The 72,089-nt window shown below is 41.8% G+C and overlaps 1 long non-coding RNA gene across 1 annotated transcript; it reads left to right on the top strand.

Moving 5' to 3' along the window:
- Positions 1-36,869: 36,869 nt before the first annotated feature.
- LOC129784343 (uncharacterized) lies at positions 36,870-69,975 on the top strand. The gene is made up of 2 exons (XR_008746989.1): positions 36,870-37,285; positions 64,340-69,975. It is a non-coding gene; the product is annotated as an uncharacterized LOC129784343 (long non-coding RNA).
- Positions 69,976-72,089: the final 2,114 nt, after the last annotated feature.

Genomic DNA, 72,089 nt, shown 5'->3' with positions numbered 1-72,089 from the left:
ATTGATTACTATTTTTGCGTAGGTGTCTTTTCCTTTGTCTACAGTCATTTGGGTTGCTGTTTCATTCCAGCCCTATGAAAGACAGGATATTTGTTTGCATGTGGCATGTAGCAATTGACCATATTTTGCATTTGTGGTATTTCCTCTTCTTTTTTTTTAATTTATTTTTTTTTCTTCCCCCTCCCCCCGAACTGTTACTATGTGCATAAAACTGTATAGCTGGAAATGTTGTTAGCCTTGTAGGCAGCTGGATGTTTCTGCCATTAGAGCAATGACTTGGTATTGAGGCAGTGCCACAGACTTCTTGCTTACTGGGGGAAATTGGTTGCCTGTCCTCTCCCTGGCCAGCATGCTGTAACCTCCTCTACTCATTCTCTTGTCTGTATTGGGTACAAGCTCTTTGAGGTAGGGGCTGCCTTTGTCTAACTATTTGGGCAAGATACAACATGATGCAATACAGATATTTTTTGGAGCCTCTAGGAACATAGTCATGTAAACAAGACCGTTTTATATGAATCGGGATTCTATCATTTAGCAATTCACTGGCATGCCCCAGTGGGGGGATGAAATGCAATTTTCCCTATGCCATATGCATGCTGCAGAGTCACTGTGACAAATTGTTCAGGAGCTGGAGCTTTTCCCCTCCACAAAAGAAATATTGAGCTAAATTGAAGGCCAGTAAACGCTTAATTACTGATACTAAACCATCTTTCATATATATACTGTGAACATGAAACATATTGGACAGAGCCGCTGTCTGGCGCATTTTCATAATATGTGAAACTGGTAAATCAGAAACAGATGGAAGTATTGAAATGGGAGAATTGCCCTGTTCCCTAATTAACTTGGTAACAATGCAAAAGAATAACAATACTTGGGGTTTTTGGAAGACCCTTGGGTTGATATGCTCCCAGGTAGAGAAGATGGATAGCTAGGACATGAAAATTATTACCAGGATATATATACGTTATTGTATTACCCATTCGTATTTATCACGGAGAATCTTATAAAACAGCTGTCATTATGTTTCTCTTCTCCATCGCTATTTCTTGAACCATCAGATATTCTGCCTAATGCATTGTAAAATGTGATTTTGCATATCAGCCCAATGCCAGATATGGAGCCTGTGGAAATTACTGTTTTTATTGATTTACTGAAAGAAGTGGTTTCCTGAAAAAAACTTACGAATTGAAAATGAATCAGATCAGTACTTTTGGCTATTAAAAATGGATCTCAAACAACAAAATGTTTGAATGTCCCTTTGGACCCACTCATTCTTCCTCTGGGATAGCTGGATTAAAATCCTTTTTATGCCTTTAAAACCACACCTCTGGACTATTCAGCTGTGTAAACATGTGTGTACAAACATTTGCTCTCCTATGGTTACAGTAATGCTTTATGCACATGGTTAGAGGTACAGCTGACCAGGAACTAGAAGTCTGGTGTCTCACACTGTGCATAGTCCTTCAGCTAGAACAGAGCTGAGACCCATGCAGCCTGGCGGCTGGAGTTTCCTTATACTACCTGTGGCCACCTTGCCTTAAGAGTCCTGCCAGTAGCCTAAGGCATTATTCTCACTCACTTTTGGCTGAAAAGACTAATCATGACCAAACCTAAAAGACTGCAATAGAAGGGAAGCAATCCAGCATATATCCTATCCCTTGGTGGTTAAAATCCTTTTCTGGGAGGTAAGAGATGTGAATTCAAACTGCCACCAGCAGGGCATGAGATGGACCTGGATCTCCTAAGCCTCGGTCAGAGTCACTAAAAATCACTGAATTACTGAACAAGATTACAGCTATTGTACAACAGCTTTCCAAACTTAGACCTTCTCCTCTTTTGCCTTCCTTAAAAATGCCTTTCAAAACGAATAAGGTGGTGGGTTTTTTAGATTGTATGGAAAACTTTCAGCTGTTCCACCCACCTTTTGGTTTTTGCTTTATTTGGCAAGAAAAAGGAAGCTTTTAATTCATTTTAACCCAAACCAAAATGCTTTATTTGTGTGTTTTCTTCTGGCTTTAGATCTAAAAATCCAAATATTCTAACAGTCCCAACCTTAGCAAATGTGAGAGCATGGGTCGAGTAACATTCCTCTTTCTAAAGGGTTTCCTCTGGGCAAGCTGCTGTATAGGACCACACCAAAGCAAGATTTTGTTGTTAGTGTGATGTACAAGGATATGCATCTGTGATGCATAAATCCAGCTTTCTGAAAATGGGGTGAGCAGCACAGTGAGTCCAGGCGCTCCATTTCGACCCTCCAGAGCCAAATGCAGTAGGTATTCAGCCACAGCTAGAAACCTGATATCCCCTGGTAGCTGCAGAAAATGGGGTTTACTGCACTTATGAAGTCCAGGCATATTTTTCCTGAGTCATGATTATGTTAAATGCATTTACTGAGTAAAAATGGAAAAATGAGGGGGGGAAAGGAAAAGAATTCCATGCAATTACTTCTCTATTTTGTTTTAGAAAAAACCAGAAGCTTATGCTCTGAACAGGGAAAGAGGGTGTTTGCTTTCTGCGCTGCTTCTTTCTCTCTGCTCCCCATCCCCCAGAACAACTTACAAAATCACTTTCAAGTGAAGCCTGACACTTCTTTTTGGAATTGGTTTTATGACACTAGAGCAATTATGATATTTCACGTATTTATTGGCTGTAGTCCATGGAGCAATTGCTGATAATCTCTGATGAGCTCTTTGGCATCATATGCTTGGGACTGATGGAAAAAACCCTACAATGGAAGAAGGCTCAGGGGGCAGGCAATGCTCATGAAGCTCAAGGAATGTAGGGAGTGACCAGAGCTATTGCACATACAGCTGAACTCGTCTCAGCACAAAGGGGACTGGAGGGTGGCCTTTGTTTTTGATAAACGGCTGTATCAGTTGAGTGGATTAGCTGATACACTGGGTTTTCCCTGAGTTAATCAAAAGAATGTGAATGTCTTCTTGAGTCCTGGTTGTCTGAGACCAATATGGGGAAAGAGTATACATGGCTCAGCATACAGTATAAAAAATGAACGATCAATAAAAGCAACATGCTTGAACTGGCTTCACCCCGTGGGCTCCCTCCCAGTGACTGGAGATGCCCAACATCATGAAAGTGAGCATAGAGAGAATGGAAATGGCAATTACATGTGTATTGTGATCCAGTTGTATGTTGCAATTGCTATGTTGTTGTATTCTGATTTCAGCACATTGCTGTATCACTGCTAAATTAAAATCCTGTGTAACATCAAGTATCTTCAGATATGTAAATGTGGCATTAAACATTAAACCCTTTTTGTGCAGAATATAAAAAAGAGTATTGTACTCTGACTGTTTCTGAGTTCTCCTTAGTTTTCACTGCTAAATCAAGTTTGCAAAGATTGAAAACCCCATTTGCTGTTTTCCCAATATTACTTTCTCAAAGAAGCTATGAAGCTGTGAGCCAGTCTAAGAGAAGTTCTAAAATTGTGATTTTTCCAGCTACTCTATTACCCTGCCTGAGACCACACCACCGTTGCATCTTTGAAAGGAAGCACAGTCTTCCTCAATGATCACCCAGCTTTCTTCCAGAGCAATAGCTACTCTACTGGAGGAAGAATGGGCTGGAGGGGCAGCAGACTTCACCTAGTTGCTGCTGACATGTCCATCCACATAGGAACTGATACAACTTCTGTTTATCTGTGAAATGTTCATGGTTATTCTAATGAATGCAAATGACTGAATATTTTTTAAATTTGACGGTTCCTTTGCATCAGTAACTTCCCAAATCAATCACTTCTTTACTCATGTTGTAGGATAAGCTTTTGGAGTATGAATATTAAAAGCTCAGGAATCAAGTGATCAAAAGTTAAGAAAAATTACATTTAAGGCTCTTTGCATTGTTAACTACATGATGATGTACTGATTTTTGTGAGTTCTTATAATGTAGTGTGGGGAAAGTAAATGTCACACTTAAGTCATTAATTATTAAATATTAACTGTTGACATGCTTGAGTTGTAATTGCTTTCATAGTCACGGTATATCTCCTGTTGAATGTATTTGAAATATATTTTCAGATATATTGTTCTGATCTTTTTTTCTGCTGTCCTTTTGGGCAGAAGACATCTGCCAAGTTCTGAGCTTCAAATTGCAGAGTTCTTGTCACAACTTGGTTACTGATTTACTGGAAGATATGCCTGTTTTTCAGTCTATAGACAAGGACAAAATGTTTTCCAAAATCTCCTTCCCAGTTTAAAAGGATTGATGAACATTTGAAGATATAAGCTGTGTAGAAGAGAAAAGTATTATTATTTGGAATTTCCTTAAATATTATTGCTCACCAGAGGTAATTAGAAAATTATGTATTCAGATCTGTATGGAATGGTTTCTGAACAAATCTCTAAAGAAAGTAGAGTTCTGATTTTCTTCCAACATTTTACTCTTTAAAGGAAGTTATGTTTAATGCAGGAATATTGTTTTAAAGTTAGAACAACTTAATGTCTTTATAAACACTGTACTTTGTTTGACATACTCCAGTCAAATGGTTTCAAATAGGACGTTTTACTAAAGATTTAAGTGAAATTAAGCTGAAGCTGGAAATGGTGCTAGAATCCTTACTGGAAAACAGTGATATATACATACATTTATATACACACACACACACATTTATATACATTTTTATATAAATATATATATATAAAACCTCTGTGTTTCAGCTACTATTTCCTGCAGGGCCATATTTTAGGTCATTGAAAATCTTACTAGTATATACCTTGGTCTATTTGGGAGTGAAATATCCATGTGCACAAAGTGTTTTAAACCTTTGATTTCTCATTAACTGCTTCTTTCTGACAACTCCAGAGCATTTTTAGTGTGCTACAAGCTTAGCTACACTGTATTGTCACACTCTTCTCTGCAGATTTGTATTTTTTAATGGTCTTCCAAAGGCTAAGAGGCAACATTTAGCAATATTTACATTATGTGGTCGTCACATCTGTTCAAGGAAGCATTTCAGCTACCACACTTAATTTGTGGCAAGAATAAGACTGACACTCAAATTGTGTAAAAACTGGACATAGTATAAAATAATATAAAATGTAAGCAAATGATATACATGGAGTTATGTATGCAGGGATTTGGCATGCTAGGATCCCTCAGCCCCACTTTATTTTCTGAAGCTGTTGAGTCAGACAAAGTTTAAGATAATGTTAAGTAAGTCTTTGAGCCTTTGGAGGCTTGGCAATACTAAGTCCTGAAAATGTAGTTTAATGTCAAGCCAGCTGTGGTCAGCCCTCATCAAAATTGCTTTTCCCTGAACTACTTGTTTAAAATGCCAGCTGGCCAGCAACCAGCATATACGTAATGCATTGACATCGTGTAGCTGATATGGAGCTCAACATGATTTTCAAGGCAAACTTGGGAAACTTCCCAAATTATGTCCTAACACCACTGGAAAGATGAGACTACTGAAATAGAAATAGCTCCACAGCATAACATAGCTTTTACTTGACTGTGTAAATACTTGAGAGAACTTTAAAGTTATGCCCAGAAACAAGTTGGTTTCATTTAAGACTTGCATTAGCTCTCTGAGCAAAGCCTCACTGCTTATTTGATTTATACCTGGCCTGAAGAGGAAATACTTGTACAGAAATGTTTGTTTGAGCGCCTTTCAGGGAAATCTGCCTGTTCTATGATAAAGGGTGCTGGGAGTTCCCAGGCAGAAGTATGATAACCCTCAGCCCTAGCTCCACAGCTAGTATCTCTTCACAAGCACTCTGTGATGCAGACTGGATGTACCTACTATACCATTCTATGGGGCCATCTAGAAGTGACTGAAATGAAGACCTGAGAAACACCCAGAATTTAATGTCTCACTCTAAGTGTGTGCAAGAATACACTCATTTCCTTGGGAAGGCCCACAGACTGGATGAGAGCTTCCATACGTTTTGACCAGGCTGAGGCAAGAGCTGAGGTTGTATCATAGAACGCACCTACCACGCAGGGTAAATACCACCCCACTTTGCCTCTGGAGACCACAGTGCAAGATAAATATGGCCACCATGGTTCAGCATCTGATTCTTCTCTCTCACCAGTATATGTAACACACTACAGTGGAAATAGTCTGTTATCTCCAGGGAAGACAGGCCACATTGAGAAAATTGATCTGAAGACGAATTAGGTCTAACAAGCTGTACTAGATATATGGGTTTTCAAAGTGCATGTTTTTATGTGAAGTGTTTACAAATGGCAATCTTCCACATCAATCCTATCTTCACATGATGGAGCATTAAAGATTTTCTCCAGGCTCTGTATTATTTGTATTCCCTAAAGATTTAACAAGTTTACATGAATCTCTCTTTGCCTGGAATCATAGTTGTTTTTTCCCAGAATAATGAAGCTGTTTCACAATCACTGGCAGACATGAGGCCAATAAGATAACATTTCCCACATACTTCACATTCCAGCATCTTGGAAGGGAGCTTTTAGATATGGCTTCTTAAAAAACAGTTGGAGGTTTGAATTAAAATGTCTCTGAATGTAGCTCCAAGTCTCAGTCAGTCCATTTCTTGAAATACTGAGTAATACTGATGTGTTGACAGAGTATGGCTATACAAATCCATTAGCAAAAGTCAACACCTGTTCAGTAGAAAGCAAGAAACTTTTGTACGCAGCTGTAGCAGTAAAAAACCAACACCAAAATACTCAGAAAACCTAAAAGGTAGAAACTCTTTATTTTCCAATAGCAGATTAAAGTGGGTGTTCCCTTCTTGTTCTTCCCTAATGTAACACAAACCTTCCCAAGGAGTAGGAGAACGTGCAAATTCCCGGTCTCCTCATGCTGTCATTCATCCATTAATTTGCCAATTTATTTTTTTCAAACAAAAAATACCTTTCTCTTTTCAAAGGAGAAATTGCCTCATCATCCATTAACAAAGATGACTGTTAGTGGGTTTTTAAGTGTGTTAAGGTAGAACTTGGTGAAGCATAAGGTTTTTGCTATTACGCTTAAAGACTGTGCATCTCAAAGAGCCTATATGCTGTCAATGCTGTCAACACCAGCAATCCAGAGAGTTTATTTTTCCTCCATACTGCACTAGAGAAGAATGCTCATCATTCCATTTGTGCAGTGACCATTTCAAAGCACACCTTTTCAAGGCAAAGCATTATTAAAATGGTTTGTGAACTTACTGTGTGCTTTGTGACTTTATTTTCTTAAAACTTCCAGATTCTTATGGTGTGTGAGAATCTCATGTATGCAGATCTGCATCCCTTCAAATCTGATACTGCAGGTATACTGTAATGCAGAAGTATTGCATGAAGCTTTACCTTGCTTCTCCTTCATCACTGTAATGTCAAAGTACTTACCCTTGTGCCTTTGGTGTGACTGAAATCTGTCATGTGGGGCCCATTCTTCTTCAGGGGAGGTGTTACGTTGCAGTATTGTGATATGGCTTAGTAAGGTAGTTAAGCTTTTACTGTGGTTTTTCTTTTCCTGTTTTGAAATAGTGCTATGTGTTTACTTTAGAGAGCGCAAGGTCAAAAAAAGCGTGCTTTGCTGTGGTCAGTTGTTAAGTTCCTGAGGAAGTTCATTCCATGGTCTGTGAACTATCTCCAGGAGAGCTCTCCCCTGCAGAGAGGGAGGCGTTAACCTCTGCTATAAAATTCCTTTCTGCTTAAGCCATGATGTTAGCTGCGGTTCTCACCCCAGAATTTTAGCTGAGCTTTTGGATTTGTTCAACTTGAGCCACTAAGTGCCTTGAAGGTTTTGCTGTTGGACAGATTGTCTGTGGGAAGCTGATGCAAGCTTGGTGCAGCCCATCTATCTGGTGCTATTGAGGAGAAAGCTTTCCATTAAGAGAGTCCTCTTCAATTCATCATCAGTAGATGTCTTTTCAACAAGTAGGGGAATTCCAGAAAAATACAATGAAACAGTTTTACCAAATGGCTAAGAAGTAGGGTTATTAATTTTTTCTTGAGGCTCAAAACCTCATGATTTTTGTGATGCTGTTAAGTAATGAAACAGGGCAGGGATCTTGCATGGCACCTCTGTGCAGAAACATTAAAGCTAGGATCTGCTGGAATGAATCAATGCAGTGCCAGCTTGGGCTAAAGCCAACCGTAGGGAGAACTGAGGGCCTTGGATGGATAGCTGCCTCCAAGCTGCAGACCATGTAACCCAAGACACTCAAGTTTTTTCTGGGGGTAGTATGGGGAAGAGAAAGACTTTTTGCAACAATGACACTTTCATGGCAGTTAAGAGACTTTACTTTCTAGGTCACTATCTTCCACTAGAAGATGATTGAGACTTTTACTCACCTGGGCAAATGGAAGACTATTTGCTGCTGTGAAATCAAGCATAAAAAATACAGGAGTCAAAGAGTACATAAGAAAATGTAAGTCTGCTTTTGCAACCTGATGAGGAGGCCACTTCCCACCGAAAGCTGATCCTGCAGTTGGGTTACTCCCTGCTTAGCTTCAGAGTTGAGTGCTTCTGAGTAGTTTTAGAAGCCCAAGCTAAGTCAGCCTTTTGGATCAAAGTGAAGGCAGTGGTTGAATTTTAAATGCTTTTGGGAGTTAAGTGTTACTTTACATGGGTTATCTAAGGCTTTTCATGAGAAGCTCCCACTCAAAAATGGCAGCTCCTGAGCTTAAGTTCACCTGCCTTGAATCTGGCCAGATCACCTGTCAGTGGAGTTAGGGCATCAGCTGCCTCTTTCCATCCAACTTAATCCACATGGCCAAGATTGTGCTGAGCTAATGAACTGGATTGGTTTGTGGAAAGTCCACTGAGGCCCAAAGCTGCTATGAAAACTAAGGTGGGACCATGTAACTAAGAGTGTGAGAGAGGAAGAGAAAAAAGAGAATTTGGAGGGTGGGTACATTTACCTGTTTCAGAGCCGTTAGATACACTGCACAACTAAGGTAACCACAACCTCAGGCACAGGCTGTTACTTAAACATTTTAAGCAGGTGTGAAACAGCACTGCAGTCAAAAGAAGCAGGTCTTTCCCCTGCCTTCTAGTCCCGTCTCTCCAATGCTCTTCCCTTGTTCTTGCCATGTGCGTGTACCCGCAAAACAAATGGGAGGGAACTGCTGGGCTGAAAACTGACTAGACAGCAAAAGGTTATTTTTAAGCTGGTTAACACAGATAGTAACTAAGGAACAGTAATCATATACACAAAAAGATATACTCCTACTAGGGAAAGTCAGCCACAGAAAAGGTGCCCCAGCACAGTGCCTCAAAAGTGAATGGTAAACACTGTAGATTGAGAAGCAAACAAGCTCTCACCAGTGTGAAGCCAATTCATTGTGATGCAGCTTTGTCTGTCCCTGCATACAGGGCCAGAGAAGGATTAAGGATGCTCTGTGCATAACAGGCCACTGCAGTTTTCTCTCCAAGTAGAAAACAAGGAGGGAGAACTGTTGCTTGCTTGAGTACGCTTGCTGCATTTTTTTCCTGTGGGTTACTTCCAAATGGGGAGCAATATGGCTACTGGTGTTTTTTTTCACTTTTTCCACATCTCCTTTTCAAGAGGTTGTGTGTAATGCTGTTCTCCAAGAGTCCATGAGTACTTACATCTCTTATAGACATAAGGTCTCTGCCTTCCATTTGTTATTGCTTATGAGGGCCCACAAAACACATTTCAGCTTTTTCACACTTATTTTGATTTGTACATAATCTGCTTTGTCTTCTTCCATTCACTCATGGTAAATGAGTGGCCTCCAGGGCCTCTGGGAACAGAGACTTGCTGTACTGGTACAACAGGTGTAGCCCAGCAGGCTCCCTCTGACACAGACATATTTTCTATAAAGGTTGCTGGCACCACAGGTGACTCTGGCAACCACTCCTGTCACATGTTCCAGCTCTTGCTGCCTATTTTTTGCTGTCCCGTGTGCAAAGTCAGTGTTGCCCCTAGCTGTTGGGCACAAGGATGGATGTAGTATAGCCTGGGGCGTGTTGTGGAGTTCGGGATTCCTTGGCTACTACAGTCTTGGCTATTTTCTGTTTGCTACACATTGCATGAGAGCAATACTTAAAATGTGAAAACGTCCCAGAATCTTGAATCTAAACCCCTACAAGTCTCAAGAACTTGGGTTTACTGGGTTGGCTTAGTTTTTTTCCCAGGATTTTATCACTCAGGTTGAAAAGGCCTTTAAAACAGTTTCCATTTCACTTCTCATATGAAGTGTCTCTTCTCGCATTTTTATAAAAGTTCACTTCTCGCATTTTATAAAAGCACTCACAAGATAACCACAGCTGCTGATCATCGTAGGCTCAGGCTATCAGGACCTGGAATCACACTGAAAATGCATGGAAGCTTTTAGCACTTCTAAATTTGAGCTGAGCCTCTTGCTCTGAAGCTTCTTGTAATCCAAAGGGTGAGCCTTTGACAATTTTTTATTTTATTTTATTCATTATTTTAGACTACATCTGAACACATTATACATTACCTCCCTGAAAGTTATATTAAAGCCGTACCTTTCATTTCTGGTTGATATTAAATCTTAATTAATTAAAATATGAACACGAACATTTAGTCTTATATTATTTACTTAGGCACTCTTAAAAATTCACATCACCAAATGAATCTTCACTGACATTATATATCTTTATATCTGTTAGCAGATTTTGCGTTTTTCCTGCAATTTTGTCATTTTTGGTCCAAAAATTATATTCTGATTCCACCAAAAGGAACCTATGTTTGCAAGCACTCAGTTGCCACCATTCTGTCCAGTTTAGAGCTGATTTGACTGGGTGTGGAGGTCGTGTTACACTTCTCTTCCTCTCACCGCATAGGCATAACATCTGGAGTTAGGTTTCTTGTGTGCATGCTATCAATTCCATATGTAAACCTGCCTTCTGTGAATATTAAGCAGCATTTGTTTGCAGTTTGGTATTCTGACAAATGCTTCTGCTGTGACCTCATTTGCTAGATTTCTGGGGAAGGGTAGGTAATATGTATGGGATGCTGAACATACTGCTGCAGAGCTAGCCATCCACACTCACGGGAGCTTTTATTTTATTTATCCAAATAAAATTCTCAGGGATTAGAAAATCACTACCTGGAAAGTTGCACCGTTACCTTATTTAGAAGAGCTGAGAATTCAATGAAGCTTGACTTTAGTACAATTGAAATTATCTCACCACAAAGGAGCCTGCACAGTTCATTAAAAGGAGACTAACATGGGCTACTTTCAAATATTTTAGCCTTTTTGTCTTCAGGTGGTCTTTAATGAAAGCCAGAAATGGGAAAGAAGGAAGTCTTTTCCTCAAAAGTACACACTGTAAATAAAAAATATTGCTGCTTGCATAGGGAAAGGATCTTTATGTGCAGGTTTTGTCACAGAACTGGAGCTTCTATAACATTCAGAGTATCGCTTTTCGTTAAATATAATTAACTTATCCAATGTAGCTTCTGGTGTTGCTGTAGTTATTTTTTTATGATGTCAAATAGTGACAGCCAGTTGAGGAAAATGTGACCAGCAAGGGAGCAATGCCTCATTTGTTGCTTTGCAGCACAGCACAGAACAGTAATTAGAGGAGAGGCAAAAGGTAATCCAATATATCCAGCTTACTGGTGTGAGCAGCACCTTGAGAAGGCCACCTTGCCAGAGTTCCTCTGCCTTTTATCTTCCAGTTATGACAACATAGTCTTGCACTTTGCAACTTATTATCAGAATAAACACTATTTGCAGTTCAGCTAGGGGTTCAGGTAGCGTAGGAAAACAGCCTGCTATTCTATTTGCTTGTCCAGGTATGCCAAAACTCATGAAGTACGTATTTTCAAGACTCTGGTTGCTGGTTTGCACCAAACCTCAGTGAAAAATGCAAGTGGAAAGGTGCAGTCCTTATCCTTTAAGACGGTGTAAAAGAACAGCTTGTAAAACCACTGTGGGACAAGGCAGCAGAAACCACTGTGCTCTCCACCCCAACACAGGAGCACACAGTCCATGGCAATGACATCTCTACAGCATATGGTGTTTTGGTGGCTGTAGTTTAATGACGATTCATGAATAAATGAAAAGGAAGGAAAGAAAGTGAAGCAGGAGATATGTTAGAGAGAGAAGGCAGAAATACTGCACATAGAAAACATAGCCTGGGAATACCACCTAAAGGAAGATGCAGAGAGCTTGTGGACAAAGCACTGACTGTGAAAGGGCCATGACATGGCAAGGAAAGAGAAGGTCTCTTGCTCTTTGACTCCTGCTGTCTTTAAGGAAACCAAGTATTTTGTGTTCCTTGTAAATAAGTAGACTTTTATCACAGATGTGGGATCCTTGAATTCTCCTAACCCAGTCATACCCACAGGGCTCATATTTATAACTAACTTTGCTGGTCTGGAGTTTAGCAACATTATTACTGTCTGGGTTAACAAACTTGCAGCCAGAAGGCTACTACACTTTCCCACATTTAAAGACAATTTAAACCAGGAAAAATGCAGGCTCGTTTCTGAGTAGTATTAGAACACAGTATTTTGGCATCTACTTACAAGCAGTCACTGTTGACAGTACATTGTAAAGGCAGCGCAGTGCCTCATTATGTTTGTGTTTGCTCTCCCTCCCATACATGTATTCCCCTTCAGCTCTGCCATTTGTGCAAAACCTTTCTGCATTCTGCTGACCCTCACCAAGACCCAGGCTTGGGGTATAAAAGGTCCCTTTCAGCATGAGTGAGAATCAAGCCCAAGCCCATAGCAAAACCTCTCTCCTCACCTCATGGGGCCCTTTTCAGCATCACCTTCCCCAGTCCATCACCCTGTACATTTGGTGTCTTTCCCTGGGAAGCAGCTACAGGGGCTCTGCTGTATGCATACATGATCAGCTGGCTTCTCCCACAGAGATGTAGAGAGAACGAGGAGGAGGGGCGCCTTCAAATGCCCAGCCTTTCCACACCCCATCAAGTCTTTGTACCTTGACATTTCCTTCTCGTGATTCAATTTATCACCCTTAATGTAGTGGCATGTTAAAAAGCTGGACCTTTAAATCTGTATAAATTCAGTACAGCTACTCAGGAAACTGAACCACTGATGGGACAATATCATGGGGCCTTTAGAGATAGCAGTGGCTACAGCTGTGATGCCATCCTCAGTCCTGGGGCAGAAAGGACTGTGCAGAAGAGGAAAAGGAGGAAAAGCACAGAGGCAGAACATAAGAACATTTACAGTCCCCATGAAAAGACACTAGAAAGGCTAAGGTTGCTAAGGTTGTTTTATCACAGAGAAAAAATCAGCATGAGTTACACATTGAAAGTATAGAAAGCAATGAATGAGTTAGATATGTTCCTCCTGTTTTCATAGATGGGATGGTAATATCTGAATGATTATTTGGTACTTGTGGCTATATTGTTATTAATTCCAGGCTCTTTTTAGCAGTTTTTCTATCAGTGAATCTCAAAATGCTCAATAATGTATTTTTTTGAGGTTAATAAACACTGAATATATGTTAGGCATATCATGAACCATGTAGTAAAAATAAGTGCCTCCAAAATGCCTGGAGAAAGTAGTAATTTTGTGTTTCTACTATGAACAGCCCTATTACAGAAGGAAGAAGAAATTTTTCTAAAGTGCTTAATAATGAGATTTCCCACTTGAGACACAATCATTTGCTGAAGTTTTAGAATGTGCTAAGCCCTTACTTTCTGAAAATAATGTACCTTCAATCTGACATGTGAAAACAGTGGTCACATTACAAAAATTTAGAACAGAGCTTTTTATTAAAGGAAATTTATATAGCTTATAGAATGTCTCTATATTTAAGAGTAGGCAAACATATGGATAACATAAGAACCAGTTTGAACTTGAAACCTGAAACCAAACTTTGAATTGGTTGAAAATGTTTATTTAACTCAGAAAAAAATCTCTGCCTGCATCTGTAATTTCTAGTCCCTATAGGCAACAAAAATATTCAGAATAACACAAGGAAGAAATGACATCATCCATATTCTGATACAAACAGAACCATGGACATATCTCAAAAAAAAATGTGCTCTTCTGAAATATAATGTGATTCATCACTCAGTGTATGCTAATCTAAAATGTACCTCTGCACGCTACAGATATAATCCTCAGAAAAAGTACAAAAAAAGCTGTCTGATGACCAGCACAGTTTGCAGCAACACTTGTGAACTTTTGTGATGAATATATGAGTTTTAGCTTTTAAGGTCTTGCTATTGGAGCCTATTTTAGAGCACATTTTCTGTTTTGCTTGTATTATTTTACATGCAACAGGAAAGGAATCAAAAGAATGGTTCATGACTTTGCTGTCAAAGACAGACTGAAACGCTGAACTACTTTATTACTTCTCACGGTCTGAATTTTAATTTTTTCTAACCCCTTGCTCACCAAAGCTCCTTTCCTTTTGCATCAGGAGCACTGGCAAAACCAAAAAATTATAGGACCTCATGTGCATTAGGAAGTGAGCCACTGGGATTACCAGGACAGCAATAACTCTAAGAGTGCAGCTGGAGTACAGCACTGTTTTATATGGTACATTTCACCTGGCACTGAAAATTAGTAAGGAGTGCCTGTGTGGTCTGTAACCACACCTCCAAAGTGAACATGCAATTGTGTCTGTGGACATTAGTAACCTGGTCTGAAACAAAATAATCTTATACATATTGAGCTTGTATTAATCTGTTTATTGACTTTTGGGTGTGTACTGATACTAATCTATTTTATCTATTCGGTAATTGGCATTTACTTAAGCCAACCCTTTCGACTACTTGGAATAAAAAAGATTTTTAGTTCTGTTATTGAATGGAAGATTTTAGTTGGCTATCTTCAACTATTTTGTATGTCTTCTTATAGAACAACATGGGCTATAGGCTGATTTGATCTTATTTACAGTGGCATTAATCAGGGATGTGTCTATTGAAGCCGATGGCATTTAAGTGGATTAGGCTGGGGAAGGTGAGATAAGAAGCAGACAATGGCAGCCTTGTGTTTTTTGGAGCTGTTTTTCTGCCACGAACGAGTATTTAAAGAGCTACAGGAGCAGGAGCGATCCCAGGATTTTAGAAATACCTCTGAAGGGTAATAATATACACAGGGAATGTGTCTGTAGAAGCACAGAGATAAAAGGTTTATATTCCCTTTTTGTAGTCATTACTAGGACACCAAGTGGTATAAAAAGTACGGTCTTGGGCCTGATTCTGATCTCCCTGGTTATCAGCTGGGAGAGCTGCCTAGCTGTGAACCTGCTGGGAGATTAGAATGAGGCTGTTTGTGTACTGATTTCCTAAAATATGTGATTAGTCATGATCATGCTTCAAAACACTACACATTCTTCCAAGCATTTTTTTGTAACTTAAAGAAGGTTATCTGCCCACCTGAAAGTTAAGGAATTTTCAGTATTTCATTCTATAGATAAGTTTGTGGGTCACAGGAAGAATAATATCTTCCCGCATTTTATTACTGTGTACAGAAAGAGGAACAAGAACAGATGACTCCCACATCTTAATACCTAGCCTGTGAGTGCTTCTGCTTAATGAAGGCCAACAAAGTATTTTTTTTCTGGATGAGTATAATGTGAGCATGAAATAGCCTGTACTATTCGCTCCTGTATCCCTCTTGGAACATTCTGACAGTTTCCCAAGATTGTTTCACAGTCAGCAAGAAGCCCTATGGGGATGATTGAGAGCTTGTCCAGTTCTGCCCAAACACTGCACTCCCTCTGCCCTGTGTCCAAGGAAGAGCAAAGGACAGGCCATGGCACAATCTGTACACAGTGCTGGGAAAACATGGATGGACCAGAGCATCATTTGCCAAAGATTCACTTCGATGCTACATGTCTTAGCCCAAGACCCCAATATTTTTATATAGTAAACTGCACGATGTTATGCAGCCTCATACTGATGTTAAATGTCAAATCCTTATGTAGGCAAGATGAAAAGTGTTGCTCAGTTAAGTATAGTAACTCATAGCTATGTATAGCATTCATTCTGTTGTATAAACCTCAGCTGTTAAATAGTGTATGGACTGTGCTTTTGGCAATATTACTATTACAACATGGTACACACTTGATATATTACTGTATATTGTAGTATTGGTAGAAAGGAAAGGATAGACAAAAATGACTACAAAAGCAGAACACTTTTTGGGGACTGAACAACTGTGGAGAAGCTCAGGCATCAACCCCACTGGTTATAACTGCTAACCACAGCTCTGAGTACACTGTCCTGCAAACATCAATAGTGGGTTTTGGCTGGGCAGAAATATCTCTGTTTCAGCAGTTATGGTGAGGACTGCACAGAGAGAAGCTTTTCCTATAGACTGATCTGACAGTCTCCTCTGGCCCTGCAATGAAATGACAGCTGTTTCTGATGCAGGTCTGTGCTGTTGTCTTCCTGAACTTATGTGGTTGAGTCTTTCCCACGTCAGCACCTTTTTATTCCAGTCTGTGTGACACAGCTGTTGTCCTTCTCGAATGCATGTCCATTACCTGGGAAATTCAGGCTCCCTGGGGAGGTAGCACAAGTGGTAAAGAGAGCATGTGGGCTTGTGAGAGAGTTCCATGCTTTACATCTGGCCAACTGAACACACTGGTGTTCCCAAACCCACTCAGGAGTGAAAGGGATGCGTCAGCAGCCTTTCACTACCATAAATGTGGATGTCATTTATTCAGTGCTGTGAAATATTCTCATTTCCCGCAGGTGCAGGGGGGAATCCAGATTGCCCCTGGGTTTAATTGACGTACTTTGTATTTGCTGTTGGTTATTTGTCTGCTAATATTCTTTAGGTTTCATCAGTTTATAACTGATTTCTGCCATGGAAAGTCATGTGTGTGTAGCTGTGGATTTAAGGGGGCTAAAATCCAAATGCTATTAATTGATGGGCACAATCACGGAAAAATAATATATGAAGAGTTAGTGTGGCTTTTTCGAAATTACTTCCTTCTTTATTAGTATTCCTGAGAAGGAGAAGAGGTGTACAGTTTTGAAGCATGAGGAAGCACCAGGCAGTTGGAGGAAAGGCATGTAGATCAGGCTGCAGTTCTGTGACATGGTTCCTAACGAGCAGGAATCAACATCCATTACTTCAGCTTGCCAGATCAGTCCCCACTCCCCCGCTTGCTCTCTAACCACTCCTTCAAAAGCATTTTTAAAACTCCAGGCTGCTGGAGACTCACAGACTTCACGCAACCACAAAAGCATATATGCAAGTACATGTGCATAAAAAGCAATGAAATGATAACTGTTCCACTATGTCATTTAATGCTTGTAATTTAGAAGAGATTATTCATCTTGGTTTTGCTTTGACAGAAGAGCAGTGGATTTTTTTTTTTAAATGTATTTTCCCAGTTCAGAAGGTTAAGAACAATTCTGTGCCTGCGGTGGGGAAAAAAGAAAAGAACAAGAAAGAAAGGCGGGGGGAGGAAAAGAAAAAAAGAAAAAGTCTGTCCGTGTCTGGATTTCAGAGGGATGGCTCCAGCAGTCTTATTCTTCCCTCCTTCCCTTTCTCCCTTCCTTGCTTCTCCACCCCTTTGTGCGCTAAAGTTACAACCCAAGGACTTGGAGACATATCAAAGGAGCGTCACTAACGAAGACCACATGTGCACTGTTCCTCTTGTTTAGTCCAGAACAAAGCTGAACTGTAAGAGCCTTCTCTCAACGGGGGGAATAACAGGTCTTCCCCCCTCCTCCATTACCCACCCACAGTTTATGAATGAGGCTTTCTCAGGTAACCACCACTTGGCATCAGAACAGTTTCAGGAGGAAATCAATCATCTTTCCAACAGAAAGTCGTAAGGCAGAGAGCATGCGTTTCCTTTGCCAAAATGTCAGTGGTGACACTGAAACGCCCATGTGTTTAACAGCGCTGCAGCCTTTGGCCTTCGTTTTTGCACAGCAGCAGTGCATTTGCTGTAGCATTTTTTCATTTGCTTTTGGGATGCCGCCTCTGTGTTGTCTCTGGAGCTGCATGAAGGCAGGTTTGTACATGGGGGTGGGCCACAGCAGGGCCTGCTTTCTGAGCAGTGTCAGATGAGGAGGAAGCTGAATTCCAAGACTGAAGCACGTCATTTTCCATCTCTGTTTACAATTAACTGCATTTCAGGAAAGACTTTCACCAACTAACGGGCAGTCGATCCTCACAGTGGTAGTTTTATCAGGCAAATAAGAAAAGAAGCTGACATCTGAATTTGTGATTTTGTGTCCATTTGGCGCTGCCTCCTCAACAGTGTATTGCAGTTTAATGCAGGCGGCTGTCCAGTCCCAGCAGTGGCCATCTAGGAGCAAGGCAAGTGGTTGAGGGCTCCCTCAGAGGGTGCTTGCTGGTTTGGGAAGGAGCCAGCTCTTGCTCCCAGCTGAGCTCCCAGTGCCCTCATTCCCTGACAGTGATTAACAGCAGCACTGTGGGTTAATGCCAGATTAGAAGGGTGCGTGAGCCTCACCTCTGCTCGGATCCTCCTTCTGAAAGGAAGACATCAATAGGAGATAGTATCAGTCATCTTAGCCAAGCCGTCTGGCAGCTTGTACTGCTGTGATATCGGAGCACAGCTGTGTCACTGGGCAGCTGAAGTGTCTTCCTTCCTGCATGGCACATCTGCAGGAGGAGAAGCCTCAGGAGAGTGGCTGAGAAGGGATAATCCTCAGGCTTTCATTTCACGGACCAAAAAGGGCTGTAGAGTCTTCTGAGGAGAGGGGCAGGATTGAATATGTGAAGGGAATAACCAGCTGAGGGGCTCGGAATCATGGCATCTATCTCTAGTTTGGTTTCCGAGCAAGAATCAGCCTGCTGCTGTACATTGTATGAGCAGGTATGCTTCATTATATCCATTGGCTAATTGCAGCTGGCAGAAAGATCTCAAGGTTATTAATTTTCCAATGCGTTCATTAAAATACATGATGGGGCGAGCCAAATCTCAATTCTGTTTCTTATAAAACTTTCTGGCATTAAGAGAAGCCAGCAGCAGTGGACAAGGATGTGTTAGGACACAAAGAAGCAGCTCAGAAGATACCTACCTATCTACCTACAAGCTGACAGACTCATGGATGATTGACCACCCAGCAAGGTAAAGGCACCCATGGGCCCAGCCATGGTGGCAGCCCTCATGGACATAACACCGCTGCTGTCTCAGACAGCTGAGCAGCATGATGGAATAAATAAATATGAATAAAAAATAAAATAAGCAAATAAATCCAAACAACGTCAAAGCCACTGTGCAGTAGTGGTTGCTGCTAAAGCTGCACCTCTTTTCTGACAGGAAGCTCTTCCGGCACAACTGCCTTTCAGAGCCATTTCTGGTTACCACCAGTATGGGGATTTGTTTCTATAACAAATATATTCCTGTGGATGAAACTGCTAGTATTAAAAATAAATGGGAAGAGGGAAGTAGATTCTATGGAAAAGTGACTTCAGAGGAAGAGAGGTGACCTCTGTGTGTTGGTTAGCAAAAAAAAAAATAAATTAGTGGAAGCATTTGAAGGATCATAGGACTTTTTATAAAATCACTTTTAAGTACGGGATTAAGCAACAGTATATATATAGAAGAAGACATAGTTTGAGGATGGTTGTTTGTTCATAAGTGATCTAGGGTTAACAAAGCATTCCAGGGTTTTATGAAAGCACTTTTAAACAAATAAACATTACCCTGCAGTGTTTACAAGCTAAGCACTTCAACATAATCTCCACACATGAGAACCTGAGAACAAAATTGATTGAAACGCCACGATAAACTGTTTTGTTTAATTGCCTAACCTCATGGCAGCAGAGAAAAATAGATACAATAAATAATGTAATAATGTCAAATTTTAGATTTTCAGTGCATTTCATCACCCAGAGTGCAATTTGGTAATCAATGTGGGGTTCCTGAAATATTTCCATCTGGGAAGTTTCTCTTTAAAGTGGCATCTGGACCTTTTCTTGAATCATATCAAAATGGGTGAGGTTTCTTTTTCCAGCATAAGGTGACTGAGGGATTGCCATAGCCCTGGGGCAGTTCTTTGAAGCCCGAGGCTGCCGTCTGTTCATCAAATAAGGCATCCTAAGCATTTCTGATGCTTCTGGATTCCTCTTCTCCTTACCAGTTTTTTTTGCTGAGTATCTTGTCTGCCTTCCAGACACATCGTGAGGTCCTTAGATCTAAACCAGCTGTGATTTCATTCAGTACTGATAAAATTAGATTGAGTAGAGCAGGGCTGTGCTCCTGGGGAAAGGAGAAGACAGCTCTGGAGTATGGTCATGAACAGGAAAGCAACAGGGAGCTCCTCCAAAGTCTTTCCCACCTGGCCAAAAAACGATCATCTGACCGTCCCAGCCACTTCACTCTGGGATACAGGAGTGCTGCCACACAGCCACCCTGTCTGGGTGGAGGCCAGAGGGCTCAGCCTTCTTGCTGGTTTTCTTGCTCTCTGAGTCCAGCTGGGGTGTTTTGGGTGGGCTTATGCTGTTTCTCTGGTCCATCCAGTGACCAGAGCAAGGTGCAAGGAGTTGATGTCCAGGTAATCCCAGTTGGCATTGCCTGCCCCGAGGCTACTCAGTGTTAGAGTTTGTTACCTTCATTTCTTCTGACCCCAAAGAAATGCCATCTCTCACATTGTTCCATGATTTAATTTTTTTAGGGGTGACTGGCTCTCCAGAGTGGTTTGTCTTTATAGATGGCAGGGAATAAATAAGAATATAAAGTGAGGAAAAATAAACTGTTCTACCCCAAATTCCAAACTGCTCCTTTGAATATCTTTATTGTGTAATAGATGTTGCCTTCACTGCTAAATTCCCCTCATTTTTAAGGTTGATCTAATTGGCCTGTTTTCTTCAGCCAGCTGAGGCAATGGAAATGTCACCTCTGTGAGGCCAACCCCAGGCACGGCTGCGCTGGCTGCTGAGTGATCCGGACATCAGTGCCATAAGCATAGTCCCAGCACAGATTACTGTCTCTGCACACCTCCTCTGGGCCATTTTATATAGTGGAACAAACAAGACTCTGACTGACTCCACAATCTGTTGGAGCAGTGTCAAAATTAACCTTCATTCTGAAGAACGATGTAGACAAATTAGCAGTGATGCTTTGGGTGTTGGCAATCTTTCTCCTGTTAGATATGTCACGAAAACTGCTCTGCACAGATCCACGTATGTATGTAAACAGACTGCAATGCATGTATGTAAATGCATTTATTATACCCATGGTAGATTCAAACATAGGTACAAATGTGGCAGTAGGCAGGTTTGTTTGGGAACATCTACCTTTTTATGGAGGAGAGCTAATAGTACAAAACACTAAGGCAGAACATTACTTTCATTCTGCCTTTGCAACAGTGGTGTGCAAGAGCTATGAAGTGAGAAAGCATTTTACATCTTTAAAGGCAAACATTCTGACAGCAGTATAGGCTGTGGAAACAGCCCATTTGATTCACACAGCAGTAACATTTTCTTTAAGTGAAGATAAGCTCTGAAGCTCCAATATCTGTTATATGGCATTGCAATCCGTTTTTTTTTTTCAGGAAATTCTCTATATCTCTTGCCTCATAACTGCCAATACCATTCCACTCTCTCTTTAAAACTACAGTACTGACTCAGTCTGCTTGGAGACAGAAAGCTATTTTGACTTACAGGTTCAATTCCTGTTGACTCAAAAGGGAGGAAGAAAATGCAGAGACTGAGAATGAAAACACTTTTTATTCCAGAAGTTACTAACAGGCACATGTCATTAAGGAATGGGTGGCATTTGTTCACCAACTTTTAAAAATATTTTTTCCTGGCTGAGGTTTAGCTCTGCGTGTATTTTCTAGCAGACGCTGCCATGAAGACAAATGAATCTGGATGTGCTCTTTGCCTCAGCAGTTGTATGAGGTCTTCCTTCTTGGCTGGGATCTCAGAAAGGAGCCTGAGCAGGGTTTCTGTGTCCTCCCATCCTCCCCGAGGCACCTGCAGGATCTCTGCCATCAGAACAAGTGCAGCTCTCACTTCCTCACCCATTTGGCCAAAAGGGGAATAGTACAGTTATGCTGGCAAGGGTTTCTTTTTCCAGCAGACTGTGGTTTTCACAATTCAGCTCTATGGACTTCAGAATCTCCCACGTCACAGGTCTCTGTAAGCATGATAGAAAACAGGAAGGGGAAAATGCTGATCAGACACAATAAGAAAAGCATTACTGGTCAGTTGTGGTTCAGACAAGGGCTGATGTCTATAAAGCAGGAACCTCTAAGAAAAAGGCTGGCAAGTAGATGGGATGCAAAGCAAGACCTCTCTCCTCCCATCACCACACTGTTTCAGCAGCTCAGTTTTGGAGACCTTCCTGCTGAAGATTATAGGAGCATGGGGCTGAGAAGAGCTGTCTGGGTCTTTCCTCTTCAGCCATCATATCTTTCCTGTACCCATGGTCTCTCATGGAGTACAGCAGGAAGAAAATAGAAAATGGGAAGGCCCCTGTTGTCCTGTCCAGGAGGAGGCTTTCTTAGCAAGGGCCTGACCAGCAAAGCCTGCCTGTGCCCAGTGCCTTGCAGTGGAAATCACTTATCTCTCTGCTGCAGGAGTCCTCCTTGTGCAGATTTCACTCTCATCCATGTATATACCAGAAACGCTTCAGAGTGTGACTGCTCCTTACTACCTCATCAGCAGAAACACTCATCTCCAGGGAGACGGGAATTTCGTGTGTGATAATTTAGCTGTCTTCCATCAGCCTTTGGGCATTGATTATCAAGTACAGCAAGTGCTCTCTCCCATGCTAGTGTGCTTACTGCCTTTCCGCCCTCTAGCACTGAATTTGTTAAGGGATTTTGACTCCTAATGCTGCATCTCCATGAACAAGGAAAAGGAAGAGGTTTGATCAAGCAAGCATTTTTAAGCCACAGATTGCATCCTGTGCTAAAAATAGGCTTTTGTGCCTGGAAAATGCATATTGAGGTGGTCACCTTAAAAAGAAACAGTGCTCTACATTCTTCATCCTGGTTGCCACTGATTGTATGTGAAATGTGGAATTATATGAGGGCAAGGGTGGGGGGAAGACAATGGGCAGTCAGTCTGTCAAGCCAGCTCCCTGACAAAATCAAGCAGCTGCTGGAGGAGTTGCCAAATGAAGACAAGTCCTATGAAAAGTATCAGAGACACCCTCCCCAGGCACTTCCCCATAAGCAGGAGACCGCGTAATGCCAGAGGTGGGGAGGGAGAGACCACAGGTGGACAGGTCTGGGTACACACACAGCTGCAGTGGAGGAGCCTTGTGTGACTGAGGTGAGGCCTGGAAAAGCAGCTACATTTTATATGATCTCCAAGGCTCCCTCTTTCCAAGTATTAAGAGATTTCCTACAAGCATAGGAGCTGATCTGGGGATTTCTTTAGCAGCTGCTTACTTAAAAATCAGCCATTGTCCTTCCTTAATCTAAATTCAGATCAAGCCAGCTATTAATGTTTCTGTTACCCTCATTAGAAAGTCTTATTTTTAATTCCTTTGCAGCAAGGTGACATATACAATGAATATAAGGTCATAACACAACCTTGACACTAAAATGTGAAGAGCACAGCATTTCTTTATTGCACATACCAAGCAAGGGATTCTTGCACTGCATTGCTACAGGTGTAAAAGGAAGGTACATTAATTTCAACAATTGCAAGATCTTTTAGAAAGAAGGTTTTCTTAACCGTCTTTTAATCCAGATTCTCATACTTGTTTACAGCTGTTTTCAGAAAAAACAAGTAGATGCTGCAGTGTCTGAGTCTGTATAGGGGCATTCAGTTTGCTTGAGTGTAAATTTGGCTTGCTAATATAAACAGAAGGCAGGTGTAAATCTCTAGCTAAGCTTACATTTAGGTGTCCGACCAGCATCGTTGCTAATTTGAATTTTTTGATATGGCTTTAAAATTAATGATTGCTAAAAGTTACTTGCTCTATTTTTTCAAAGCCTGTTTTCATTATTTTTCTAAGTGCAATAACTTAAGACCAGATCGATAAACTGTGTAAGTACAAATATTCCCATCCCAACACAGAACATAACCTGACTGAACTCTTAAGATTATGAGTTTAAATGGAAAATGTAAGTGTTCCCTTCAAGTACCTCTACCGGGCTGGCAATGGGGAGGGGGATAGTGTTTCCTGTTTATAACAGACTCCATCACAGCTGAAAAGTGTTCTGATTTAGGTACAGTGCGCCCTGGATATCAGGTTACCTTTTAAACTTCCCACTCCTTTCTGAGCCTACCGATCTCTTTGTGGGGTTTGAGTCAGACTGCTCTTTCCTTCCCAAGCCTTTCCTTCCAGTCAAAATTTTGCAAGACCAATTTGGACCCCTGTAACTACTATGAAGCCTCTTGTAACGGGTGACTCTGTCTGAGAATCTAATAACCCTGGTGCTGCAGGGCAGAGCAAGACATATTTTCGCTATTTATATGAGGTAAGTTGTAAATCTGAGCCAACCCAGGGTTTGAATCAGCTGAGAAGGGGCCCTTTTGGCTAAAGAGTAGGGGTCCTCAAACTTTTTAACCAGGGGGCCAGCGCGTGGATGAAGTGGCAGGCCGTCATCTGCGGCTGCTTGGTTCCCCCCCAGTCCCCGGTGGGGGGGGCAGGGGGGTCTGTAAATACCGGGGAGGGGCGGATTGAGGACCCTGGGGGGCCGTATCCAGCCCATGGGCTGTAGTTTGAGGACCCCTGCCATAGAGCATGTATTCTGGTGTAGAAAGAACTAAAACACGGTAATGCCTTCATGGGGAAATATTTGCATTGCAGAGCCCTAGCGAGAAGTGAGAGAACTAAGCATAAAGCAGAATAAACTTCTCTAAGGACCCTGTGCATCTGAAGCAAATAAAAGCTCATTTCCCAGCTGTGATTGTAGATGTATGTGTAAAGAAATACTGTGCATGTAAGATCTATGCTCCATGGTGAATGGCAGTTGTGGTTGTGGCTTCCCCTTGGGACAAGGCAGAAGAATGATGACTCTTCATATCCACTGCACTTTGATTGGGCTAATTACTAGGAACTACATGAATCTACAATGAACTGGCAATAAATAATTTATCCAACATATTAAATCTAGTTTTATATTCACTTACTGCATTATGCCTGTAAACAAATGAAGGACTTAAAAACCACGCATAAATCTTTGAAGCTAAATGTGGGCTTAGACTCTAACCCTGAATCCCAAGACCCTCCCAAGATGCCAGTACCTGCTGAGCTAGGAGCTGAACTGTGTGCTGACAGGCCTGATCCCCCCTGCCCCTGGGTGTTTGGGGCCACTTAAGCCTTTTCGCCTCTGAAGTGGCTCAGCTTGGCCTGAGGCATGAGTTAGCAGAGCTTTAGCTCTCTGTGGTTTCTTTGTCCAGGCTGGGTAAGTCAATTGACTTTGAAATATAGAGTGGTGCAAAGACCCTTTCTGCAAGCTGAGATTTTCTGTACCCCTAAGGAAACATGGCCAGCAGGAGTGAGACTGCATCCCCTCCACAGCAATCAGGCTGAGCACAAGGCCCTTGATCTCATAAGAAGCTAAATCTGACAACACTAAACTCTATAATCCAAGCTCAGCTGTGGACTTCAAATATGGACTTCACTTTCTCTGGTCCAGGCTGCATCTAGATAGCATTTAATAGGTTCATTACCCTCATAAATGTTTTCTAAACAGATACATTAGGTACTGGCTTCACGATGGCCTTTTAAAGCAGAACCAAAACCTTATGAAATCATGATTTGTCACTGGAAATAGGCAAAAGCTGGGTGAGAGCCCAGATTGTTGGAAGTTCATTTGATCAATGAGAGCAGAAGGGTGATGACTGTACGGGAAATAGCTCCATGTCAGTAGTATACACTGCCTGGTCACCCTTTGCTATTGATGCTGGTATCTGCCCTGCAGTCTTCCTTGCCTGGATTGCATAATTTGGAGCCAGACAAGGCTTGGCCTTAATCTCTGACCAGCCAGGTTTGTCTGTGCGACACTACCAGGCATACACAGAGATTTCCTAGCCAGAGTTCATGACTGCACACACTGTCCTTGCGCGTTGTCCCAGTGTTGCTACAGAAGCAAGGGCTATTGCATAGAGAAAGGTGTGCAGAAAAACAGCCATGGAGGTGGCCAGCCTTTCTTCATACAGAAAAATGATAGATAAGATATTCAGTGCAACTAAGATGTCAGAAAAAATAATATTGGTTGGCTCTAGGAAAAGTCTAACATGCCACGACCTGGCAGTTGCTCTGCCTCCAGGGATTGATCTGTGAGTTGGATGACAAATGGAAATGATGCAGAGTTCTCCTTAGAGTATGCTGGCTGACTTTAATGCTGTGCCAAGAAATATGTTGCCAGTTCAGATCTCGCTTCCTCCTTGTCCCCGTGTTGTGTGCGGCCAGTCTGGAGGAAGCTGCATCAATGATGCTCTGAGCGGGAAGGAGAGCAGAGCTGAAAGCAGCAGGGTACATTTACAGACCCCGGCTTGACGCAGCTCAAGAACTTCTCCCTCTGGGATTTCCACAGTGTGTGGGAGTGGGAACTCTTTGTGCAGTCTGTGGGGCCCCTAAACTTCTCTTTCTGGCAAGGAAGCGAAGGAAGGCTGTCTGAGGCAAGTTGGCCTCTTCCCATGGATTTTCCATGGGGCAAAGGTGATCTAGGGTGCAGCATTTAACTGATGTATGTGGCCTGCCCTTTTTAATCAGAATTAAAACCTTATTTGAGATCCGATTTAGAGTGTGACAAAAAAAAAAAGGAAAAAAACAAGTCAGAGGCAATCTCTCTCACACTCTCCATTTTCTCTGCGTGAGTTATACCTGTTTGTATGCAAATGCCGGCCCTGTCACTCGGGACAGTGGGCAGAAAGCCCCCTGTCTGAATGGGGCAGACGGCAGCATTCCTCCGGACCTGGCGATGAGGGTGGAGTTTGATCAGCCAAGGGAGAAAAATGTCAACATCTGTCTGTCACTGTGCAGCAAACGGCCAATTATCTTTTTTTTCCTGCCTCCCTAAGCTGCGGTCACACAAAGCTGCCGAGCTCCTGGCTTTGTTGCCTGTGCCATTTCCCACCACCGCTCCACCTCTGATATGCTAATGGCAAAACTGAACGGTTTTGTGTGGCTGAAAAGGATCTTTGGGCACATTCACTGGGTCAACAATCCCAACTGCTGCTGCGCCAGAACCCTGTGCCAAGGGACTTCCCTCCCCCCTGCTCCTCCTTTTTTAAAAAAAAATAGTGGAATTAACCATCTGGCTGTCTTGGTGCCCAAAAACTTAGCTGAACAAATTATGACACGAAATACTCCCCTCAAATACTCTCTCGACTGACAAATGACAAGTTGGGCTAGGCTTTCCAGCACGAATTGCTGCCTTGCTGGATGCAATTTGGGAGCTGAGAGAGAGGACTGTCTCCTCTCTGCTTCAGAGCACCACAGAGCAGCTAGGTGGTACAGAAATACTTCTATGTTTATACAGTTGGCTTTGCATGTGTTAGAGCAAAAGTAACACTGACAGTCTTTTGTTTAGAAAATGAACCCTGTCATATGTGCAATGCCCGACACAGAAAGCAAACTTGATGACCTAATCCTATCTATTGTATAGTAACAGTAATGCACTTTAAGTAGTAATTCTAGATCTGGTTGAAGAGTAATTGCAGAGTTATTGGGTGATGAGTTTCCCATTCTCTGATGTTGTGCAAGTGCCAGGGGAAATGGGCTGTAGCTCTGAGACAAGGTGCTCATAAGTCTGTGACAAATTGATTTTGGAGAATTTATCATTTATAATTAGTCACCTGAGCTAAGTGTGAATGCTATGAATGATACACCTCCTTTGGCTGATGCTGTACTAATACCGTCATTGTTTCACAAAAAAACCCAGCAAGTCGCCAGGTTCTTTGACAGTAAAATTTGAAGCAGTTTTGCAAGCAAGCTAATTTTTATAAGCACGGCAATGCACCATCATTACTCAAAACAACTATGACACATACAAATGTGTTGACTGCAAGCACCCTATAAAAACTGCTGGACATAAGCTCCAATGACATGAGATAAAAGCTGAAGAAACTAAAAGCTGAATAAACAGTGCAGTCTAATAGTTCGATGGCTTCCAGTTGACCCTAAGCAGAGATCTGGGTAAAGCTGGATGAATACTCCAGCCAAGAAAAAGGTGGTAGCTGTGAGTGTTGTTTATGAGACTACAATTTTAATATAGCCAGCGCAGTAAACAGTGCTGTAATAAAAGCTGACCTTTGCCACAACTCGCTTTACTCTACTTTTCTTACAATGTGCTTGTGAGCAGTGAGAGAAAGGTGGATTGTCTGGATCCAGAACCAACTAACTCCCTGTGAAGACTTGTACATATTTATTCCCACACAAGAGGATTAGCAAGAGGAACATCTTCTTCTCATTTTTGAAGACATTCATCTTTGTCAACTTTCCCTCTCCTGGCTATGCTGGGACACACTTAACACATCATCTGTGCCATGGTCTTGCATCTCTTTCTTGTGTTTTTGCACTGACTCCCACCATTGTGCATCCCCTGCATGAGTATTCACCCAGACCCTGGGAAGTGCTATTGGCGGTGCCTTCTGCTGCTTTCCAGGGAAGGACTTTTATAAAAAGCATGCACAGCATGAAGGAGGAAGCAGATGCAGGCTCACTCTCCACACTCCTCTCCAGTTCCTGGCATATGGTGGATGGTTAAAAAAAAAAAAAAAAGGATCTGAATGGTGTGAAAATCTATTCATCCTGTATCACAGAGAATAAATTATTTCTTTTTGGTCATATGCTGTGTGTTGTCCTGGCTGCACCCGCCTATGCTGTTATGAAGAAATGCCTTAGACTCACAGGCTGTACAGACCAGAACAACCCTCTACGCTGACTTTCTGCATGACAGAGGCTGAAAATGTTCATTCAATCACTATTTTGTCTAAACCATAATTTCTGATTATGCTTGTACCTTTAATGGAAGAAACACAAGCCTGATTTATGGTAATAAAGGGACAGAAAACCCTACGCAACTGTAAGAATTAGGCTGCCCCAGTAGCTTGTTGCTGCTCATGTTGGAAAACTTACTTTATGCATGGTCTGACATTTTCTGTCTTCAGACTCTAGCTGCTGGATTTTGCTACATTAGTGCCTGGGTTCGCAGTCACTGCTGATCCTCTGTCCCACAGCTTTTCTGCAGAAAACAGCTGCCTGTGGCCAGAGGTGTGTGGGATGGCCCAGTATCCTTCTGGGTGTGTGTAAACTCCTGTGGGGCAGGCAGGGCTGGGGAAAGTGGGGTCCATCCTTCTTAGTCCTCTCCCATTCCTTGTAAGTATGCCGCTGCTCAAATCACCTGCAAAGGTTTTCTTTGATAAACTAAATAGACTGAGTTTAATTTAACCTTTCTGGCACACATCCAGGAATCACTTTTGTAGCTCTTCCCTGAAACTTTTTTAGTTTGCTAGCAGCCTTCTTAAATCCCGGGCACTGGACTGGGACAGACACTACGTTTGTGGTAAAGAAAGGTGAAAAAACATGTTCAAATTAAGCTCAAACTTCATATTTGATTTTCATTAGTTTTGTTGGCTTGTTTGACTACTCTTACTACCTAAACTGAGAGTTTTTGAGAGTGTTGCCAAGTCTTTAGTTGTTGCTAGTCTCCCAGAGATTCAGGTATATTGCCTTACACACCATATACTACCTCAAAACACATAACCAAGACAAGCAGTTAATGACATATAACAAACTTTCCCTCCAGTACAATACAATAACAGCTGTCCCTCTTAAATATTATAAGCATCTCTCTTTACTGAATGCTAGTAGTGGATAAACAGATTTGAAGGAAATCAGCACTCAAATGACGTCTCTATTAATAGATTATTACTATAATATGTATTATAAAAATATAATATAAATACCTATAAGCTTTCTTAGTCTTTGCTTCCCTAAAATAAATTGGAGTGAGGGGGAGCGAGAGTTTGTGTGTCTTTGTGTGTGTGTGTGTGTGTGCACGCGCACACGCCCGCAGAACTCAACAACTTAATGATGCTGTGACAGCTGTGGGTCTGGCATCCCCAGCTGGAGCAGAGCTCCTCCTTTTTGTTGGACCTTGTACTCCTCCAGAGAGTCAGCCGGGTCTTTCACCTGCAGGCAGGTTCTCTTAGCCCCATCACCCTGTCCATCCACCCTGCTCATCCCTAGGTTTGAATTGACTTTGCCTGCGAAGATGTCCCCTTTGGGAGCTGGGAGCTGGAAAAAAAACAGTCTCCGGACTGCTTCCTGAGACAGGTGTGGATTTACTCTACAGTGTGAATGAGCAGCCCCAGGGAAGGGGGCAGACTGGTCACCCAATCTTTCCCAGAAGCATCACCCAACAGGGAGGTCCTGCTCCTAGTTACATCTCAAACTAGCAGTACCAAGTTGTCTTTTTTCCCCTTGCCATCATTCACACTGCCGGTAAAGCTACCTTCCAACCAAAACAGAATTCGTACTTTAAAAGAAGTGAAACCAGAAATTCAACTAGAAAGCTGGAGCTGGACTTGCAGAAAAAAAACCCAAACTACCTCACACAAATCAGCCACTGGGAAAGTTACACCTCTGGGGCAGGTATAGCCCTGCACACTGTAGTTTATATACGTAATACCTCCTCACGACTCCAAGAAAATTATGCATCTGACAGGCACCTCTGTGCTGTTTGTACATTTGTGCTGCATGCATGGCACTGAGAGTGGCAGCAAGTCTTTCCTCCCAGGTGTATTTCACACTGCTTTGCACATATCCCTCTGCCTACATTTCACAGTGGGGAAACAGATCTACCTGAGCGAGGCTGTTACTGGACTTATCAGTCAGACAGTGGTGCATGATGAGCCTGTCTCCCTTAGCTTCTCTTTGCTTTTCTTCTGCCAAGGTGGGGTAGGACTGCAGGGACCAGCTGGCAGCTCTGGTCAGTGGGATCTGGACTGCTCTGGGCTGTGTGGCAGCCCTGCAGTGGCTGCTGTGAGGAGATCTGGGCAGACATTCCCCACCTTTACAAACACACTCACACTCACAGTTCCTACAGGCTCCCACCCCCCAGGTGGGTTTTTACAACCTGAATCTAAAAAGAGGTGCATTTCTTCCTCCTTCCATTTGCACCCCAAGGAACAGCTCTGATGGCTGTGTGCTCTGTTGTACCAAAAAGCCTAGCAGATCCATTACATCTTGTGACTATGCCTTTTGTTTTTTTAATTAGTCCTTGGGGTGTGGGGCACAGTCTTGGGCTGACCAGGTCCCACTGGGGTTCATGCTGGAACTAGGGAAGGGGAGAAGGAGTAAAAGTGAGCAGTAGAGAGGGTTAAGCCACTGCACAATTGTGCCTCTCCTTCTACCCTTGAATAATATCCCTAACAGTGCTCGTCTTGCAGGGAACCTGTGCTCATCAACAACATTATTTAATAGGAAAATGCCTTAAGGTGCCAATCAGGATACTAGACAAAGTCCAAATCTGTGGGAAGAAGAAGCTGTTGGTTGCCTGTTGTGCAGAGCACGCTGTGCACTGGCCTGACACAGAACAGCCTTGTACATAGCTGAGAAGCCTATTGTTTTCCAGAGGCTGCTGTTTTTGTGCTCATACGACAGCCACAGAGATGTGTCTGACCCGTGAAAGGCCTGCATCCTCTGTTTTGTTTGTAATTGCAATAGCTCTAATTACTGCAGCCTCACAGAAAAAAAAAACCAACAAAAAAAACCCCCAAAACCCAAGCCATTTTTCTTCCTTTGCTTAGGTGGGGTACAGGTTGCATACAAACATGTACGTATGCACACGTGTACACACACATCTACATACCTAGCTTTTTCCATTAAATTCATCACAAATATAGCCCAAGTACTGAGAACAGCTGAAGTAAAATAACAGCTCTATTAGCAAAAAGTCACATGTTAGATGCTGAAGTCAGTATCCCTGCACCAGCAATAAGCTGAAAGCAAAAAAGATAAATAAATATACAATCTACTCTTTTTTTTCTCCTCCTACTTAATACAGATTGCAAGTGTATTTAAGTTGTTCAACCTACTCTTGAAATTTGAAGCAGCAGCGTACACTTGATTGTGGTGTGAAATAAGGCATAACACTTCAAAATGAGGAAGTATAATAATTTCAGAAGCCTGCTTTTCCTTTTGTAGATTATACATAATACTAGGCTTCAGTCCAATTTCCATTTTAGTGGATATTGGGGAGGTGAGAGGAAATATTTATTTTAGCAACTGGGCAAATCAAAACCATTTTTGATCAAAACACAGAGACTCTGAGGAGGCTCTGCAGCCACCAATTCAGTATCAGCCAGACACCTGACAGAGCTGGGGATCTGTGTGGGGTGCCTGGGAGCTCCAAGGGGTTTGTCTGTGGGCATGGAATGGTCAAAGCTGTGGGGAGGAAACCTTTTGCCTCACAACTTTTGCAAAATGTTTGACTGAACTGGTTGAAAAGGTCCAGGAAATCAGATGATCAGGACAAAACTGTTCTTGCAGGGGAGTTACCCTTCCTTTTTCAATAGCTTGATCCCATATATAACAACCTGCAATGAATTCTAGACCTAGTGAAAGCCTATAAGACTCTCTTTGTTATTATTATTTCACAGGCTTTGGACTGGACCTGGTGTTTTTGAGACCTAGCTCAACGTGACAGAATTGCATTTCAGCTTTTCAGGTTACATTTATAGTGGAGCAACAAATATTCTGTGCTTTTTCAGGAATGGCCTATGGACTTCAGACACTGGGGGTAAGAAGCCATTCCCTTCAATCAGGGCAGGCAGACCAGGGCTTGAGCTGGGGGGAGTGTGTTTGGGTGTTGACCCACCGTCTGTGGGAAATCTTGCAGTGGCTGTTTAAGAAAAAGTCTTTGCCAGCTGCCTGCTCTGCTCCTCTGCCAGAGATTATCATCGTCCTGGAGTTGGTGAAAGGAAGTCTTTGGCCACGGGATCCTGTGTCTGAGCTCAAGACACTGATGGAGCTGCTTCAGTCTAATACTGGATTTTTGCCTGAGACCCTAGTGTGTGTGGACCTCTGCCAGCCCTGCCATGAGAGGAGCAGATGGGTAGAGGGTGATGAATCACCAGAAGGCTGAAGACCAAAATCATCTTCAGCTACTATATCAAGGTTTACCCTCACTTATCCATAGAGATGATGTCCATCCCAGGCACAGTGTCTATAAGGAATCTACCTCGTCCACGGTGACTCCAGTTGCCGGTGGTATCTGCTTTGATTTCTCATTGTCTGTCATTGTAAAGCAACAAGGAATCAACTTTAATTACCTCTACTCTGCCCTTTCTCATCCTTTTGTGCTTGTAGCTTTTCTAACAGTAGCTGCTTATGTGCAGTTTCCAGCATTCAAAGAAGAAATTGCACACTTGGGAATAATGTGAAATCTCTCTCTCAAACACCTTTTTGCTGCATTTATCCCTACAAATACCAATTGCTAAAAGAGCAGATGTCCTGGATACATAAACTTTATTATAAGTAACAGAAGAGGGGCTGTAGCAGATAAGAACATGTAGTGCTCATGTTTTTGTCAATGGCCCAGTGATACCTTTAAAATAGGAAGAGTGAAGATCTGGTTTGTACTAGGAAAACTGAGACAGCCCAGAGGTTAGGTGTAATTCACACCATCAGGCGCAGCGTATAGTAATCTTACTTGATGTTTTATGCTTGCTCTGATTCCTGTCTGCAAATAACAGAAGACAGCACTGTCAGAGGAGAAGAAAGGACAACTTGTGCTATTAACTCTGTTCTGTTGGCAATTTCTTCCTATCTTACTCTGCTTTCTTTTCTCTTATGAAGCTCTTTTTCTTTTGCCCAAGTGGTTTGTGAAACATAAAGGAAGAATATTTATATGTTCTCCTCTCCATTATAAGCACTCTGGTTGCCAGCATTGTGTGTGCATGCACCAACATGTGCGTCGATAACCAAACCAGAGCATTTCAGTCACGTGCTGCTGACAAGCTCCACTCATGCATAGCACATGCCTTTCCTTAGCTCAAAACAGATGTCGTTTCCCTTGACAGATGCCTCTCGATTCCTGAAAATAAAGTTGGGTAGAACTTTGTAGACTTTGTTTTGGTTTGGTTTTTGTTTAAATAGCTTCAGGTTAATAAGTATGTTCCCAGACTGGAGGGGAGATTTGAAAGACAGCAAATAGATGTTTCTGAGTTATTGATCTCTTTGCTCTCCAAAATAAATTACGTTAAATAGCTGTTCTCAGGGCCATGGCTTTAATGAGAAACACTGCTGTAGCTACACTTCCCTTTTCTCTAATGCAGAGGCCCTGCAGCTGAATCCTGCTGAGGACTGGGGATGTCATTCTTTCTCATGACTGCAATACTCCTGATGCTCAGCATCTTTCTTGCAACGTTATTCAGATGGACCCGATAATAAAAAAATGTGTACATGTCTGGGCTTCTATGGCTGCATGTCAGAATCAGGGTGAGCACTCTCACACAGACAGAAATGACTCTCAGGAAATGACTGCCTAGCACCGTTCTGGTGAACCATGCTCCTGGGTGACAGAGATGGTCATTAAGAGAAACTGTGTTTTTAAATGGTCGATAGGAAAACTAGTTGAAAGGCAAAATTGTCATCTGTTTGCATTGTGTATAATGCTTTTTACGCAAAGAAGGAAAGTTAGACTTGAGCAAGAATGCCATACTGAAGCAGGAAAAAAAATTATCAACTAAAATGCTTGCATGCCTGGGGAAAAGGACGTTTTCCAACAGAAGAAATTAGTCCTGCATCTTTAGCACATATTTCACTTTGCCTTAAAAGGAAACAGATACTGTTTTGAATTAAATGAGATGTTTGCAGGATTAGGTACATATGTTTCATTTGTATGGGATTAATAACAGAAAGAATTGGGGAACACAGAGTAATTTAATATATTTCTGGCTGCCAATACTTACGCTGCTAGGTAATTTAGAAAAAAAAATTATAGTTGCTCAGTGTGTCTGTAAGATTCCTTCTTCTCCTGTTTAGAGATTCCCTTTGAAATATGGGACCATGAAGGGCTCTTGTATCTCTCTCCTCTAAGTAGAATTACCATCCACAATAAAGGCCAGTCTCTTTTCATTGCAGCTCATTGCTGTGATGACTCATATGGATTCTCTCACAGGACAGACCAGATGTGTACGACTGAGCATACTTAAAGCAGGAAATACAGAAACGTGTGCGTGGTGAGCTTCGCTGTGTGCTGCTGCCTGGCCTGTGGCTGCAATGGGCTGAGCAGTGCTCAGGATTTACAGGAGGCAGGGACTGGCTAAAGCTACACCTTGACTAAAGGTCCTCTGTTGTTTTCCTGAAATAGCAATATCAAAACCATCAAACAATGTTGCAAAATCATCTCTCTTATTCTTCAGAAGCAATAGCTTTCATTTGACTAGTCTTTGAAAATGGCACTGTCAAAGTAAGTGAGTTGATACCCTAAATTGTGAATCATCATGTGAATATTGCTTTATTGTAACTCCACTTACATTTATTAACTTGGTTGTGCAGACTTATCGTGACCTGAAGACCAGGATGAGAAGTGCAGCTGCATTACTGGATAAAGACAGGCATAACACGCACATGTAGGTGCTGAAGATGTTAATCCAAGTTTAAAACCACCTGGATAAATTCAGTACACAAACACTCCTAGAAGGATCATATTCACAGCTCATAACTGCTGTTGCCAAGTTTTAAAAAGTATTCCTCCTCCACATAAAACATCTACAAAGGTGATGACCATGTTAGATACTTGGATTGATTTTATAAGAGGCAGTGCAGGTGAGTCAGCCTGTTCCCATTACAGCTCAAACTTAAAATAGCTTGCTGTAAATAATCTTTTATGCTTAACAAAAGCTCATACAATTCCTGATAATTAATTCATCACCCACACTGCCATTCAGAAGGCTGAGATCATTTCTGATGTTGTCTGGTTCACTGTTGAGGGCATGTCCAGAGAAAATACTGAAGACTGACAGTTTTGAGATAACTGTTTATGTTCTTAGGACCAAATTTACCACTTGTGTAAACTGGCCTATATCCTTCAAAGTCTGTTGAAAAATTCTGAGCACAAAAAGTTAATTAGAAGTGTTAGAGCAGGCCTATAGTTTCCTTTTTGAAAAGGCAAAGTCAGCTGGTCCATAAAGGTCATATTCCATGTCCCGGCCCCACAGGCACAGCACAGGATGGCTCCCTTGCTCTCAGACCAGGGTGCAGCTGATGAAACAGGTTGTAAAATATTAGCATGAGCCCAACAGCAGCTCTTAGTGTTGCAGGGGAAAACAACGCTTCCCTCTTTCCTGTTTTAAATGCAATTGCCTGTCATTAAAAGCTAATTCCATCAGCCACAGCCTTTCAGAATGGAGTGGAGGATATGATCTTTCAGCATCTCTGTGCTCCCAAACACCCTGGCAAGAACCTGAACCTCCTCCAAATTTTACAGATGTCAGGGACACGAGCAAAGAAACAGAAATCCCTGGAGATTTCTTGCTTCTGCAAGTATTAATGATTTGCACCACAGCAATGACACAGGCTGTAGCACAGCTGCTCTCTGCCGAGCCTGCAGGCCAAACGGGTGAGATAGGTGTGAGGAGAGGAAGAGGCTGGACATAACCAAGGTTATTTGGTAGGACTGAAGCGAGGGTGAGACCAGAGCACAACCGTCACATTTACCTTAGGGTTTCCCTAGGGAAGTCTTATGACCTGCCCTGCTGTAGGCCTGCATTTCCACGCGCAGGGTCAGGTATGTAGGGGGAAAGAAGGCAGCTGTACTCCTTCTGCAGCCTCCACCCTGCTCAGCCACTGCTTCTGCTTACATACCAGGAGCACGGTGGTGATGCTGTGTGCTGCCCTCTCCACCACTGTGACTGTAGATGGCTCCAGCCTGTCACCAGAAGCAGAGAAACAGGCACAAATAAAGAGACTAAAAAAAACCCCCAACCTTAAATCATGAACACTTCCTCTTCTTTCTGCAGGCTTTTTTGGTTGTGGCTTCTTTGTGGGGTTTTTTTTTGGTAACCTCATTGAGAAAACCCCATCCAATTAGAAATGGAGATGCGGGTAAGCCATGAGCTGTGGCTAGCTGTCACAGCAGCTTTAGCCACTTTGTAGTTGTTTTCTCACTGGGGAAAAAACAGATGCGAGTACTTATAGTATCTGACTGCCAAACCTAAGGAAGAAGAACTCATTTCCTCAACAGCTATTGTGCCCTTCTGGGGGAGTGTGAAGTGCATTTACTTTGTGGGGAGAGTAAAAGCTGGGGAGGTGGCAGACACGAGAAAGTTCTCTTCCTGAATGTGTCAGGAAGACAATTTCTTCTTTGTAGAAAAAAAGTAAGAAATACTATAGTAGGAAGAGCAGATACTAGGGCTGTGGCAGAAGAAGATCAGTCACACAGATGGACCACAACTGGGACATGTGGGTGTGGAGATGAAGAAGGATGCTTGCCCTCATAGTGGCAGTGAATTAACAGGTACAGTAAATTTATGTCTTGTGGTCACCTTTTGGGGGAGGAAATGAATTGCCAACAGCAGCAGCAACAACAAAGAGTCATGACAAACCCATCCGGAGGACCGCAGCAGTGACCTCGGATTTAGCTGCAGCTGTATTTTCAGCTGGTGGAGAGTGCTGGTGAAGCGAGGCAGCAGCGCTGCCACAGGGTCTACACCCAGCAGGTCCTTTCAAGGATTCAGGATGGAGTTAATATGCACATTGTTGCTGTTTGATGAGGTTTCATCTGTCTGCTGCCTATAAGGACCCAGGAAATGTCCTTGAGAGGGCTAGAACCCAGGAAACCTGGCTGTGGCAAAAAGCCCATTAGCTTCAGAAAATTGCTAGAAAGGGTTTTCCTAGAGCCTCAACCCATCATGGTGATGGGCAGCCTTACCCCTGCGGAAGCCCCTTGCTATGCCCCAATGTGATGCTGTGCAAGTCTGGGCCAAGCTGTGCTCAAGGGCAGATTTTACCCATGGAGGTGGAGAATGACCCCAGGGCCTCTGCGGGTCGGAGGCAGGCAGGACATGGTACATCTTGTGACAGCCAGGACAGACAATGGGACACATCTATTAAGTTCTTGTTTCACATAGAGGAGCTTCTGATGACTCTCCCCTTGCCATGGAACTGTGCTCCAACTCCCTCCCTGTGGATTATGTGGAAATTGAGTGAAACCAATACAGTAATATCTTGCCAAATTTGCAGAAGCCATAGCTTTGGGAAGTGAACAATCTCATGCATCTCAATGGGATTATTACCTCCTGAGTTTAGAGCTAGCAATTCAAGTAGAACCATGATGAGCTATTTTACTTTTGATCACTTAGATGATGCATCTATCTTATTCCATGGTGTCAAACTGCCTCTCGTGTCTGCACGTGCTCTCAAGCCCAGCTGCACAAACTCACGTCTTTCCACCAGACAATTTAGATGTAATTGTATCTCATCAAGGAGAAAATCAGTAGCACTCTGCAAACCTAGAATGTGGGCAGTATTAAATACATGGCAGTTAATATCAGGATAAACAAAATACAGGCTGCTGAAAAACTTCAAATTTCTCCAAGGAGTTCTCTCTTACTCCTCTGTTTTTCCTTTAATCAACATTTTCAGTGAATACAGCACAGAAATTCTGTGACATCTTTGCTAAATCTGGGCCCTTGCTGCAGAAGACATACAAAATCCTGTCAGATAAATTTACAACAAACTAATTCCTCCTTCTAAAAGGGGGGCAAAGACAGTTTCTTGACACTAAGAAACAGCCTAATGTGGGCATATAATGCTATTTTAGTGTCATAACCTATCTTCTCCATCTCCAAAAGAGCCCATATCTTCTGTAGATTCCTTGTTGTATTTGCCATTTGAATATCTCAGACCAAAAATGGTATCTACAGTGTCACTGGCTGCTAACGTTTAACTGTCTGAATTGCTTCCTAACTAGGAGGTGTCTAGGAAGAGTTAGATGCCATTTGCTGTGGCCACAAGTGGCCCAAGGGAAGTGGCCTGGAAGCCAGCCCCTTCCCCATCTGTGTAGCAATACTGAGAGCTGATGCTTGGTCTCGTGGCTGATGTTGTCTAAAGGGAAAATAGTACTGGGGAAACAGGGAGTAGTTTCTTACACCTGTTTGTGTGAAGGCAGAACAGGCTGCTGCTGGCCCAGGTGCCTGGTGGGGCAGGTGAAGGTACAGGCTGGGAATCAGCACCAGCAGCTTTAGTAGTGACTCCCATGTATGGATCTGTAAGATGAAAACATCTGGAGTCATAAAACAGTGAATGTGCAAATAAACAAATGTAGATGTTGTTGCAGATTTGATGAGTACTTTGTCAAACATGTCATTTTATTTAAAGAATATGGAAAACATCAAATACAAAAGTGGTGACTGATTTCAGAAACTTGAGTCTCACCTGGATATTCTGCTTCTTCACATTCTTTTTGTCTTTTGCTCATTACTGTTGTCTTCAACTACTATTAAGGCACCTTTGGGAGCCTCCTTTGATTTTCTGCATTTTTGATTCTCGCAAAACCTGCTCTTCCCTTTCCTCTACAGTGGCCTTTCTTCCCTGTAGTGCATCCATTCTTCATCAGCTGGGAGCTCACACATGCACACAGTTCCCAAGATGCAATCACATGTGCTGACCATTGCAATCTTCTTGCCTGACTCTGCTCTCTGTCACACTCTAAGGCTCCTAAAATGATTTCTGTACAATTCACACTTGGCTGTGTGCAAATCAGACCTCTGTGTTTTTCTGAACATGTTTTTCAACAGGTGAGTCAGAATGGAAATAGTTTTGTCCCTTAAGGTACCTTTATTGCAGCATCTCTTTCCACAAGTAAAGTTCGTAATGTCCCAGTGCACACATAGCAAGTATGTGGATGTGAATGCATTGCACTGGTGGATGGTGCCATTGGCATGATGTCTTAGGTCAGTGTACAGATTGAGATGCACCAGGAATTCCAGCCAGACTGGTTTTCCAAGCCTGTAGGTGAGAATGCTGTAAAATGAAAAAGACTGGAGTATTACTTAACTATGTGTCTTACATGGGGATGTAGGGGTGGGTATTATTTAAATGGGCCTGTTATTTTGCTACAATTACTTACTGGTGGTGCATAGACTAGGGACACTAGCTAGCAGCTCTTTGGTGTTGGGATGCTATGCTTGTCCTCCACCACCTAGAAGATATGCTCTGAACTCCACTTACTTAACAGCAAGGGAAAGCCTTTATCAGAGAGGATACACTAAGAGTTTCACACAAATGCTTTTTCAGCAGCTTCACAAGCTCCTCCTTGTGATTTAGAAGGAACAGCAAAGAGCCTGACTTGCTCAAAACTCCTGTTTGGATGTCTGTCTTTAGTTAGGGGAAAAATCTTTAACACAGAGCCTGTCCCAGTGAATCACTGTTGCACAGCTGCAGTATGAGCAGTGTCTCACCACCGGGCACATGCACATTCAGCAGAGCTGCCTGTGTGGCACTGGTGCTGATGCTTCCCCAGGACTTCCTTCTGGGTCTGTTCTGCAAAACCCCGTGGTTTCTGTAAGGGTGCACAGTTCACTGAGGTCACTGGCAGCTACATATTTTAACACATGCTTAAAATTAAGGATATTTTCAAGGGGTTTTCTGAATTAGGATTCAGGAACTCAGCCTCTCCCATGTTCCTCATTAGAGGTGCTGTGATTTTACTTCGAGCTGCAGATCTATTGATTTACATTCAGAAGAGAAAAGGAAAATCAATGATGAGTGGAACAACTGTGGGGTGAACTGCACATAGGCGAGGTCTGTAAGAGCGAGGTTGGAGGAAAACTGCAGCCATTTCGAGATGCTCAGAGTCTCTTTTCCCCTGAACTCTGTCTTGAAAGAAATAAACATTCTTATTTTAATCAAGAGATTTAGTGATCCTCCCTTATAAGCCTCACTACATAAATCACATTTCTGAGAGCAGGATGGCAAAGATTGATGACTAGCCACTCCTGCAAAAGCAGCCTCTGCTGGGATGCACCATGTTTTCATATTCTACTGGTGAGACACCTGTCATGTTATGTGTTGATTTTTCCTTTGTTTGTCAAAGGCACGGTTTATGTATGGGGACTAATCCTCTGATCCCTATAGGAAAAAGAACAAAGATCATTTGTTTCCAATGAGCTTTAAATGAAAATCCAGAGTGCCTAATTAGGTAACTTCTTAACTCCCTGACTACTGCAGTCTGTTGAGCACTGTTTCTTGCCTTGCCCGACTGTTGAACACTGTCTGTCTGCCTGTGACCCTTTCACAGAAATAGGACCTTAGGGTGCATCTGCCTCCTGCCTGCTGACATCCCAATTTCTCTTGCAAGAGTTTGTGATTTCTGGAGCACTGATGTACAAGCCACCCCTCTCTGACAGTGTGCTAACTGAAGCAGATAGACAGACACACCAGCTCTGAGAAATTGCCAAAGTTCTGATCATTCTTTATGCAGCTAACACAGGAGCTGTGGATATCTTGATAAAACCTACACGGATTTTTATTTCTGTTTCCTTAGTGGGCCAGGGCTTTTCTCACGTTGAGAGCAAAGCCCTGCCTGCGCAGCACCCTATTTCTCCCTCCTATTTACTGCTGACTTCTCCCTTGTACCTTGCTGGCTCCTGCAAGAGAGGTCTTTGCTGCTGGTGCTTTTTTCTTTTTCAATTTCTTTTTTCCTCTTTCTCTCATTCCAAAAGGCTTAATTTCCCTTGTAATCTCTCATCAGGTGAATTCCTAATCAGCCTCATCGAGCGATGCTTCTGCCCAGCAAAGCGTTGCCTGGCTACAACCTGTCTGGCGTTAGGAGCTGAAAAACTGCCTTTACCCAGAATCACAATGTAGCTTTGTCCAAAGGTGTGCCACCTAAATGGATGGTCATCAAAGTTTAATGACCTCATTAGTACTTGTTTGCAGAGTGCAAAAGCAAGCACTTTCACTTTCTGTGAGACACAGATTAAAACAAAAGAAAAAGGGAAAGGAAAAGGCAAAGGAGACTCATTTTCAAGACAACTGGCAGCCAGCCCAGTATGAGCAAAGGTGAACCACCCTTAGCAGACAGCAACAGGTACTGCTAATCATAGACAGTTTTCTGCATTGCCATACTATTACTTCTGTGAATGTGTATATACATCCCTGAATACATGGGAAGTCAGTGGGAATACACAACCCAGTCAGGAATATGTATTTCTCCAATTTCAGGTGACAGTAAAATGACTGCAGGTCTGAAAACTCATGGGTTTCTGAGCTTTGTATTAGACTGATGGACGAAAAGTCTACTCCAAGAATGACTCCCACAGTGAGAAAACTGTCCTTAAGCTGGACCATGAAACATAAACATCAAAACCATTGCCATCATAATTAATACTAATTGTGTATTTTTATGCTACTGTAACTGCACTGGTGTGGAACAGAGTGGACTAAATCCTTGAGAGGCAAGTGTGGAATAATTGAAAGTCGTGTCTGGTGCAATTTGTGGTCTCAGGGAAAGTTCCTAAAGGCCCTGGGGTTCGCTGGTGAGGTTCATCTCACCTAACTTGAAGGACTTGAAATATAGGTGCTCTTTATGCCTCAGTCACTAACGTCTCCTCTAGTCAGAGAAGAGAAACAGGCAAAGGGTGAAAGGGTGCATCATCCATGTTCATCCAGGTCTCTGTTCCACTTTGATGACTGAGACTAGGTACCTAACTTAGAAACAGATAAAATTAAATTGAATGAACCCTATCCTGAGATATTATATAAAATCAACCCTTCTTACAATGTTTCCACAGAGCTGTTGCCATGCCACAAAAGTCATAACCAGCAAGAAGACTGGCTAGAGTAGAAGAAATGTTCTGGTTCAGGTACAACATAGCAGTGTTAAGGCAGAGAAAGTCCTGGGAGAGGAAAATATGCCATGTTTTGCTTTCACCATTAGTATTTCAGAAGTGAATCTCTCAGAAAATAGGAGGACAAAACTGAGAGTCACCACAGCAGTATTTAATATAAGGAGCTGTATTTTTTTAGAGGAAAGCCATGAAAGAGTTTTAAGAGGGAACCATGGGGAGGCCAAAATGCTGCATAGACGGGGGACAGAGGGCAGTCAGCCCAACCGTCAGGTCAGCTGAGACCCTAAGCACTTAGGAGAAACCTGCTATAATGTTTAAGTGTAATTAACATTTCCATTTTACTGGCATATCTTTTTCCTGCTTACTAGCTTTTGCCTGTGATTTTTCACATGTCCACTGCTTTATTAGAGTAAATTTCTTTAAGTTTCGTTGATGTTAGAAATTATCTTTAACAGGCATAAATTTCTTTACTACTCCAGGGTCGACTAATCCAAAAATAAAATGGTGTCTGCTGGTGAAACAGATGCAAATCTCTGAGCCTTAAAGAGCAGAGCATGCAAGTCAGTGTGGGGGCTGGTACTGTCAGCACGCAAAGCAAGCAGAATGAGGTTAAACAGCATCCTCTGGCATGGCATAGGCCACAGAAGGGCATCTGCTGCTGTTATCTCCTCCTGTGAGCATTTTTGAGAGTTCAACAATTTTCCCATTCAATACAAAGACAATGCATGGCTTTCAAAGGTTGTTATGACACATGGGGGAGACCCTTTAGCTGGTATCACTGTTGATACCAGATTGAGAGCACTGAGAAAAGCTACTGAGTGGTGAAGTTCAAGGCATTAAGCTTGCTCAGGATAAGCAAGGGCTTGACTTGCAGTCATCCTCTTCCCTGGTCAGTGCCGTAAGCTCCAGGGCTGTCACCAGATGGGATCTGCCTCTTGCCCAGCAGATTCTGCAAAGACTAGCTAAGGGAAAATGCATAGATGCAAGTTTCTATGAAGATTTTGGACTGGTTGTGGTTATTGTTGTATGTGTACCTCTTGAAGGAGTACTGTACTGAAAAGTTAGTGACATGACCTAGTCACGCTGTTGTGATGGCCATGGACTACTCCTCTGTGTGATGCTGGGAGGTAACTTAGGAAGGCAAATTGGTTTGCAGTCACTCTGCAGAGAACCACAGCTCCAAGGGAAAATCCTTAGGGTTTCATGCCATGAAAAAGGTTGACATTATTATGTTAGCTGCTATCCTAAAAGGAGAAAGGACAGTCCGTATCCCATAGAGTTTTCTCCAGGTGTCTCTGAATTAAGTGTTTAGAGGAAAGGATCAACAGGTATGTCTTTCTCTAAGGCAGGCTTTATGATCTCCACAATCTAGCAGCCGCAGTTATGCTCTTTGGTGTACAAAGGAAGAAGACCGCCTTCTGCACAAAAAACCCCAAATGAAAACAAAACAGTGAATCTCTATAGGATGGGTTGTACAGGAACTCAAACTAAATGGTCATAGTGGTTCCTTGCGGTTATGCATTATGCGGTTCCTGACTCAGTTATGCATTAGTGAACCTGGAAGTGATTTCTGAGCATGGCACTGGAGGGATAAACCAGGATGGTCTCTTCAAAAAGACATTGAAAAAATGAAAAGATATGAAAAAATCCAGCCTGCCATCTGCACCTCTAAATCCTTTGAGGTTCATGCTTCAGCTACTACTTGCAGTATCAGTTACTAAGCATGTACATGCATGCCAAATAAATGGCTTAAGAAGGTACACATGGGGCACTCACTCTCCTTCCCTCATATAACAGACAAAGGAGGCTCCCTAAATCAGCCCACATGCCATTTCTTTTCTAAATATAGAATTTTTTCCAGCAATGAGAAAGAAGCTAGACAACAGCTTCCCTCATAAGAAATCTTAAACAGCTAAGAAGCTTGATTAATTACTTAGGGATTTCCCTTGGGCTGTTACTAAGGTAACGGGAGTAAAAGTGTTTAAAGATGTCTGAATATGCTGTATGCACTAGAGTACACCATGGCTTTTCAGCAGCACCTTGCATTGCGAGTTTTATGCAGTATTAATGTAAAAAAATGAAAGGTGTGTGCATATGTGCTTGTACCCATGAAAGTGCAGAGCCCACACAGTCCTATGAATCCTCAGCTGCATTTGCTGACCACAGAAGAAAATCTGCTTTGGCTTTCAGGAGGATGTAACAGGAAAGGAATATTGATGCCCATGTAAAGGGTGCAGGGCACACTTCTCTTCCTAGCTTTATGATGCCTTAATTTTGCTAGCTGATTAAAAATATTTTCTCCTTCTCTCTCACCGTGTTTGGAGAGACATAGCATTGGCTCAAGGATAGACTCCCGCTCTCCAGGGCTCCTTGCTCAGGTGGAGCCACCCATGCTGTTGCAGGGCCCCCTGCGGTACCCTCCACCACTTGCTTTGACCTGCAGCATGGTGCAGTGTAAAGTCCCTGTGCTAAGCGATGGTGCTGCATAAGTTCCTGTAGTTTCACGCTCCGTAGCGGTAATGGCTTTTCTGGTAAAAACTGGTGAGAAACAAAGCAAGAGGTGGTTATAGTAAACAATATGCCCCTTATTAAAACACCATTACCTTGTGGGTAATCTGAGATCATTTGGTTACAGGGGAGAACAATCATCTTGAGTGATGTTCATGCCAGTATCTTATCAGTGTTCATGCCCAAGGTAGGTAACACAGGATGTGGAGGTAATTAGAAATTTTGGCCACTTATTCAGCCAGAGAAACCATCTCCTCACTAACAGATCTGCTTGCATCCTTAGGAAAGGAGAAGGAGAGTTCAAGACAAAACTAAGGAAAGACATAGCTCACAAGACTGATATGAGATAACAGCTTGTTCTGAGTTAATGACAAACCTCTAGTGGTCTGAGTTTCTCCACCTCCCAGTGAGGTTATTTTTTTTCTCCTTGTCTGACATTCTTCTTCTCCCTAGAGCTTTTGCATGTAGCTCACAGCCTCCTCCCTGTCTCTCACTTCTGACAAATGGCTCTGCCCAGCTCCTCTAACTCTACAGCTGAGCCAACCCAAAGTCTTGGAAGGACTCATGCTGACTTGGTAATTTTTTATTCATTGACATTAATTTGCTTTTTATCATGTTCCCAGCAGTGACCACAAGGAAAAACTCTTAAGTTTCCAAAAGGAGCCACTCAAAAATGTGACACTTACAGGGGTTTGTACTATGAGTTGCTGAATACCCATAGCTTTCACTTGGCACCTCACAGGATGCTTATGGCTCAAAATGTGCAAGAAATTAATTCTTCTGGTTTACTGACGCTGCCTGAAAAATAAATAAGAAACATCCTGGAGGAACTGAAATAAATTCTGTGAATATTTCTTGGAAAAATTGGGAAAAATTCCAGTGCGTGAAACAAAAGGCTCCAGTGCAATTTGAAGAGTTTGGTATTTGTCAATATTGTTTGAAAATGTAGTCACAGCATTGCTTTGTGTTACTGCATCTGTATTTTCCTCCCCAAATAGTTTCATCCAAATTGTTGAGTTCTGTGTATCATCTGGAAACCTATGACTACTGTTGCTCGGCTATGACTACTGTTGCTCTGCTAAGCTGTTGAATACCTTTAAACTATCCTTTGAATAGTGCTGCTATCACATAGCTAACCACATAGCCCAGGTAGCTCATTATAGTACAGCAAATTAAAAGTTCTTTGGCTCCCTGTTTCTATACTTCATAAATCACCCACTTCAGGGATATTTAGGAGATATGAGCCTTACTAACAAGATGTTATCACTATTATTTTGAAGCATCTGTCCACCCATGTGTGGTAGGCAATCAAGATGGAGAAGTGTAACTGTTTTACATCACTTTTCCCACAGCAGGCATTTCTTTTTTATAGTCTTGACAAGACAAAGCTCTGCAGGAAGGATAGAGCAGTGACAGAGTTTCATCCTCTCTTCCAGCTCCACTTCCCCTGGATGCAATTTTTTCCCATTGAGCAATCCTTGTTCTAATGAGCTTGTTTCTCTCTCCTGAGAATCGACAAAGCTGTTTCCATGAGTGTATCACAGGGAACAGGTACTGGATGACTTTTTAATCTCTCAGGAAAAGGAGGCAAGCGGGGTGCTGTCTGCAGCAGTCTCCTGTACTGCAGCAGCAAATTTCAGCCTCTAATCCAGCAGCACCTCAGGCACTGGTGACAGTCCTGCCTTCTGCTTCATCTCAGTTTGGATGTGCCACTCCTGCCAGGAGCAGCAGCATCCCAGAGGGTGCTGCCCTGCAGGAAGGGGTGAACCGGTCCCCTGCACCATGACTGCTGTCCCTGCTGGGACTCTCTGCACACAGGGGCGAGACTGGCCTGCCCACTCATCTCACAGCCTGCAGCGTGGCAAGAGGCTGCGTGGACATCTCTGGCCAGCTAAATTCCCACATGGGGATTGCCATTAGAACATCTTGAAAAAACAGGCCACAGTTTCCAGGACCTTTCTTTCTTTTACTTTCTTGGAAGGCAAATATACTGAGTTTTTGCCCTAAATTAACCAAGTCCATGTCAAGAGGACTCTGTAAAATGCATACAGTGTCAGGCAGGGACATTTATATCAGTGTAAGACCATGACTCTAAGATGGCCAAGTAGGGATATGCTGTGGGGCAAGGTAAAACATTCTCAACCCTCTGCTACCAACAAGAAGGATGATTTCTAGCAACTTTTTCCAAGATATTTTCTGGTGTTACATTTCCCAGAACACACCTGTAGAACCAGTAAAGAACACCCAGCAGGTACCGCGATTGATGTTCAAGTGGATTAGTTTAAACTGCTGATAAAAGAAGACCAGACTGTGAAATGGAGTATCTGAGCCACGCTTACAGTGAGGGTATGTGTTGAGTACTATTCATTCTTTTGTGGACACGTTGCCTTGACTTGATAGGCAATAACAAGAAGTGTGAAGTGCTGGACTTTTTAAGTGCTTAAACTGTTTGCTCCATGAACTTGAGTCAGAACCTTAAGATAAAGAGAGAAACATGCCCTTGATGAACCCAAAATAGTCCTCAAAGGAGCTTTGAGTAAAAGAACTATTAGAAACTCCCTGCTCCAGCATCATAATGAAACTGTGAGTGCAATTTGAAGTGATAAAAAATGAGGGAACACCAAGTTCATGTGTAACTGCAGTAACACTAGGATGAAAAGCAGTGATCACTTCCAACTGTTCAAGAAACATTTGTGGGAGCTGTTAGGCTCCATGTTTACAACTCAGATTTGAGGGTTTTCAGAGCAGCCTGCACAGTTCTGGGTTCATACGAGACAGAGGACAACAACTGATGATGGTTTTTGTGTTAGTGTAGCAGAAATAGAAAACAAAAGCAAAATGACATGCCCCTTGGCATTTATTACTTTGTTTACTTTCATTTACTTAGAGCTTATTTTTGTATTCTGTGAGCTAATTTCCTTGGGAATTGATAAATAACAACTTCCTGGAATATTTTCACCCCTGTAAAATCTTGGCATGCCTTAACGATCTCTCAGCGAACATAAGGCGTTCAGACAGAATTTCCCACCCTCTCCACCCCCACAGAAAACTGTTTGGAAAAGAATCATGATAAAAGAAAATCTAAGATGTGCTATGAAGCAAGAAGAAGGGGAATAGCTTTTCCTTGGACAGATATCTTTTTGTGAATCATGAATACAAAGTTGCCAAACATCGTAGGTCACTCAAACGTGGAAAAAAAGAACACATTATTAACTGTTTTACTGCTACTGGACTGCTGGGGTAGATCTAGGCACGTGCAGCTCCCTGGATACACTCTGATGGCCCATGGATGGAAAATAAATTAACAGAGGCAAGGAGCAGTGGAAAACCACCAGCAAGTTAAGCCAGAATACATTTGTGATGCGGCTCCTTAGGGCTTGTCTGCTATAAATGATTCTTTCTCCCCCCTGCCTTTAATTTCATATACTTTTTTTTTTTAGTCAATATGATAACTAACACGTGTGAACTACTATGGTATAAAAGCACAATGAAGGCACTTATCACAACAAGATCAGCTCTGTGCTCCTGCCTTGAGGCCTACCTTGGCAAATTTGCCTCATGCTAGAACTAAAATTGCCTTGACTTCGCTGCATTTGTGTCTCAGGATAGGTCTGTTAGTTACCTTTTTAATGGTGAGGATAGACTTTTACACTGTGGTTTTCAGAAATCTTTAAAGTGAAAATCTGATTTATAGCTTTGGAACTGAAGCTGATATACTGGTTTTCAAAATGAGTAATAAACACTGATTAGTTGTGAATGGTCAGTGCAGAATTGGCCCATTACTGGCCACTTCTTTCTTGACTTATCTTCCCCTCTATGTCCACTTTTTAATCTGTATTTTGGCTGCCCTAAGCTGAATCTAAGTGGAAAAGAATGAAAATTAACTCAGTAGAAGACACTTTCTGTAGTCTTTCATCTCTGGAAATGCTTTTAATTACCAGATTAATTTACTGTTCATGTAGTGGATTTATTGAGCTTTAGACAATCTTTCAACATTTCATCTGAGGCAGCACACTTGCTTTAAAGTGCTGGTGATAGATGTTTGCTGCTGCTGTTCTAAGCAGGATAGACCCAGATGTAAGCATTGCTTTATGAAAACCATTTTCCTTGCATCTGTCTCTCTAAAACCAGAAAGGATGCAGGTGCAGATCCCAGGCAGTATGATCAACATGCCAAAGTAGTATCGCTGGGACACCATAAAGCCAGAAAAGAGATGGATTTTGACAAAACGTACAATAGCAGAACACAGGAGAAGGAAGAGATGAGAGCATCCATCTCCATTAATCAACAAGGATAACTCCTTTAGTGACAACATGTGGCCATGATGGTGTGTTTTGGTTTAATTGAAGATAGCTGACATTCTTCTGAAAACTTTTAGAACAACACTAACTGTGGAAGGAGAGGACAGGAAAATTAAACATTTTTTTCCATGCAGATGATGGCTGAGAACTGAATAAGAGTCTAAGAGAAGGTGCAAAGGCACAAAAAGAAACTTCTGGGCATGGGTGATGAGGATTATTCTTTTAATGGTGCCATAAGACAGTTGGCCAAGACTAGCGGGGGAAGAAATGAGAACTGTAGAGAAGCTGGGTAACAAAAGCTGCAAGGCTGTTCATGTGAAAAACGCAGATTCTTCTTTGTGTCCAACGGGCACTTATGGTATAGCTTAACAAGTCCTGACAGCTATCGGTTTCTATGTTGTCTTGTTTGAGAATTTGGAAAAGTCAGGTGCTATTGCAGGTGTGCTTGGGTATTTAAGGCTTCTTCAAGAAGACCTGGTGGGTGCCACCTTGTCACCTCCGTCTATATGAGGGAAGCAGGGGAAAGGTTCTATAGAACACATATCCACGAATGCAGCACTTCATGTGGGAGCATAGCCCATGCTGTCAGGTGTTAGTGGCCTCCTATCCTCAGTGGGATGGCCACTGAGTCCTTAGATTTCTGATTTGTGTCCCTGTGTCTTGATCAGTTAGTAAAGACTAATTACGCCTCACAAGACTTATAGTTAAGTATCAGGGGTATGTCCGAGCTGGACGGGAATACAGCAGCTGGCAGCAAGCAAAGTATAGCTGCTCTACCAGAAAAGCTGAATAATGAAACTCTGCATTATTATTATTATTATTTTAGATTATTTACCTCTCCATCACATCCTGTGTATGTTTTGATGACTTTCTCTAGACACATACTGACACTCCCTCTTGTTGACTTACCACCAGATGTACTTTAATAAACTATTGTTATATTTGAAAGTGCTTTCCTAGCTCTTCATAATTGCTTCTTGTAGTATTTATGTGTGATGGAGAGATGTCATCCTCCACAGCCATACTTATTGCTATAATTGAACAGTTGCTTGCTGCCTTTTTTTTTTTTTTAAAGGGATCTGAATTATCTGAGATATTCCGTTGTTTCTTTCCAACTCACTCTTTTCTCTCTTCACCCTACAATATGTAACAAGCCCCATGTTCTGGTCCTCACCATGGATGTGCAACAGAGGGTAGGTAGGATGTTAATGTTAATCTACATTCTCTGAGTTGGTAGATTCGTGGCATGAAACCACCTTCTGCCTCCTCCTCTCCCATTCCCACCCCTCTCCTCTCCGTTATAGGATGGATGGGCTCATGGATTTAAGTGTCAAGGAAGTTAATGTCTCATCTACAGTACTGATGCTCAACTTCCGTCAAGCCGTTTGACTGTACAAATGTGTTGCGTGTAACCCAGTGGTTGTGGCTGAGGAGAGTTCCCTTTGCATGCATTTTCAATATGATGTTTCTTGTTTCCATCTCCAGGATTTGGGGTAGCACAAAAAAAGTATTCAGCAACTCCTTGGACAAACTGTATTCTATTTGTATGCATAAAGCACTACATTTCCACATCACTAGAAAATCACTAGAAAAATGGGCTGAATTTCTCATTATATCCTATGAATTCTTGCAAGGAAAATGATGCATGTTTTTGTATTGAAAGAAGGTGTATCAATGTCCAACTTAATCTTAATTTATCTTCATTGGTCCCTGATTCGAATGTTTCCATTGCTGGGGAGTCTTTTCATTGCCACACTTTAACATTGTAGCAGGTCTCTCTTACAACAAATTTTAGATTCAGGCCATAAATAAATCCTTCTGGCCACAAATGGATGCACTTATGACAGAGAAACAAGTGTTGGGGGCTCTTAATTTCTCAAATAAATCATGTTTCCCCTGACTCTCTTTACCCTTAGGAAAGGTCATCATTATTTCACTAACACATATTAATGAAAGTTACACTTTGATGCAAAATGTGTGTAGTATTAAAAGAAAAGATATGAACTTGAAATTGTCTTCCTGAGTCATCTGAAAGAGCCATTCAGATAGACAGTCCTTGCTTCTTGAAACTTCAACCCCAAGAGGCCTTCAGCTGAAAATGTTGCAGGGATACAGGGGAACAGATTGCTTGAGAAAACAGTGTAATATTATCTGTCTTAGACTTTTCTCCAGAAAGCATAGCCACAGTATATGATCATTCCTCCTGGGTCCAATTTGGTCCAATGGGATGGAAAATTATTTGTGACTCTGAATAATTTTATGAGCTCTAGGTATAAATCATTGCAGGCAGAGATGATTTAGCAGTTTCAAGAAATGGAAGGAGGCATTTGAGGGAAAGGAAATACTCCAGCATTCCTCAAACACCAGTGACAGTCTCCAAAAAGGCCTGCTGGGCCCCTTTGGCACATAACTGCCATCAGGAACTGAAAGAGCATTTCTGAAGAGGAGAAATGAACCTCGGTTGCTGGTTCCTGAGAAAACAGCTTCTGTCCCTCCTCAGAGCCATGGCACCCTTACTATTGAAAAAACACAAATGTTTCCTCCAAAAGAGTTGAACAAATACAAGTGTTGGGATGATGTCATGCTTTTTTTGTGTGTTCACCAGCCTCACTATTCAAAGTCCTGTTCAGGAATTTGAATAACATTTGGTTTGGGGAGTTTTCTGTGAAAATTAGCTCAAACTTGGGGGGATTTCCAGCGCTTGTATTTCATTCTGATCTGAATGCTACTGCAAGGGTGCTACAGGGAACAGAAGAATTCAGGATGGAGTTTCATATTTACTCTTACTGTCACCAGGTGAGATTTGGAAAACAAACCTGGGAGATGAAAATCACCATGTAGACACCATGTTTGCTTGTCTGATTTTGTTTCAGGTAACCCAGGAGTAAAGCTAGTATCTAGTATTCAGTGGTATGTTTTTCTCTGGTGGAATGCCTGTTTCAGACATTTCCACCCTTCTGTCCCACCTTCACTCTAGGTTCCATCTCCACACCACTGTTACTGCCCCTTCACATGGTCCCACCAAGAGCAGTACCAGCACAGCCAAGGGGGCAGCAAGTTGTCGTAATGAAGTTAAGACGCAGTAGGAAAGGAGGCAAGAGTGTCTTAAACTGCTTTTAGTTCCAGTAATAATGCATCAGTGAGTTATATCCATTAGAATTCAGCAAAGAAAGGTTGGTGAATGGGCCTGCTGCTGAAGGGAGAATAAGTTACCATTCAGTCTTCAACAGTACAGCTGTGTTTTTTATGGGGTGTCACTAGAAGTAAAAAGTAGTGGCAAACCTTAATTTTTGTTATTCAGATTTGCAACGATGGTCCTGAAATCACAGAGGGAGGTGGTTTGTTGAAGGGAATATAATTACAACAGCAGCAATTGAGCAGACTGCTAGATGTTTGAAAAACTGTTTGCATAGTTGGGCTCAGAGGGTGGTGGTTAATGTTTCACACTCCACCTGGAGGCTGGTTACAAGTAGAGTTCCTCAGGGGTCTGTCCTGGGACCTACTGATGATGTTTAATATATGTATCAGTGACCTGGAAGACATGACAAAGTGCATCCTCAGCAATTCTGGTGATGAAGCCACACTGGTGGGACCAGTTAATATGACTGAGGACAGGGCGGCCATCCAGAGGGACCTAGACCAGCACTAAGAATGGGCCAACAGGAGCCTTATGATGTTCAGTCAGGACAAATACAGAGCCCTGTATTTGGCATGGACTAACCCTTTGCATTGGTATGGGCTAAGCCAGGGAGCAGCTCTTCTGGATAGGGCTCGGGTGTTGTGGTGGCTTTTAGGCCAAACATGATCCAGCAGGAAGCCATGGCAGCAATGAAGGCTAACAGCATCCTTGGCTGTATCAACAGAAGTATGTGCAACTGATCAAGGAATTAATTTATCTCCTCTGCACAACACTTATGAGACCACTTAGAGTATTGCACCCAGTTTGGGGCCCCCAACACAGGAAGACATGGACAAACTGGAGAGAGCTCAGGGGAAGGCCCCCAAGCCAGTGGGGCTGGAACATCTGCCCCATGTGCAGAGGTTGGGGGAGCTAGGCTGGGTCAGCCTAGAGGAGGGGCAGCTTTGGGGGCACCTGACAGCCACCTTACACACAGTTGTTTTATTAACAAATGTGTTCTTTAATAAACAGACTGCTAATTTTATTTTTATCTTCTCCTTGGGTTTTAATTATCTACTCTAATTTGGCCTTAAAATTCAGTAGCTATTCCATTATGCCAGAACAATTTGATTTGCTTTGTAATTCCACTATCTATATTACTTTGCAGGGACAATGTTAATTACAGATATCCTTCTCTCATGTTTCTATGAGGTACTTATTTATCATTAAAAAAATATTACTCTGCCTCTTAATACATAGTTTTATAAGGGTAACAGAATCTTTTTTTATAATGGTTACTTACCACACATCTATAGAGAGAATATATCTAGTGGCCTGCTCCAAAAGCATAAAGCAACCATGAAAAGAAGATCGTATCTAGTAATAGGCAAAACTGGATATTTGAACATACTACTTTGACTGTATAAATCTTAATTTTTCCTTTTGCATGCAAACTTAAAGAATGTCTCTGTGATACAATGGTTGAGTGCCAAAATATGGTTTTATTTTCCCTTATGCTTTTTTTCCCCAGATGTTTCCAGGCTGCTATCTGCATGTGATTTCTTGCACTGAGTTATGCTTGTTCCAGTCCTGTTTCTTGTAAGCACATAAATGGCCATTTCTGGAAATCTATACTCTAGTTCCTCTTTTTTCTGATGTCCAGTGTATGCTGTGAGACTCCTACTCTGAATCCCTGCAAAGAGATTATGGGAGTAATCTAGAATCATTTAATATTATTTATTTCCAGTGATAACAATGTATCAAGTTCAGGGAATTCACCATACATTCATGGTGTGTAAGAGTATTTGTGGTGAATGAGAGTTGAAGCTATTTCTAACAAGTAATTCGGACTTGCAGTACTATACCTGACTGTATCTCCTTTTCCTTGATTCTGCAGAGATTACAAACCCATGCTTACCTGCATCCTCAGATTCCCTTCCTTTATATTTACTCATTTTTTCCACAAGAAAATCTGAGCATAGTTGAAGCTGTAAAAATGGACTAGTAGCCCATAAAAATAGGTGGGTGGGATTCTTTTTAATCTGTAAAGTCTTTGCTAATTCACACTAGCTGACAAATTGGACTTTATAGGGAAATTATTTTGAATCACTAGCAAAATGATTCCTGTGTGAGGTCAGGAAAGTGCTGAAGTCTCAAAGCTGTTAATGTGAGAGCAGAACAGCCTGGCTTAGGATTAATCTGACACAATGTGACCGTCTTGCTGTCTGGGGGTTTACAGAGGAGCCAGGTGCCTCTGCTCTCTTCACAAATCAATGGAAAGAAACAGGTACTTCCGTGGTGATATTCAATGCATCCTATAGTACTTGCTCAAAAGAGGTTGGGGGAAGAACTATTTTTTTTTTGTCTCTGAATACAGGCAAAGTCTAGGCTAAGTCATATATCCATACAGCAGATGTCTAATATGAGGTAGGAGGATTCCCTCTCCAGGTATCCCAGAACTTCCTCTGAGTTTCAAATTGAAATAAACAAGATCAGGAACATTTTACTTCATCTGCTTTCACAGTGGCTTAAGAAAGAACAGGCATGAAGAGATTAGTTGCTCTTGAAAGATTTTTACACTCCAGAAAAATGGCCACTGAAGATGCTCTGAGCACTGGCTTTGTAATGGGACTGAGCAAGGTGCAAGTTTCATGAAATCTGGAGAATTTAATATAAATGTATCACTTTCATTTAGTTTTAAATTATTATTAGATGGAACACTCTGCTTTGTTCCAGGACTGCTTATGACATATGACTCTTCAACCACCTTCTAAGCTCTTTATTTCTAATAACATCTGCCCTGAAGTTCTAGTGTCACACAAGGGGGAAAAAAATAAAAAAAAATCTCTCTGACAGTATTTTAGTCCTTTTGTCATTTTCATGCAAAACCCTTAAATGGATCGTCCTCATGGGAGCATGAATAGGAAAAGCAATATCTAAGATAGGAACATAATTTAACCTTTGGAAAGGGCAAATGCTAATGCTCTTTTGTAGTCTGATGCTCACCCAATCCAACATCCATATCCTTTTATCTGATTCTACTTACGCTCTAAATTCTTCAAAGCCTTAGGAACATGCCCAGTGGAAGAACTTCCACTGTTTTCTGTAGGCTTTGTTAAGCATTAAATCTACATATTTAGCTGCAATGAGACAGTAGAAAAAAATTCTAATATTTGTAGTGCTGGACTATATCTGGTTGAATTCTGGACTTCTAGCCTTTAACTGTAGAGTCAGATCCGTTTTCATACACCTGTCTCCAAATGAGCTCAAAATACCTTTTGAATTATTCTGGATTGACAAAAATTTCTCTAATTTGGAAAAGTGTATGACATTTACAAAGGAACTAAAATGAGTAGTCTGCTACTAATCTGTACTGTGTTATTATTAGTATACTACTTTTAAAAATAACATTTACAAAAATGGTAACAGTGTCTTGTAGGGAAAGTGTTGATTTCATAGGTCTGAAACACTGAGAAATCTTTGGATGAGCTGTCAATTTTCCCTGCTCCTGACTGCACTGAAAAACACTGGGTGGAAGCCAAGGAGTTCACAAGTGTCTTTAATCCAATTCCTTGACACAAGTGATTGATGTCATGCTTGTAGTAAGAGGCTAATGAGTCTTTGCTTAATAATGAAAACTACCTAGATGAGTTGAAAGGCTAATGCGATTCATTCTGCTGACTGTCCTTACTTGGAAGAGTACTTAATTTTTTGTGAAGTGCCTGAGTGGAAGAGCAGATGCCTCACTTGGATTGTGAACCATGTCTTTAAGCTGGCGTGGTCTGTAAACCTTTGCAAAAGTTTTCTTGTCTTACCTGACAGGAACAACTTCTGCAGGCTGTGAAGTGGAATGACTATAGAATACTTTAAGGTGGTTTAGTGAGTGAGGTCACAAGCCGAAAGAACAGGTGATTCCACCTGTGTCCCTGTGATCAGAAAGTTCAGGTCTACCGAGGCCATCTTCTATTGGTTACCTGGAAGAGAAACTGCATTTTTATGTAGCTATTCCAGCTCAACCGATATATTTTTCAGAATTCCTTTTCCTCCTTTCTCTCTAGCCCTTATGTCCATACTAAGACACAGACAGCTCACACATCACTTCTTCCAAGTTAATGCTGTTCCCCCCATTTGCTGGAAGCTATCTCATTGCCGTTTCCTATTTTGACTCACAGGGTAGCTTGCCTTCTCAGGGAAAGAGAGTGCTCCCTGACACTGGAGTTTCTAATGTTTTGACAAACTGCAGGTTAAGGTCAGAGAAACAGTTAACTGGTGTGTACTTTTCTTAGATGAGCTCAAACCCACTGAATCTTGCTGCGAGGTTCACAGTGAGATTAAAATACGGGGAGTCTTTTCAGTCATGAATCTGTGCAATTCAGATCTGAAGCAAAACAATCAACAACCAGTTTCAGTTTGACGCTGATGACTTCACACAGATTGACTTTTCCTTGATTGCCAATTTCTAGTTCACTTGAATGCTGGTTACTCTCCTTCGCTGAATGCATGGATACAACTTGATTTTCATGTTCACACCATCTCTATTAGTTCCATCCCTAACAATAAGCTGTTACATTTTCCTTCCCTCCACGTGTGTTGCTTAGGAAATAAAACAAGAAATGCAATCAACCTAACTCCTGAGAGAGAACATTCTTTAGAAATCTAGATATTTTTGTATAAATTAACTGAGGTTAAAAGATATAAATAAATCTATTTAAGCCATGGCTTCTAAGGAACTGACCAAATGTAATTCTTTTGGGGCATGTTAAATGAAAAATCATTTTCAAGGAAAATAATTGTCAGTGAGGTTTAATATGTGATTCTGTTTTGTTCATAATACATGTGTAGGTAAATTATCTATGTGAAGAACTTTGCTAACAGATGCACCAAGTGAAAGAGCTATCCAGTGTGAATTGCTCACAGATTAATTCTACACATCATGTGAAATGTGACTAAGAGTCACTGTTTCCCCAGCAACACTCTTGCAAAGGACAGTACTAAATCTTCATGGGGAGAAACGGACATTATTGTTATAGAAATTTCTGTGCTTGCAAACAGTTTTGCCAAAGGCCTGGGGTGTGCTTTGGAAAGTCTAAGATCATTGTAAACAGTAACAAGTTAAAGCAAAACTGTGTGCTAAAAATAGTGTGTGTCACTGGAAGCATCTTTTAAAGTCACTGGTGTGTTTTATTGGAACAAGATATTCATGTCCTCAAAATATTTAAAAACAAGAATGAGCTGATGAGAACAGACACTTTAAATATGCCTTCCAGGGAATGGCATTCCCTGAGGTGCTCTGTAAAGGCTCCAAATTCTCTGGTTTGCTTCAATTTTTTAACCAGTGGTTGCCTGATGTAAGCATGAAATGCACCAGGCACAGACACCTCAGCCCTTTCTTGCCTCCCAGAAGGACTGCGTAGCCCAGCTCCCTGGACAGACAGTCAGATGGCCTTTCACAGAGGTGCTTGAAATCACTTTGAATGCTATTTAGTCACAGGGTCCTCAATCATTTTCCAGCTGAACAGAAACATTATCTCAGGGAAATCCTCCCTTCCCATTCACAAATTGTCTCTCTTCCAGCTGGCAATTACATCTCCTGTTCTCCCACCCTGCAGAACATCACCACGTCCTGGGATAATGGCAGCAAGTCCATTTACATGGGAAAGCTATACCGGGAAAGCAAGATGTGTATTTTTAGGTATTACAAAAGAGATTTAGCAGTAGGAGACAGAGGGAAGCGTTAAAACTATGTGACCTGTCAAGTCTCAGTGGGACCAACTCTTTGGGAATCTTTAAGATGGCAAGATAAGTCATACTGTGAGCACATGTAACCCTATTTTTGTTTCCCTTTAAATCCCTAGACTATTAATTTCTTTTAAAAAAATAATTAAAAAAGGAAAACAAACCAACCCTTTCCAGCAATAGTAACAATTTTTATTTTTGGCAGAGGGGTATTTTTACTGCTAATATTTAAAGTTTTTGTTGTTTTTTCAAGGTGCCCTTGAGATTACTCTGCGCTTGGCAGGGATACTAAAATGTGCTAGCATCAGAAAGAAGGAGCACTCTAGCAGCTGCTTCATGCCAGCACATATGAGGCAAGTGTTTTCCCCATTTCTAGTTTTGGTGAAAATTTTGCAGGTGTGTGATTTCACTTATCTTTTAGTTTGTGTATGGCTTTGACATGGATCATACTAGTTGAATTTTGGAAACAACAAATATTTTGAGAACCTTAGCTGAAAAGAAAGGTTTTTCTTTTTCTTCACTGAGCTGAAAATACAGACTTGGCAGGGAGTAAACTGTCATGCTTGGCCATATCACTCAGTCACTATTGAAACAGAAATGCCCTTTTGCAGAGTTCATCCAACGGTGTCAGTGAGAAGGAGGGGTCATCCTAGTGCAGACAATACAGAAAAGACAAGATGAAAATAACATTTCCTAGCCCTTCTAACATTTTGCTCATGACTTTTTTGTGCATTCCAAAGATTAATGGGAATTACTTGTTTCCTTCAAATATATGGTTGAAATGTTGGGAATAAGATGCCATATTTGGTAAGAATAGCACTGATTCAAAACCAAGTAAGCTTAGTAAAAGTAGCAGACTATACAGCTTCCATTACCATTATCTTAATTGCCCTTCAGTAATGTAAATGCCTTATGTGGACACATTATCCATATCATTAAATTTATATTTTGGACATTTTATGAATGTCCGTTTAATTCATCAGTCATTTTAAGAATCTGCAAAAAAATTCCACTTAGCATCTGAAAAAACAGATAATTTTTCATCAACTCACTGAAGGGTGCTCTCCCCAAATAAAAGGATCTGTTTATGTAAATTTTAACTCAAGAGCAGGGCCGTGAGGAAAATTAGTTGCCTTATTTACATTATTAATAAAAGCAATTGCAATTGAATTTACAGGATTATAAGGGAGAGGGGAATGAACTCTACTGCTGCTGCTGGAAATAAATCAAGCAAATAAAATGTGAAACACTCTTCCCATAACCTTTTGGAGTCTGCTGCTAGTATCCCCTGTTCCTACAAGGTCACCAGTCTGATGGACAAATTAGACATCTGTAGTGGGAGTCACCACAACGGCAGCACTTGAAAGAAGACTTTCAGTGCATAGGCAGATGACAAATCTATACAGAAAGAAGTGGTCTATAGAATCTGGCAGGAGCTTTCCCCATTTTTGCAATTTCAATTATAAATCCATGGCATTGGCACAACATTCCTTTTTGCTTGCAAAACAAATAGTTTGTCTCCTCCCTGTTCCTACTACTCCCCGTTCACTCCAGATGAAACTAAGGGCATATCGTTGTGATCATCTCTCTTACCTGACACAGCAGCAAATTATATGCAACACAGTTCACAAGAAATTCCTGTGTTACTTTGGTTTTCACCTAACGCAGCAGAAAAAGGCAAGGTCACAGTTTCTCTCCTCATTTTCAATTTCTGTTTATTCTCCCCTACTTTCCCACTCCTTGTTCTCTTTTTCTTAAATAAATATGTTCAAAATAATGTTATGCACTTAATCTGGACATAATTTACAGTGAGGTGTGGCAGAAGCGTGTTTTGTTGAGTAAGCGGAATAGGAAAACTAGTTCCTTTGACTTAAACCTTTCAATATTTCAAGTTTAATTGTTAAAAAGATTATTTCTTGCAAGTGACACCATTGGGGCCAACTGCATTTGATGCCCTGTAACTACCATTATGAAAGCATATAGGTATTTTTGCACAAGGCTCCTTATTTTGCTGGAAACTTTTTGCACAGTCATCAGTGGGGACAACCTGCGCAGGTACCCATGCCCCAGTGCAGTCTGTGCTGACAGCTGTACCCCTACCACAGCACCGCATTTAGTACCCTATCCAGTTAAACTCATCCTAAATCAGAGACTGTGTGCTTCCCAGCTGTTCTCTTGAATCCTAGGAGAATTATTCCAGGGTGATTCAAGCAGAACTTAACCCACCCTTTCAAATACGCATGGGGCAGCAGCAGTTTTAGTTTCAGCTTCCCCATCATGTAAATGATTAAGGTTTTTTTGCAAATAATTGCCAATTCAGATCTTTACCTGTTATAAATTACTTCATTTTCTTGTGGTTATGTCAGTTTACACCACTGCAAATCCAGTCTGATGACATAACTGGAAATCTGGGATAAAATGTTAATCTCCAAGAGCATCATAGTCTCTTCACAAGAATGTTTCCATAGCAACAAAACCATTGTGATACAACCATGGTGAACAGGTGGTTTATGTGATTGATTTATTTGTTATGTAGATGTATAAAAGTCTCCACCAAAACCACTATACATTCTTTACAGGTGTTATTTTTCTCACTAACCAGAATAGTATGTTAAAGTACTAAATCAATTGCCTCTGGCTCATCTGTCACAAGCAGAGCCAACCTCTTGACATAATCAATCCAAGTCAGTGAACATCCCCCCTTAAGCTTGTTCCCAAGTGTCCCGTTCCCAAATGTCCAAGTCCTTGAGCAGCAGGACTAATGATGCCTGGTTCCCAGGTATCTGTGTCTCAGGTACCTAATGCAGTGCAATTTCTAACTGAGGCATTTTTGACATTTATGGCAGTCATGATAGCTCTCCTGTACAATTCTTTGCCATTTAATACAAGTTGGGCTCATTCATCTCCCAGTGCAAGAACCGTCACGGTCCACCTTCCACACCTTTTTTTTTAAACTTTTAGAACATTAACATATTTAAGATCATTATTTTATCAAACTCCATCCCATCAAACATGGCTGAAATTGATGGTCTCAAAAGTTCTGAAGTGTGAGTGAGCAGGCACGTATATTTGCTGTGAAGAGATATCCTTCTTCCCTATGAAAAAAAGATGAATGAATTTCACAATATATCAGAAAAATAAGAATCTGAAACTTTTGTAGATTAATTGTCTCACCTGTAAGGTCTTTCACCAGTCCCGTGCTGCCCTGTCCCAGATCCAACGTGCACTGCGGGAGAACAGGGACAATGGGATGACAGCCACTGGCTTGGAAAACACTAAGAGCTGGAGGTGCTTGTGAGCAAGGAAAAACCACCTCTGAAGAGATGAACTTATCGCCAGAGGCAAGACTAGCTCATCCAGCTGTTCAGGTTTGCCAGAAGTTATCTCTACTTGCAGGAAAAAACCGGCATCTTGTTTGGAACTTTTCCAGGGTACAAGTGATTTTAGGGACTTTCCCCAGCCACAAAGGATTTATGAGGCACTTACTATAACAGCCATGCCAATAAGAAACAGTGTGAATGAATCAAGCATTATGAACAGCCACAGGTTGCTACAGATGAGACTGGGATACATAAGTTTTCTAAACTTGAATGTAGACCTGTATAGTCTCTTCAGTTTTACCTGCTGCTGGAACTTCATCTGGGTGTTTACTGAAACGTTGACTGCACCTTTCAAATTACCTATCTGTACTTCTCCAGAAGAAAACCCGAGGGAAATTGCTAGTCTCGGAAACCCTGCCTGCTCTTCCCCTTGCACAAGGCTCTGCTTTGGTGCGCGGAGGAGCTGTGTCCTGTCAGGAGCTCCCAGGCTGGCCCGCAGGGTGCTGGCGGGCACCTGGGGGCTTGTGTACCCCGAGCTGTGTCCAGCAGTGGTCAAACCAAACCTGCCAGCACAGGTGCCATTATGACCCTGCAGTGCTTCTCCTGAGGTCCTCCCAGCAAAGCCCCAGGCATGGGGGAGGTGCAGCCTCCTCACAGCTCAGGCTTTCAGGCTTCCAAAAATGATCCAGTTTTCAGATTTGATGCAAGTAAACAACAGCCTATCTGCTAGTCCCGTCCTCACTGGGATGGTTTGATTTTTTTCCCTGAGCTCATGGGTTGTTTTTTTAACTCTAAGAGAACCACAAGCACGGGGGGTCAGTGTGGTGCTGGACAGTGTCCTGACTCACAGCTGCACCCAACATGAGGAGATGGCTTAGTGAAGCTGAAATTTTGCACAGACTTACTGTCAAAACCTGTATTCTGTTCAGTTTTACAATGACTTTACATTTAGCCCACATTTGGAAAAAAGTCCAGATTTGAGTTCAAACTGAAAACTGGATGTGCAGGTTGCAACACCCCATTAACCTGCAGGGACACTAGGTTTGAACAGAGATGTCTAACCTCTTATGGGTGACCTTGCAATAGGCAATATCCCCTCAATGGCAAATTTTGCCCACGTGGACACATTTGGGCCGTCTTCCAGACCTGCTCTGGAGCAATCCAAAATTTGGTATGTGGTGGCATCACAAGCTAGCCTCAAAATCAGGGCACGCTATAAATGTAGGCTTGTATCTCTTGACTATGGGATACATTAAGTGCCAGGTGCAGAATGTGAAGCCCTGCTAAAATTTTCCTGGTTAGTCTAACTATCCCACATTATAGTTTTGGTTGAGCCCTTCAAATTGACCTGAGCCAAAGAAGTGCTTTCCTCTAAAGTGTAAGAAAAAAATTATATTGCAAGTACAAAATGAAAATGAGGTTACTATTTAAAGGTGTCTGCATGACTGAAGAATTGTTTTGGTTTTAAAACTGAAATTTAGGAGACTGTAAATCCAATAATATGGCATACTGTTGTCTTCAGGCATTTTTTGAGACAAATCACAATGATTATTTAGAAATGCTGTTCATTGACCATGACAATTGTTTCAGATTTTTTCTGAGTATAACCTCACAACAAATCTTAGTGTGTGTATTTTTAGTCTTTATGGCTGGCTGCTGGATGACAGAATAGACAATATTATTATGGATTATAGGATCAATAATCCATATGCTAAGAAGGATTTATGTGAGAGACCATAATAGCTTAAGATTCAATAGATAACGTGTAACAGAGGACAGAAATAACAGACATTGTCTCAATAAAACCACATTTTTCTATACCAGAAAGGAAAATAATACATGTAATATTAAAAACAAAATGCATTATTTTAAAAAGGAAAATAGAATGTATACTGTTGCTTTGTAAGAGGCTTAAGTACATATTTGCATAAATTGAAGTATGTTTTGAGGCCTGAAAGATCAGAACAAAAGGAGCTTTTCTTGTCTCTGCCCATTTTATCAGCTTCCACGATAAAAAAGAATTTTTTCTTTTTTCCTGTTTAAAGCTCAAATCACAGTCCCCAAGGGAATTCATGAGGCAGCAGAGGAGGTGAAAATAACCTCTACATTTTAATACTACGAAAGCCAAGACATCACAAAGTTATATTGGAACTGATATTTCATTCAGGGTTTTTTTTTTGCCCCATATTCCTTTTTATGTGCAGTAGTGAATTTCCTCTTTTGCCGAGGGAGCATCAGTTTAAACAGTGAACATCCTGGCTTTCATGGTTTATAATAAGAAGTAATTGTGATCAAAATTTTTTTCTTTTATTTGTTTTTTTTTTCTTTTTTTTTTTTTTCCTTGGAGAAATATCAGTAGCTTTCATTTCCTTAATTACACCCATCATTCTGGAAAGGTTGTAGTCTAATTCTGGTTACTATTCTGGGAGCAGAACGAATAATTCTGAGGTTTTTTCACCTGCTTTCACAATCTGGTGAGGCTTCCTTCTTTCTTTTACAGAAAATATCCTCCAGAGGTTTGATCAGCATGTGACAAGTCAGTCAACAGGAAATTAGTTACAGTTTGACTTTTAATTACTTGTGATAAAACAAATGCCTGAAAAATAGTAATTCAAGGACAAACATCCCCCTCACTGAGAAAACTGGGGTATGTCACATACTTCTTTAGAAACAAACCAACAAAACCAGGTTAAACTTCCCTGTTCTTTTATTTGCTTCCCTGTTCTGTGTGTATAGGAAACGCTGAGTACAGTTCAAAGCAAAACCACAGCAGATGATACTTTACAGATGACCTCCTGGTATCTCAGGGACCACCAGTGACCCACGGGCTGAGAAACTGCTGTCCACGCGGTATATTTCAGTACTGTCCTTGGGATGCAAAGCACTGCAGGCTGCAAGGTGCTAACCCTTTTGGCCTTAATCCAGCAACACATTTAAGCATGTGCTTACCATTAAACACCTGAGTTGCCCTGCGGGCTTCAGCTGGATTACCTGTGTCAGAGTGCTCTGCTGGATAACAGCCAGAGTGCTCAGCACTGCGCTCTGGTTTCAAGGGGGAAGAGTATGGAGAAAGTTCATCTGGTTGTTAGTGACTAACAAATGACAAAGATGCTACAGCTCTTCTTAATTGCTGGCCTGATTTATTGCCTCCTGCAGTCAATGGAAGCATCCTTTTGGCCTTATGTGATTACACAAGGCTCCACGTGATTAGCTGGCTAAACTTGTGAGTCTTCTGGGTTTTCTGGTGAAATGGCATTGCTAGCTGATGTAAACCTGGATCGGTCCACCATTTCACTAGTTTACCCCATCCCCTACTTTCCAGTGGATAAAGGATGGTACCAACAGATGCTTTATAGGCTTAACAAAGGCATCATTATAGTAAAACCCACTTGTCAATGTAATTTATTTTCTTGTTTTGATTCCCTCAGTTCCTCTGAAACAATGTGTCCAGCTTTGAACTGCAGCGTGTTTGTAAATAGTCTTTTGGAGTGCTGTTAAGAGTAGTTTATAGTTCAGTAGGATGCTTCTTGCATCTGGTTCTTCTTCTCAGGATATGGCCAATAATGTGATTCACTCCCCGTTCATTATGTAATTGTTTCAGCTGGCTGGTAATTAGGGTTGGAAACCCTGGTGAGTCTTCCTGCTCAGACAGCTCTGAGTCAGCTGACAATTTTGGTGATGGGAATATCTTCAGGAGTTCTTCTGGTGTGGATGTATGTTACCTTCCACTCGTCTTTTGCCTGGAGGGTTGAATTATCACCGTTCTTCTTTCACACCAAAGGGTAAGAGGTCAGTCACCTCTCTGTGGTTTCAAAGCAAAGGTGGGGATTTCTCCCCAGATGCTCATATCCGCAGTGTATGCCTGCAGACCCCCAGAAGACACTCGCTGGTCCTCAGCTGCTGCTGCTGGCTCCCAGGTGGGTTGGCAGCCCATCTGGCAGCCTTCATCACTCCATAAAAATAAGTTTTGTTCCCTTGGCCTCTCCCCCGTGAAATACGTACACCTGGTGTTTGCTATGGGCAGCAGCGCAAGTGCTGTGAGGAGCAATGTCCTCATCAAAGAGCCTGCTGGCAGCTGATCCAAGGAAGCCCCTCTGCTTGTGAAATCCTATACTGTGGGAAGGAGCTTCGTGGCCTTTCGCAGCCTCCCCTGGAGGGGTCTTTACCCCTGGAGGGAGATGGTCAGGAGGCTGCAGTGTCACCTCGCTCAGGAAATCCCTGCAATCCCCTACTTCTGGGAGTGAAGATGGCTCTACTTCATCGCGTGCCAGGATGCTGAGTTTCTTCCTCCGCAGCCGGCCCTGCTCTTGCCTGCCGGTGCCTAAAGATGTGCAGCCTTTCTAGCCCAGCTTCTTCCTGCCCTGTGTCCCTGTGCCCATGGCTGTGCCTATGGGGAGGCTCCACCAGTGGAGCACCCACGGCAGCTCTTCCAGGTTGTGCTGGGATGGACTCCCAGGTACAGTTCTTTTGGTGTTGGGCATTTTTCCCATACAAGACATCCCAGAAACATGGGACAAAGTTTGACACTTAAGCACATGACTGTAATTCCAAACACAAAAAGGGAGCTCACAAATACAAATAACAAACACAAAGGAGCTGTGCACATACTCTTTTTTTCCCCAAAGTAATCACCGGATTTCACACTTACTTGACCTCTTACTATAGCTTCTCTCTTTCCTTTTAGCAACATGAAAAAGAAAGATCTCAAGCCTGTCCCCTGAACTGTGTTCAACTCAACGGAATACTTGTTTTGTTACAATTAATTTTAAGAAGGTCAGGATTTTAGCTCATGCTGAAATTCCTGGTAAAAAAAATAATTTCTTTCAAGAAAGTTGACATGGGTGGTTCTGGTACTTCACTGTTCTCCTCATGTTTGTGTGTTTTGTTGTTGGTTTGGGTTTTTTTGATAACAACACTATTTTCTCTATTCAGGCGAAATTGCTTATAGCAATTTTAGTCCCTGAAAGGTATTTCTGGCAAGGGCAAGGTTTCTCAAACATCTTTACCTGCTCTGTTCACTTCAGAATACAATGCCCATAATTTGTAATACAAATGCAAAAGAACGGCCAGACCAGGTCAGAACAATAGCGCAGGTGACCCCGTGCTCCATCTCTGGTACAGTGAAGTCTGTACGTTGGAGCCGTATGAGCAGTTCCCTAATGTTCCCAGAAACACTTAGAAAAGGGAGTAGGGAATGCAGGTCATTCTCGGGTGATCCTTCCCCTCTCCTGGTGCAGCATCTGGCTGCCTATGCCTCCGGGACTTGTTGAGCTGAGGCAGGCTGTGAGGTTTAATAGCCATACCTGGTGCAGCCCTCACATAACCCTTCTCGGATCCAGTTGGGATTTGGCCTTGGCAGCATCCTGTAACAATAAGTTTCACAATTTAATTTCCACTGTGTGAAAGCGGACTTCCTCTATTTGTTTTAAGCTTGCTGCCTGCTAATTTCAAAGGGTGCCTTTAGTTCTGTGCTGAGGCAGGAGGGGCAAGCTATTCCCCACCCATCTGCTCCAGATCTTTTATGATTTATACACCTCTGTCATCCCTCCCTTGACTCATTTCCAGCATCAGAAATCCCAGCCTGTTCAGTCTTTTCTAGTACCGTTGCCTTCCCATACATCTAATAGCACATCTTGAGCTCTACACCTTTTCTAGCTCTCCTGTGCTCAACCATGTCCTGCTGTAAGGGAAGGAAAAATCCAGTTTTGCTTTTTGCAATTTCCTTCCACCCTGTCCCCATCTGGCAGGCAGTAATCCACAGGTCACCCACCTAAGAGGTTTCCCAAAGACAGTGCAGGGCTGTCGGATGAACCAAAGTGTCTCCCAGGGGAACTAAGCCCTGGTCTGCAAGAGCCTCTCTAAGTAAAACCCGTGGGAGGTTTTGTCCCTTCCTATCCCAATAGTTTCTCAGCAGGAGAATCTCAGTCCCCAAAGCTTCCTCCCACCAGAAAGTATCCCAGCCAAGGAGGAGAACATGTAAGGTTTGCTGGGAGCTGCTCAGTATTCATGGTAGACCCCTGGTAACTCAGCTTTGGCGCAGCACCTGGTCTGGGAATTATTTTTATTAAAAACAAAGAATTAGTGTATGACCTCAAGCAATTTCCCTCATGAGCTGGGTTCTGGCCAGACAGACTATCGCCTACAAAAATCCCATCTGTCAGCCACAGGGTTACACAGCCATCTCAGACGTGGAGGAATTTGAAGCTGAGGCACCAAATGCAGCAGCCTCAAATACCAGGCCTAGAGACATTTTAACTCATTTAATAATACCAGGCCTCCTTGCTCTCTTGCTTGCACTGGGTTTGCTCCACAGATTTCAGTCGAGCCAAACTTCCCTGGGGCTGGCAGAGGAGGTGAGGGATGGAGCAGGCACTTTGTGCACGGTGGGCCAGCAGCCAGCTATTGAGGGAAGCTGAGGACCTGGTCAAAAGACGGCAGTGACATTTACCATGGTGGAAAAACTGGCAGCTGGCAGTCCCACTTCCTTTGCTGAAGGGACAGGATGGCCGGGCAGGCAGCTTTTGTGGGGGAGACATGGCAGGAGGAGAACAAATCACTTGTTTCTCCTTGACTTTCCATTTTCCTTATCTGAAAAATGACCTTCTGCATTTTCCCAGAAGGGGTACTGCTTTCTTTGAGATGTTATTTGCAAATATCTATCTTAAATGTCACATACAAACAGAATAAAATGGGTATAAACAGAGCACTAGATGTGAAAGGGTGCTGAGGAACAGAAGCTGATAGTGAAATGACCCTTCTGGGGTGTCGTGAAAGTGCTGGTGTTGAGTGGAGCCATCTTCTTCTGCTGAGATATCTGAATGAGCATCTGTTGTTACTGACTAAATAACAGTATAGATTGAATTAATCCTTGTGACAGGCAAGCTTTCTGCCAGAAACAATAGCATCAGCTGGGAGAGTTAATTCCTGGGTTTGTGTTATTAGTCACCCCAACCAACGCACATTCAAGGCAAGCAGCGTGACAGAACGCTGTGCGATATCTAATTCCTCCACCACTCCATTCTTCTTGCTGTCCCTTGCTTTAATTAGGTGCCATTAATCAGTCACTGGTTAATGAGGAACCCATATCAAAATGTTTGGTGGTATAATACAGCTGAAGCAAGATCCATTCTTGCCACTTGAGCCTTGCAGGCCAGCCCATACGGAGCTGCATTGCAATTGCAGCTGTTGGTTAGGCAGCTGTGAGCCCATCCAAGCCCCATTCCCTAAAATAAGTGGCATTTCTTTTGCTCCCTCTTTGGCTTCCGCCACAACAATGACTGACTGTGAGCAGAGGACTGAAGTCTCATTCTGCTATTTGCTGTACAAATGGGAATATGCATGGCTGAAACTTTCAGAGATATTTTTAAGCCCAAAGTCAAGATATAAGCCAGCTGGGATTTTCTAAGGCTTTTAGATACCAAATTTCCTGGAAGTTGGAGGGTGTGGAAGATGGAAGACAGAGAGCTGCTAAGATATTTCCACAGGTTTTTTCCACAGAAGTTAGGCAGTTAAGCTGCTTTGCAGATTGGTTTCAGTTGTGTGTTTTTTAAAATATCAGTGGGTATCTATTTTTATAATTTAAAATTGTCTCCATGTTTCTTACCTGAAAGTAAGGTTAATCTTCCAATTTTGCACTGAAATATGCTTGGGCAGATCATTGACTGTGGTTGGTTTTGCAAGTCAGAAATGTTTTAATCAGAATATGTTAATCACTGGGTGCTCAGGAAAGCACAAAGATCTCCATGCACGTTGCTCAGTGAAGGACCGCAGCCTCAGCAGTAGACAGGAGATGACCACTGGGGGAGAGAGGAACATGTGAATATAGAAAGCTTATTGTTGTAAAATTATATTTATTTAAAATAGCACATAGAATAAAGTATCCCCTTCTTCCAACTATTTGTTACTTGACTTTTCCAAGTGCATCTCTCTTATCAATGAAATATTGACTAATTCAAAAAACACAGTGACAACGAAAGATCGTTAAAGAAAGTGGGATGCTCTGACATGTGACCAGGCTATTCCTGGCTGCTGTTTACTCAATGTTTGCAGCAATCTCTATGGCACAAGGACTTGAGAGACAGAATATCTTCTTTGTTCCAGTTATGTACTTTCTGGTTTATGTGTTTGCTGTACAGTATCAACCCTAACTTAGGATATAGCCTTTTGTCACTTGAAATTATTTCATAGCCTTTTGTAAAACAAACTGAAAAACTGATAGAAATTCTCAGAAGATCATCAAAATTTTTGTACTTGATTCCCTCACTTCTGGTCTCCTCCATCTCCTCATCCATATACAATTGACAGCAACTGCATTATGGAAGAAGATATGAGTGTTGGCTTTGAAAATAAAACAGGGTTTTGTATCACAATCACTTATTATAGTTATTGTCCTTTGTTTTCTGCAAATTGTCTTTGTGAAAATGGTCTTTGACTTGCAATCATTTTCCAGGCTTTCTAGCTACATTGTACACTCCCCAGAAGACAAAGTGGCAATGGTCCTGAGGCGGGGAAAATGAAAAAGTCATTGAGTAGCTGAGGAATCTTAGGTAGTATTTTTAATTTTTGAGCTCTCTTTAGTTAGTATTTCTGCAACAGTTTCCGCAAACCATCTCTGACACTCTGGATATTGCTTTGAATAGCAACCCACCATATTTTTGGATGCCTAGCATCCCTGGAATCCCACATCTCATGCACAATGAGACCAATTTATTCCAGACATATGGGACTCACTGTGTAAGAGACATTGAGCCTGTCTGCATTCACCATGTCCAGTGCATCTGGACCATGTTGTGATTGTTGCACATACCTAAGAGGGCATATTTTGCTCATTGCATCTTGGTGGCATCGGAGTCACCACTGAGGTGATGCAGAACTCATCTGTGCACAATCAGAAAACTTGGGGTAGCCTGAACTAATGTACCTGGGCTGATTTGCTCACATAAATGGTAGGACTTTCAGGTATGTTGGACTTCTATCACTGTCTAAACATGTTTTGACATTCATTTTCATTTCCTTTCCCTCTTGTCTCGTATGCTTCGCTTCCTGAGACAATTCTTTCAATTTGATAATCCTGCCCTTCGAGCCAGTTAATCAGTAGACTCCTAGAAAACCATAGAGCATGGTCTCTGCTCACTAGAAAATAAAACAGTTTGTAATTTCCCAATTCCAAACGAGGTGTCCAAGAAAGATTGGGAGATTTTTTCCTAGCGAAGATTACTTTCCAGTCAAGCGTGTCTCTGATTGTCATTTTGGTAAAACACTGTTCTCTTCTAAGCAGGGTAACAGCCTTACTAGTTTGACATCGAAATGTTCTTTAAGCCAGCCATGATGGCAGCATAAGCAGTTTGATTCTTTAATGGATCACTTAGACTGGAGCCCAATTACAAATTGTCCAGCCAGAGAGCTCAAGGTCTGGAGAAGACCTCAAAGCTGGTGTATGTAATGGCATCTGCCTAAGAATCCAGTTTTGTCCTAATGACAGCCAAAGAAAGAAAAAAATCGTTTAAGTATTTGTTTGAGTTTGTAAAGGTATTTTTGACAGCTAGGCTTGTATATTTTACAGGCAGATTAAATATGGTAACATTCAAATTTGCCTTCATAAATATTCACAGATGCTGGATTCGAATTTTACCCATGTGGACATTTACTCTGCAAGAGTTAGTATTTTCACCCAGCCGGTGCAGACAAATTGTATTACTATACTTCTGTGGTTAATTACAAGTAAATGGTTACATAAACATTAACCAAGTACATCTGAAAAAACAAATTTTTGGAGCATGCAAATTTTCTGTAAACACTGTGTTGAAAGAAAACAAGTTAAATGTGTTTTAAGGTTTTCTTTTCATTCATAATTATTCCCAAAGCATTAATCACAGCAATATTTTAAATGTCCTTAAAGAGGGCTCTAACATGGATGCTTGTTCTATGCTGATGTTCTGAACCTTAGAGGCTGAGATAGATGCAGAAGTGGAGATTAAGGATAACTTTATTAATTGATCACATTTGCCACTTTAGGCATTTGTAAAGCTGTTCAAAAAGCATTTCCTTATATATACGAGCTAGACTATACTAGCTATGCTCTATACTAGTTAAACTTCAGTGTGAAACAATATGAGCGTTGCAGTAAAAAGGCACTTCCTTATATGAATAATTTGGTTTCTGAATACTCTTGAGCAAAGACTACTGAAATGTATCTGAATGCTTTGACAGTTGGTGCTTATCTGATGCTCAAAACCTATTTATGACATTCATTTCTATAAGTAGCACGGAGCTTCTAGGATGCCAGTGAAATGCATTTTTGTGTGACACGGGTAATCTTTCATCTCTCTGTGGACTATAAAATTCCCACATAATGCTGTAGTAAAAACATCTGCATCTCACTGCAAAGAAAATTATCACAGTTTTTAGAACCTATGCATTTAGAGTTGCTGCCTCTTTCTTTTTAAGATTAAATATTTTAATATAGCCACAAATTAAAAGTAGTGCA

Source organism: Falco peregrinus, chromosome 4 (genome assembly GCF_023634155.1).
Source record: "Falco peregrinus isolate bFalPer1 chromosome 4, bFalPer1.pri, whole genome shotgun sequence".
NCBI classification, from domain to species: domain Eukaryota; kingdom Metazoa; phylum Chordata; class Aves; order Falconiformes; family Falconidae; genus Falco; species Falco peregrinus.
This window is presented reverse-complemented; position numbering and strand designations above follow the sequence as displayed.